The sequence below is a fragment of the Chiloscyllium punctatum genome, chromosome 36 (assembly GCF_047496795.1).
Source record: "Chiloscyllium punctatum isolate Juve2018m chromosome 36, sChiPun1.3, whole genome shotgun sequence".
Taxonomy (NCBI): Eukaryota; Metazoa; Chordata; class Chondrichthyes; order Orectolobiformes; family Hemiscylliidae; genus Chiloscyllium; species Chiloscyllium punctatum.
The window spans coordinates 60,139,216-60,211,304 of NC_092774.1; the positions used below are offsets into that span (position 1 = coordinate 60,139,216).

At 45.9% G+C, this 72,089-nt stretch overlaps 1 protein-coding gene, 1 long non-coding RNA gene and 2 other non-coding genes across 5 annotated transcripts; 3 read left to right on the top strand and 1 right to left on the bottom strand.

Annotated features, from left to right (window-relative positions):
- The first annotated feature begins 8,494 nt into the window (after window positions 1-8,494).
- On the top strand, window positions 8,495-32,906 carry LOC140460557 (uncharacterized). 2 transcript variants are annotated; one of them, XR_011954190.1, is made up of 4 exons: window positions 8,495-8,600; window positions 13,763-14,411; window positions 18,585-19,542; window positions 28,972-32,906. It is a non-coding gene; the product is annotated as an uncharacterized lncRNA (long non-coding RNA). The 2 variants fall into 2 exon arrangements; XR_011954191.1 differs by having other exon boundaries at window positions 13,763-14,331.
- A 73-nt stretch (window positions 32,907-32,979) lies between these two features.
- LOC140460556 (uncharacterized) lies at window positions 32,980-44,038 on the bottom strand. Its single transcript, XM_072555140.1, has 2 exons — window positions 43,925-44,038; window positions 32,980-36,171 (listed from the first exon to the last, which is right to left on the bottom strand). Exon 2 carries the CDS (start codon window positions 35,784-35,786, stop codon window positions 34,560-34,562), a length of 1,227 nt encoding a protein of 408 aa, XP_072411241.1. The 5' UTR covers window positions 35,787-36,171; window positions 43,925-44,038; the 3' UTR covers window positions 32,980-34,559.
- A 17,632-nt stretch (window positions 44,039-61,670) lies between these two features.
- trnan-guu (transfer RNA asparagine (anticodon GUU)) lies at window positions 61,671-61,744 on the top strand. The gene has a single exon. It is a non-coding gene; the product is annotated as a tRNA-Asn (tRNA).
- A 4,458-nt stretch (window positions 61,745-66,202) lies between these two features.
- Window positions 66,203-66,274, top strand: trnae-uuc (transfer RNA glutamic acid (anticodon UUC)). The gene has a single exon. It is a non-coding gene; the product is annotated as a tRNA-Glu (tRNA).
- Window positions 66,275-72,089: the final 5,815 nt, after the last annotated feature.

Consider the following 72,089-nt stretch of genomic DNA (forward strand, 5'->3'; position numbering starts at 1 on the left):
CGTCTGCTGAGGGACTGAGCATTACCAAGAATGACTACTGCAGTGGTCAGAGATTGAACAGTTCATTTACAGAACAAGTCTAAATGGTCTTTACCCTGTCAAGGTGTTGTGTGCCAGTTTTATACCAGTTGTGCTATGAGCTACCCTGGTAAGCCTTGCCCCATCCAAATAGGTCACACCGCAAAAGAGAAGATAGGGAAATGTTATCTTTCGATTACAATTTGTTTCTTCAAAGTCACAATAGTATATTTGGCAGGGATGAAGTGGTCTGTTATGTGCTGACTTCAGCAAAAGACTCTGAACCCGACTGACACCAATGTCTTCCCAGTTATGGGATGGGTGGAACTGTTCTGGGACAATAACCGCATCTCTTACCGAAAGACCTATCTATTGAACAGCCTCAAGGAAGTCACAAAGACAGGCATGCCTCTTATTGGCAAGGTCCCTCCCTTACCTACACTAAACCTGGTTATTATTTTGAATAAGGTAAGTACTCCTCGTGCTGTAACTGTAGGAACATAGTCTCCCCTGAGTTTTGCATAGAATGGAAGAATCCAAATACAAAACAGTAATATCACTCTTTGGGATATGCAGCTCTCTGTACTTTTTTCTGTTGGAGCATTTTCAGGAGTTATTAGTCATCAAAACCGTACTTATATCGTTTGTGGTCTCCACCTTTTGGATAATGAGACAACTGCTGCTTTATTGAGATGAGGATTTAAAATTTGAATTTAGGCTGTTAGGAGCAACAGGTGTATGGAGGTTTTCATTAACCACAAAATTCAATTTTAAATAATATTTTTAAATAAATATAACAAAATGGCTTCAGGTTATGATTTGACATTGAACTTGAATTGCTGCTTTGCTGAGTTGGTTGGATTTAGAAATAAAAGAGAACAATGGAGTTTGCATAATATGAATCATAAGTAATTTGGTATTCGAACTAATCTTGAACTAACAAGCATGGGATGATTTTGCGCGTAAAACAATCTGTTTCCCAGGAAATATCATTGGACTAACCTGCTGTCAATCATGTCACCTTATTACATTTTATTGGTCTTTTATTGTAATTCAGGCTGCGCTGTCGCAAAAATAAATAATGCGTAATTTTCAAATGTAATTGTGTAATTTTGCCACGGAACACAGAAGCTTTTAACCTGTGTTGCTGGACAAATTTGTGCAAGGCTGCCTTATGTCATTAAGCTGATCACCTTGCTTTAAATAGACCGTACTCATGGTGATTCTTTTGACCGATCTCGGATCGAGAGAGCCGATTGAGGGGGTCCAGACCTTCACCCTAACCTGCAGAACCCCGAACACTATGGATAAACTTACCTCGGCCAATCCACTCTAACCTGCACACCTCTGGACACTGGGGGTAAATTAGCATGGTCAACATACACTAACAAGTACATCCTTGGGCATTATCAGTAATTTAGCATGGCTGAACCCCCTCTAACCTGCACATCGCTGGACAGTCTGGGGAATTAAACTCGGCAAAGGCCGAGGTTACCACGAGGTTGGAATTCTCTCCCAGAAATGACAGTTGATGGTGCCCTCACCAAGATGGCCGCCCGCGCTCCCCGCCCCAAGACAACATGCGCCTGACCCTTACAAAGATGGCGGCCGGTTGCCCGGGCAACCCGAGAGCGCCTTCGCCGGTGAAGTAAACACTGGGCCTGTGGTGATTTTATTGGAGGCCTCAGGCCTCCCCTAGGAGTTTATAAACTCCCCAGTCTCCCTCCTCCCGCGGTTTCCAATCCTACCCTGTCTCACTGTCTCCTCTCCCCGGGGGCAGGAGCCAGGTCTTGGCGCTCGGGCCTGGCGACCTCCCCGGGATGTTTCTGAAACCTGGTCCTGTTCTGAAGGAGGATCACCGGGACCCCAAATGATTTCTCTCGGCACGAGCTGCCGGACCTGCTCAGCTTTTCCAGCGGTTCTTATTACTTCAGCCACCGGCACCATTCTCCTCCCACACTCAGTAACACCGCCTCAGTCCTGCTGCAGGACCTGCACTGCACATGCGCCAGCTCACAAGGGGTGGGGCCCAGGATTGTGACGTCTCCTGGGTTGAGGGGGCGTGGTTGGGGAGGCCACCAAACAATCGGTGACAATGGGGGCGGGGCGATCGTTTTGCCGGCCCCCAGCCTCCAGAAAGGGGCGATTTCAAAAAGTTTCAACGTCGTGTTTTTTTAACTTTTCAGCCCGTTGTGAAATGTTATTCTGGACCTCTGGAAGGGTCAAACATTAGGAAAGTTTCAAACAGAAACAAAGGGATATTAAAAATTATAAATAAAAATAGGTAAGTTAATTTACAAAAGAGACCTCCACTAAATATCAAAAAGGACAGCAAAAGCTTCTGTTGGTCTGCGAATGGGAACAGAGTCGCTGAGCTAAGTGTGGTACCTTGGAAGATGAAAACTGTGAGTTCATGGGGGAACATTGAAGTGGCAGAGATGATCTCAGTTTTTATGTTGGCAGACAACAGAACTATTCCTATTAGAATTGGCAAGTCAGAGGCTATAGAAAGGGTAGAACTTAAACAATCAACGTTGAGAGGGTAAAGGTACACAGGAAACTATTTGGATTGGGGACAGACAAGTCCACTGGTGCTGATGGCCGACACCCTGGGTCCTGAACGAAGTGGCAGCGGAGATCGTGAACTCATTAGTTACAATATTCCAAAAATCTCTTAACATGGGAAAGATTCATTGCGTTTATTTAAGACTGATATATATATATATATATATATATATATATATATGTTCCTGATTGTCAAGGGGATCAAAGGTTATGGGAAGAAAGCTGGAGAATGGAGTTCAAAAACATCTCAGCCATGATTGAATGGTGGAGCAGACTCGATGGACTGAATGGCCTAATTTCTGCTCCTGTGTCATATGATCTTATGGTTCCATTGGATTGGAAAAATGCTAATGTAACACCTGTATTCAGAATGGGATGGAGGCCATATTTGGGAAATTGCAGACCAGTTCATTGAACATTTGTTGTAGAGTCATAGAGATGTGCAGCACGGAAACACTCTTCAGTCCAACTTGACCATGTCAAAAGATATCCTAACCTAATCTAGTCCCATTTGCCAGCACTTGACTCATATCCCTCTAAACTCTTCCTATTCATCTACCCATCCAGATGCCCGTTAAATGCTGTAATTGTACGTGCCTCCACTACTTCTTCTGGCAACTCATTCCATACAAGCACACCCTCTACATGAAAACGTTGCCCCTTAGGTCCCCTTTACATCTTTCCCCTCTCACCCTACATCTATGCCGACTAGTTCTGGACTCCCCCACCCCATTGAAAAGACCTTGTCTGTTTATGCTATCCATGCCCGTCATTGTTTTATGAACCTCCATCCTCACCCTCTGAACCTCCACGGAAAACAGCCCCTGCCTATTAAGCCTCTCCCAAATGCTCCAACTCTGGAAACATCAGTGTAAGTCTTTTCTGAACCCTTTCAAGGGAGAAGGCAGGAAAATGGGGGTGATGAGCAGTCTTGATTGAATGAAGCAGCAGACTTGATGGGCTGAATGGCCTAATTCTACTCCTATATTTGAAAACTTTTGAACTCTGGAGCAGTCAGGACTTGAACCCAATTCAGGGTTAGGGTCACTGCCTCTGTGCGACAAGACATCGAGGAAAATATCAAATCCTCCCCATCGGGGAATTGCACCCCCAGTCTCCTGAGTCACAGATGGGGATACGAACCACTACACTCCCGAGAATGCTCGACAGTTGCAAGATGATGGAGATAGGGGTGGAGAATAGGTGGGTGCTTCAGGAACTATTATAGACATGAAAGTGTGAATGGCATCTTTATGTACTGTGTAAAAACAAGGACTGCAGATGCTGGAAACCAGAATCTAGATTAGAGTGGTGCTGGAAAAGCACAGCAGGCCAGCAGCATCCGAGGAGCAGGACTAAGCCAGCCAATGATCTGACCTGTGCCACACAAGCACAGTCCCCCTGGAGTGTTACCAGAGGTATATTCAGTCTGTAGGAAGAGATCCAATTCCCGGTTTGACCTGGAATGTAATCCCCACAGGCACACAGGGAGCGGTGATCCACTTGCTCCACATGTGGGAAGGGATTCACTGAGTCATTCAAATTCAAACACATCATTGACTTCCTACTGGACAGAAAGGATTAAACTTCTCAGCAACAACCGCTTTTTAAAAAGTTAAATTTCAATAGTTGTAGCAAGAATCACAGTTTCTCAAACTGTGGGACAATACTAGTGATGTTGAGAGACCAGGTTTGGAATGCATGGCCGCCCAGGTAATAATGGTTGCTATGGGGCTCACAGTGATGACTGACGGGACGTCCCTTTAGATGCTCGGTTGTTTCTGTGTTGTTGATGAGGCTTGGCCTCATGGACTGCTCTCTGAAGTCAGATTCAAAATGAGTTTTGAAAATTATGAGAAAAATCATACCCAGAAAAGACAGTGAAAAACTGTTCACCATGGTAAAAGCATTGAGAATAAGAATGCAGATTTCAAATCCATTACAAGGAAGAAAATGTGATGTAAGAAAGAAATTTCACACAGTGAGTAAATAGATCTGGAAGACATCGCATGGAACAGTGGTTGAAGCAGATTCAGTTAAGAGCATTGGAAAATTATTTGATGACAAGCAATGTACCAGTTTCCAAGGAAACGTCAGGAAAATGGCACAACGTCAGAAAGCTCATTTAGAGAGCTGCATGGACACAATTGGCTGAATGGCCTGCTTCTGTGATTTAGTAATTCAGTGGTTCATAATTGCTTATCAGGTCTTCATCAGTTGTGAACGTCAAGCTAACATCTGCTATTTTGTATGGTCAGTCAGATCAATGTTTTATAACTGCAGGGATTGGGACTAGGACCCCAGGTATTCACAGTATGTGTCAATGATTTAGATGAGGGAACTGATTGGAATATATCACAAATTGCAGATGACACGAAGCTGGGTGGAAGGGTGAGCTGTGAAGAGGATACAATGTTATTTGGACAGTCTGAATGAGTGGGCAAATGTATATCAGGTGCAGTTAGTGTGGATAAACGTGAGGTTATCCACTTTTCTAGCAAAAAGAGAAAAGCAAATTATTTGAATAACTGTAACCTGGGAGATGGGAAGGTTCACCAAGAACTAATCCAAGGTGGAGGACTGGAAAATTTGTGGCTGTTAGAGCTGCTCCTTTTTTGAGATATTTTCAGTGTTGGAGGCGATTTCCTTGAATTCCAGAAGCAGCAATTAATGTTTTATATGCTGATGCATTGTCTCGGAACTTTAGAGTAAAAAACTCAAGACAACAGCAATTTCAAAATGGAGAAAGACAGCCAAAGGCAGCAAGCACATGGTCTGTAAGGGAGAGAGAGAGAGAGAAAGAAACGTATACTACTAACGGTTACAGCAGTGAATCTGCATAGTTACTGCCTTTGCTGTTTGAAATCATGTATCTCTGGACATCTTGGAAAAATTAACAAACAACAAAATTCACAGCTGATCTTGGAGGAACATGTGTCGGAGAGCTCACAGCACAGGAACAGATTACTGCATAGTTTTTAATGTGTAACCTTGCCGTAAGTCTGCAGTCGTGAATCGAGTGGGTGCTTTATTGATTATATGTCTTGAGATTTTAGAAGTTCACCAGCGAGTCCACAGCAGGGAATGGCTAATCACCTGCTCCAAGCACAGGAAGGGATTCATCAATTCTTCCTGCCTGCAGACACACGAGCGGGTCCACACCAGGCACAGCATGCTCACCTGCTCTCAGTGCGGGAAGGGCATCACCCCCTCCTCCAACCTGCAGAGGCACCAGTGAGTTCATGTGCCATCATAGGGTGATTGAAGGAACAAGGGCTGAGTGCCATTATCGACTGGACTATCAACCCAGTTCTGGGGACTCCTGGGTTTGAATCCTGCCACAGCAGATGGCGGAATTGGAATTCAGTCAGAAATCTGGAGTTCAGAATCTAATGATGAAATCATTTTCTGGGGAAAGAAAACCCTCTGATTCACTCATGTTAGAGTCTGTCTGCAACCCAATCTTGAGTCAGATTGGTTCTGTTACCAAAGTAGGGATTTATAACATGTCACATGGATTGACTGCCTGAAGATTGTGTGCTTTTTGAGCAAAATATAATGTACCTGCAAATAAAATTCTGCAATTGCAATTTCACCCCATAAACTGATGTGTGTGCATGCATGAGAGCGTGTGTGTTTGTGCATAAGAGCATGTGTTTGCATTCGACCATGCTTGGTAACATGTGTGAGTAATGGGGTACAAGCCTGTGTGAGTGGGGTCACTTGTAGTGTGACATGAAACCAAGGTCCCTGTTGAGGCCATCCTCATGGGTTCCGTACTTGGCTATCAGTTATACAACACACATTGGAGAGAGCAGGGTGGGGCTTGTCTTTCAATTTGCAGAAGGTGGGAGGTTCTGGATGTTGTGATCCAGGGGAAACACATCCTGGAGGACATTCGTTCAGAGAGATGGAGCTGGAAGCCAGGCTGCAAACATGTTGAGGGTAAAGTGAGAAAGTTAACCAGACACTTTATTCTGGGAGACGGTCATTCCCTTCTGGAGAGAGCCTTTTGTTTGCATCAGTGGACAGGGTCAGGAGGGTGTAAGTGCAGGTCTGGCAGGTAAAGGGGATCTGATAGAGGGCTGCAGGTGGTCGGAGCTAACTGGTTGGGCAGTGGGAGTAAAAACAACATTGGGGAGGGGGAGGTGGTGGTAAGGGACAGAACAGTGACAGGGATGGTCTCCGTTCTCTGCAGTTGTCAGCAGGAGCACAGATGGCATTGGTGTCTGTTTGGTGCCAGGATTCAGGAACCGATGTGCTCAGGGCTGAAGAAGTGGGAAAGGGAGGTTGCAGTGGGTGTGGTCCAACAATGTCAGGAGGAGAGAGCCTCTGCTGAGGGCACAGGAGAAGTTAGAAACTACTAGGACAAAGCAGAACATGAAAGCTCTGGGTGGCATGGTGGCTCAGTGGTTCGTACCACTGGCTCACAATGTCAGGGACCTGGGTTCGGTCCCACTCTTGAGCAGCTGTCTGTGTGGACTTTAACAAGTTTTCACCCTTCCGTCTGCGTGAGTTTACTCTGGGTGCAGTTCAGGGTGGATCGGCCGTGCTGAAGTGTCCACAAATGTGCAACTGAGGGTCGGTTAACCATGGGGAACTGCAGGAAAAACGGGTGGGTCTGGATGGGATACTGTTTGGAAGGTCAGTCTGAATTTTATGGGCCAAATGGCCTGTCAGGATTATATGATTCTACTGCATTAGCCAAGCATCTATTGAGAAACAATTGCCTCAGGTCTGCTGTGGGTGAAGTGGGTTCCAATTCATGAGACACTGACACCAGTCCTGAGGAAGGTGGGATTTGTGCTGTCAGTCCCCCAAACGTTTGGTCCACGTCCACTCTCTCTCTCCTCACACTCTGCACCTCCCAATTCTCTGTGCTAAGCCTTCTTCTCTCTCTTCCCCTCAATTTCTGCACCCCACCCTCGGTCCCTTGTCATTTTCTCTCTCTTCTCTACCCCCACTCCCCTGTCCATTCTCCCTCCCTTCTACCATTCCATACTTTCTTGTGCCCTCTTTGATTGCTGTATCTCTTTCTCGATAGTGATGAATCTACCTGGAAGACAGGGGTGCGCAAGAAATGGCTGATCTTTAAAATTAAGAACAGCTAAAATGATATATTCAGAAACATTGTTAACATCTAAAAGCATATTAATTTATTTTTTTAAAAGCTGCAGTCATGTTTCTGAAACTTGTATTGAAATAGACGCATAGTGTCATACAGCACAGAAACAGATCCTTCAGTCCAACTCGCCTGTGCCCTCCAGATCTCCTAAATTAATCTAGTGACCCATTTGACAGCATTTCACCCATATCTCTCTCACACCTTCCTATTCAGATACCCATCCTGACCCTGATGCCTTTCAAATGTTGTAATTGTACCAGCCTCCACCACTTCCTCTGGGCAGCTCATTCCATACACACACCACACTCTCCATGAAAGTTACCCCTTAGGACCGTTTTAAATCTTTCCCCTCTCACCCTTAACCTATGCCGTCTAGATTTGGACTTCCTCTACCCTGGGGAAAAGACATACAAAGCCGGACGAAATTCAAAAGGAATAAAATGTCGAGCCACAGGGAAAAATAAAATTGTGGCTGCAGCTTTTTTTCTCCTATTGACATTTGGACGCTTAAAATCTGTCAGTATCGCCAGCACCTCCACAGAGCGTACTGCGCATGCTTCTCAGTGTCAGCGACAACAGCGCATTTACTGCGGTGTCAGCAACAACTGCGCATGTACTGCGGTGTCAGCAACAACTGCGCATGTACTGCGGTGTCTGCAAAAGCACTGAGCATGCTCGTCGCTCTCTGCGGAAACGGCTCTTGACTTCCTTCTGAAGGACCAATGGTGTGACCCGGAGGACCAGAAGGAGCCTGGTCCTCCTGCCATTCAGAGCCGCCTCTGTCTGAACGCGGAAGTTGGGTTGTGAGTTTCTAAAGCTGCTGTTGTTCCTCTCTCTCTTTGAATGAAGATTGAGCTTCACCCCAGACTGCAACTCTGTCCAACATCTGTGGGTACGGCACTCTCTTTTCTCACCCACTTTTTCATTTCTTTTTCATTCTGGGATTCAGTTGCTGACTTGCACGAACTGAAGGGAAAGGGAGTGAATCCAGGGAGGGGACAGACTCTGGAAAAGTTGGTTCACGTCTGAGTCTCAATTGGCAAACGCATGACAAATGCAGTACCACAAGGTAAAGTTAAAGCCTCTTGCTTTAAAAAAAAAAGGCAGAAAGGAGGTGCATGGTTTAAATGATAATATATTGGTATGTGGAGAAAGTGAGGACTGCAGATGCTGGAGATCAGAGTCAAGTGTGGTGCTTGAAAAGCACAGCAGGTCAGGCAGCATCCGAGGAGCAGGAGAGTCGACGTTTTGAGCACGAGCCCTTCATCAGGAATGATGTGTGGATGTACAAAGGAACCTCAGCGTCCTTCTACACCAGTCAATGCCAGTTGTCAGACCGGTGCAGCAAGCAGTCAGCAAGGCAAGTGGTATATTAGCAAGTGGAATTGAGTTCAAAAATGGGGATGACTTCCTGTAATTGGGGTGGTCATTGAATATATTCAAGGCTGAGGTCATCTGACTTTTGAACAATAAAGAAGTGAATGGTTATGGGGAAGGCAAGAAAATGGTTTTGAGACCATTGCAGAATCATATAGCGCAGAAATAGACCATTCAGTCCAACTAGTCCATGCTATGTTCTCATGGTAAACTAATCCCATCTACCAGTGTCTGGCCCATATCCCTCTCTCACAAAGCTGGTCCTTTTTCTAAAAGCTGGTCCTTCTTTTCAAGGATACCGTGTCCTTGGTTTTTTTCAGTGTGGTGGTAAAGTGGCCCCGGACTCCAAAACGGGTGGTTTAGTACAGAAATGAAAAGGGTATTAGTTGGCTTTTTTGCTTATATATCAACAGATGAGACTTTAGGCCCAAGCTCTTATATTTTCAAAGTGACCTGCATAACGAAAGACGAGTGATCTATCGTGAAAGCTGAGGCCTTGTTTGAGTGAGTTCAGCAGTGGACTGTGTGAAGAAAGGATGTTAAACTCTCTCTCCTTCTGCCCTTCTAACTTCGACCTGTCAGCTTCTGTTTCAGTTTTACTGTATGATTAAAGGATTTGTTTATTGGGACTGTTGTGTAAATTTGGAACAGCATAATTAAGTCGAGTTTAGATAGACTGAGTTCTGTGGGTATTCTATATTCTGTTCTTTGTGTTTCATTCTGTATTCTTGTGAATACATTTATCTGTTTTAAATCCTGGTAGTCAACCGAGCTAACCTTGGGTAATTTTCACTGTGCACTTACTGAAACAAATAGCAAAGTTACGGTCTGCGCTGCCTGCTTTAGAATGTTTTGAGTGGTCTGGCCTAGTCCATAACACGTCCGAACCTTTCCCATTCATGTCCTTATCCAAATGTCTTTTCAACGTTGTAACTGTACCTGCATCCCCGCTTCCTCTGGACATTCATTCCACACACAAACCATTCTCGATGGAGAAACAAAGATGTCTCTCATGTCTTTTTAAAATCTTACTCCACTCACCTTCAAAATTTGCTCCCTAACGTTGAAACCCCCACTCTAAGGAAAGGAAACCCATCATTCACCTCATCTATACCCCTCATGACTTTATAAAGCTTGATAAGATCACCTCTCAACCTCCTATGCTCCAATGAAAAAGGTCCCAGCCTATCCACCAAGATGTAGGTATATTCATATCCAGTTCAATGTTGGTGCAGATCTGTTCAATGTTGGTGCAGACTTGAAAGACCAAATGGCCTACTCCTGCTCCCAGTTCTCTCTCACTATGTCCAGGACAGCAAGAGACCATAAAACCTAGGAGCAGAAATTAGGCCATTCAGCCAGTCAGGTCTGCTCCACCATTCAAACATGGCTGACAAGTTTCTCAATCCCATTCTCTAGCTTTCTCCCCGCAACACTCAATATCATTGATACACAAGAACCTATTTATCTCTGTCTTGAACATACTCAGTGACTTGCCCAACACAGCCTCTGTGGCAATGAATTCCATAGATTTCACACTCTCTGACTACAAAGGTTTCCCCTTTATCTGCGTTCTAAAAGGTCTTCCCTTTACTCTAAGGCTGTGCCCTTGGGACCTAGTCTCTCCTACCAATGGAGACATCTTCTCAACATCCACCCCTGTCCAGGCTAATCAGTATTTTGTATGTTTCAATTAGATCCCCCAAGCGTGGGCTGTAAATCAGCGTAAACCATACCCTTCAGGATGAGGTACAGCACGGATTAGGTTCAGCAAAGTGAGAATGGAGGGAGAATGTGTGGGATGGAGATTTTCATCGTTAAGGAAATAAGAGAGGAAAGAAAGTTCAATCTAAATTAGAATTGAATGGATGGGCTGATGAGTCGAGGAGTGGCAGATAAAGTTTCATTTAGATAAATGTGTGGTGTTGCATTTTGGAAAGGCACATCGAGGCAGGATTTACACACTTAATGGTAAGGCCGTGGGGAGTGTTCCTGCATCAAGAGACCATGGAGTGCAGATTTGTAGTTCTGTGAAAGTGGAGTCACAGGTAGACACGGTAGTGAAGAAAGCGTTTGGTGGCGCTTGCCTTTATTGAGCAGAGCATTGAGTACGAGAGTTGGGAGTCATGTTATGGCTGTACATGACATTAGTTAGGCCACTTTTGGAATACTGCATTCAGTTCTGGTCTCCTTTGTTAGAAAGATGTTGTGAAACTTTAAAAGTGTTTGGAAATGATTTACAAGGCTGTTGCCAGAGTTGGAGGGTTTGAGTTATAGGGAGAGGCTGAAAAGACTGCGGCTGTTTTCCCTGGAGCATAGGAGGCTGAGAGATTACCTTATAGAGGTTTATAAGGGGCATGGATAGGAGTCCAAAATGAGGGAGAGAGAAAAAGAAATTTACATTGCAGTGAATCTGCACAGTTACTGGACATTGCAGTGCATCTGGGAAAGGTTAATGAACAGCAAAATTCACAGCTGACCATGGAGGAACCTGTGTGGGGGAGCCCACAGAACAGGAACAGAGAAGTGTATAGTCTTTAACGTGTAACCCAGCTGTAAGTCTGCAGTCGTGAATGGAGTGAATTCTTTCTCGATTATATGTTTTACTGACATCTGTCTCTTGATTAAATTTTAAAAATATAAACCACAAGTACTGTGTTAGCCCGGAGCACTTTTTTAGAGCAAAAAGATGTTGCTATTTTCTGGGTCTGTAGATTGTGAAGGAGCAAAGGTGGCCTTTATGAGAGTGATATGCTCTTCCTGTCAGATGTGGGAGATCAGGGAGGGTATCCATGTTACTGATGATTATGTCTGCAGTAAATGTGTTTGCTTGCAAATCCTATTGGATCGCGTGGATAAGTTGCAGTGACAGTTCGAGGTAATGAGGAATTTACAAGACCTGGGGCTATGATGGTTTGGCAATGATAGGAAGGGAAAAAAGCCGCAGCTACAGTCAGGGAGATGGGTTAACTCCAGGAAAGGTAGGAGGGGTAGGCAGGTAGTGCAGGAGTCTTCTGTGGCTGTCCCCATTTCAAACAAGTCTGCTGTTTTGGAAAATGTAGGGGGTGATGGTCTCTCAGGGAATGTAGAACGAACAGCCAAGTTTCTGGTCTCGAGACATGCTCTCATGCAATGAGGGGAACGTCGGGTTCCAAGTGATCAATTGTGATAAGGGGCTCTCTAGTCAGAGGTACAAACTGACGCTTCTGTGGTTAGCAGCAAAAAATCAGAATGGTGTGTCGCCTCCCTGGTGCCAGGATCAAGGATGTCTTCGAGAGGGTGCAGAATGTTCTCAAAAGGGAGAGGGACCGGTTGGAGGTCATTGTACACATTGGAACCAATGACATAGGAAGGGAAAAGGATGCAGTTCTGAAGGGAAAGTGTAGAAAGTCAGGCACAAATTTTTTAAAAAAGAGGTCCTCGAATCTAGGAAAATCTGGATTACTGCCAGTGCTACAAGCTAGTGAGGGTTGGAATAGAGAGGATAGAGCAGATGAATGCATGGCTGAGGAGCTGGTGCATGGGAGAAGGGTTCACATTTTTGGATCATTGGAATCTCTTCTGGAGTAGATGTGACCTGTACAAGAAGGATAGATTGCACCTGAATATTGGAAGAGAGCTAATATACTGGCAGGGAACTTTGCAAGAGCTGCTCGGGAGGAATTAAACTAGTATGGTGGGTGCGTGGGGAGGTACCCAGGGAAATAGTGAGGAAAGAGATCAATCTGAGACTGGTACAGTTGGGAAAGGGAGTGAGTCAAACAGTCAGGTCAGTAAGAGACAAAGCAGAGAGCAAGGTAGGACTGACAAATTAAACTGCATTCACTTCATTGCAGGAGGACTAACAGGGAAGGCAGATGAACTCAGGGCATGATTAGGAAGATGGGATATGATATCATAGCAATTACAGAAACGTGGCTCAGGGATGGGCAGGACTGGCAGCTTAATGTTCCAGGATACAAATGCTGCAGGAAGGATAGAAAGGGAGGCAAGAGATGAGAGGGAGTGGTGGTTTTGATAAGGGATAGTATTCCTGTTGGACGTAAGGAGGATATTCCTAGGAATTCATCCAGGAAGGTTATTTGGTTGGAACTGAGAAATAAGGAAGGGATGATCACCTTATTGGGATTGTGTTGTAGACACCCTCATGGTCAGTGGGAAATTGAGAAACAAATTTGTATGGAGATTTGAGTTACCTGTAAGAGTAATAGGATGGTTATTGTTAGGGATTTTAACTTTTCAAACATAGACTGGGATTGCCATAGTGCTACGGGTTTAGATGGAGAGCAATTTGTTAGAAACGGACCTAAGGGGCAAGTTTTCATGCAGAAGGTGGTGCGTGTACAAAGCTGCTAGAGGAAGTGGTGGGTGCTGGTACAATTATGACATTTAAAAGGCATCTGCATAGGTATATGAATAGGAGGGGTTTAGAGGGTTATTGGCCAAATGCTGGCAAATGGAGCTAGATTAATTTTGAATATCTGGTCGACATGGATGAGTTGGACCAAAGGGTATGTTTCTGTGCTGTGTCTCTCTCTGACTCTGGCTTGCCACTAATGTTTGCCACGTCTCTATGTTCAGTTTCTTTCTGGTGTCGGTGTCAATACCTTATTGTCTCATTCCGACCCCACCTCCCACCGGATTGACAATGCTGACTTTTGTAATCTCTTTTTACAGACTATCTGAAGATGGAAGTTTCAAAATCAACAGCTTATGCTTGACTCTCCTGTTCCTCGGATGCTGCCCGACCTGCTGTGTTTTTCCAACACTACACTTTTCAACTCTGATCTCCAGCATCTGCAGTCATCATTTTCACATCAATGTCTGACAGTCACTCAATCCATCGGGACAGCAAAGATTTTCAACTATGATTCTGTGAGATGGAGCAATGCTTTTCGGTTCCTGTTTCATAATGTTTTCAGCATCAGTGGGACTGGATGAGAGACCCTACTGTTGCAGTGCACTGTGTGTGGAGCCAGAAACAGTTATACGGCCTGGAAAGAGGAATTCACACTAGGGAGGGGCTGTACACACGTTTGTGTGTGGCTGAAGCTTCAGCCACGGAGAAACCCGAGGATTCCTGCCCCATGGAGAAACCGTGGAAGTGTGGCGACTGTGGGAAATGCTTCAGTTTCCCGTCTGCCCTGGAGACTCATCGGCGCAGTCACACCGGGGAGAGTCCATTCTCCTGCCCCGAGTGTGAGAAGAGCTTTGCCTAGGCCTCTCCCCTCATGGTCCACCAGCAGGTACACACTGGGGTGAGATCCTTCCCCTGCCCTGAGTGCGGGAAGGCCTTCAGCAAATCCTCCAACCTGCTGACCCACCGGTGGGTCCACACTGGGGAGAGGGCCTTCAGCTGTTCTGAGTGTGGGAAGGCCTTCGGTAATTCCTCTGCCCTGCAGAGGCACCAGTACGTCCACACCGGGGAGAGGCCATTCGCCTGCCCTGAGTGTGGGAAGGGCTTTAAACGCTCCTCTGACTTGCTGGACCACCAGCGGGTCAACACGGGGGAGAGGCCGTTCAGCTGTGTCGAGTGCAGGAAGGGCTTTACTCAGGCCTCCAACCTGCTGAGGCACCAGCGGGTCCACACCAGGGAGAGGCCGTTTGCCTGCCCCAAGTGCAGGCGGAGGTTCACGTCATCCAGTAACTTGCAGAGACACCAGAGGGGGCACCAGCAGATTCCGCCGGCGACACTGATGTGGGTCACCCGCAGGACTGAACCTCCTGCCCGTTCTGACAGTGGGTGCAGTGGGAGCGTCAGTCTTTGTTTTCTGCTAGATAGCACCCCCACACCCCTCCCATCTTCCACCAACCCCAGGTTGGCTCACGAGTGGCACAGTAGCTCAGTGATTAGTGCCACTGTGTCACATTGCTAGGGACCGGGGTTCGATTCCACCCTCAGGGTGACTGTCTTTGTGGAGTTTGCACATTCTCCCCCTATGTCTGCAAGGGTTTCCTCTGGGTGCTCCCACAATCCAAACATGAGCAAGTGAATTAGCCAAGCTAAATTGTCCCAGAGTGTTCAGGGATGTGTAGGTGCAGTAATGTAGGGGGTAATGTAGACTAATGGGGTACGGGAATGGGTCTGGGTGGGTTACTCTTTAGAGGGTCGGTGTGGACTTGTTGGGTTGAAGGGCCTGTTTCCCTGTAGGATTCTGTGAGCTTTGCTTGCAGTGCTGCTCACTGAGCCCGGTACTGCACGTTCCCACTGAAGTGATCCGCACAAACCTCAGATGGCATCCAAACCAATGTACCAAACTAAAGGGGTAGCCATGGGCACCCACATGGGACCCAGCTATGCCTGCCTCTTTGTCGGGTACGTGGAACACTCCATTTTCCTCAGCTACACCTGTTCCTCCGGTACATCGATGACCATATTGGTGCCACTTCATGCTCTCACAAGGAGTTTGAACAGTTCGTCATCTTTATCGACACCTTTCATCCCGACCTCAAATTCACCTGGACCATCACCCTTTCCAGGACCCCTCCATCTCTGGCTACTGACTAACCGTGAACATCTACTACAAGCCCACTGACTCCCACAGCTAGCTAGATTCCCACCCCACCTCCTGTAAAAAGGCAATCCCTTATTCCCAATTCTTCCACCACATCTGTTCCCAGGATGACCAATTCCACCGGAGAAAATCCCAGAGAGCCTCCTCCTTCCAAGTTCGCAATTTCTCTTCCCACGTGGTCGACAATGCCCTCCAGCACATCTCCTCCACATCCTGCAACACCGCCCTTGAACCCCACCCCTCCCAACGGAACAAGGACAGAACCCACCCCCAACCGTCCTCACCTTCCACCCCACCAACCTCCAGATACATCACATCAGCCTCTGCTACCTACAAACGGATCCCACCACCAGGTATATTTTTCTCTCCCCACCCCTACCAGCATTCCAGAGAGGCCATTTCCTCTGCGACTCCCTCGTCAGGTCCATGCGCCCACAACCAGCCCACACCCCACTCCCGGTCCCTTCCCCGCCACCACTGGAAGTGTAAAACATGTGTCCATACCACTCCTCTCACCTCCATCCAAGGCCCCAAAGGATCCTTCCACATCTGACAGAAATTTACCGCGACCTCCACCAGTGTCATCCACTTTATCCATTGCATCCAATGTGATCTTCTCTACGTCGGGGAGACAGGACGCCAACTTGTGGATTGTTTCAGAGAACCACTCTGGGACACCCACAAACCGCACCGCCCTGTGGCTGAACATTTCAACTCCCACTCACATTCCATCACGATCATTGAGGTCGTGGGCTGTCTCCATCGCCAAACCCTTACCACCTGACACCTGGAGGAAGAACACCTCTTATTCCACCTTGATCCCATGTGGTTGCAGGGTCCCAATGTGGAATTCAAAAGTTTCCTCATGTATCCTCCTCTTCCCCCCCCACCTTATTACAGCCCCAAGCCTCCACTCGCCCTCCTGACCTGTCCATCACCTTTCCCATCTATCCGCCCCACCCTCCTCTCCGACCAATCATCTTCATCTGCTTATCACATTCTCAGCGACCTTCTCCCCAACACCACCCCCCTTCCATTTATCTCTCAGCGCTCCCGGCCCACAAGCCTCATTGCTGATGAAGGGTTTATGCCCTAAACGTCAATTCTCCTGCTCCTTGGATGCTACCTGACCTGCTGTGCTTTTCCAGCACCACACTCTCGACTCTGTCCGCCGATGTTGTCAGAGATATAGGACCTGCTCCAAACTGATCCACAGTCCAGTTGATGGGACAGGAAACCGCTTCCTTTCTCGAGACCAGTCTCCCAGAGAGAACTTGCTGGCTAACTGATGTACTGAACTTCACAGTGCCCCACTGCTCTCAGTTATCTGGAAGGGGTCCACACATGTGCCTAAGGTGCTGCTCGAGACCTTTAATATCTCTTTGGGATTGATCCCCATTCATTTGAGGCTGTGTAGTCATACAGTCTGGAAACAGACCGTTCAGTACATGATCCCCAACTAAACTAGTCCCACCAGCCGACTCCTGGCCCTTATTTGATAGTCATAGTCATAGAGATGCACAGGACGGAAACAAACCATTTAATCCAACTCATCCATGCTGACCAGATATCCTAATATAATCGTACCGAAGGATGCAGGATTAAGAGTTCTCTTTGGCAAGAGACCTTAACAAGCTGTAGTAATGGACTCAAAGTATGCGATCATATTTCATCTCCATATTTTAGAGACATGGTAACTAGATTTAGCCTGTCTACAGTAATATATATAAAGAGGAGGGAATCATAACACAGATAATAGAAAAATAAATCAGGAATGGAAGGGGTGGGGGGGAATGGTAGCTAAAATACAGTGAATGGGGGGATTTCATTCCAACCTAATTTAGAGGTATGTATGAAAATATAGAGACTGCAGTACTGAACATGACAGTAAAATGTCCCTTTCAGAAAGTAGCATGTGCAAGAAATCAGCCAGGTACATAAAATCCTGACAGTGCAGAAAGAGGCCATTTGTCCCATTGAGCCTGCACTGACACACGAAAGACCATCCCACCCAGGATCATCCCATTCTCCTGCATTTAGTATGACTAAGCCACATAACCTACACATCACAGAGCGATTTCGTATGGTCAATCCACCTAACCTGCACATCTTTGGACAGTGGAAGGAAACCCATGCAGACAGGGAGAACATGCAAACTCCACACAGACACTCACCTGAGGCTGGAATTGAACCTGGGTCCCTAGTGCTGTGAGGTAGCAATGCCAAGCACTGTGCCACCCCAATATGATATCAAATTTAAACAAATGCTCTAAGCTGCAAATTTGTCCATGTGAAGAAGTTACTGCAAATGATTTGAAGCTAGATCCATATGAATTGTGTTTTGGGAGAGATCCAGAACATATTTCATTAATGATTGAAAATCTTTGACCTTTGGAATGGTCTGCGAGAGAGAGTGTTGGAGTCAGATTCGATTATGGCATTCAAAGATAGTTGGATCATTAAACTGAAGAGGAAAGTAATCAGTGTTCGGTGAAGAGTAGCACTGGATACTGTGGTGATTATAATTAGGTCAGTCAGGTGAGTTCCCTTATTGGGGGTGTTCACCTGCTCTACTTAACATTTCACTTCAATAACCTTTAGATTCCCAATATCTGTCGGGCGCTTTCTCTGTTCAAGTGTCTACTCGAGTGACTCAGTGTCAAATTTTGTTTATGAATTGTTCCTCTGATATCTCATTAGAGGGGCTATGATATTAACAGTGGTATCTGAATAGTTATGGGTCACAATGTGCTCAAGTGAGAAAGAATAAACTGACCATTCTTAAATAATCATTTTTAAACCATGGAAATAAAATTAATGTTTGGAAAATATACAACTTGTAGACTTAAGAAGATCAGAAATAGGAATGGGAATAGGTAATTGACTGTTGAGATGCTCTTGTCTTTTATCACCATCCATGGCTGATCATTTATCTGAATTCTCTTTCCTGCACGTTTTGTTTTCCATGTCTTCACCTGATGAAGAGGCTACGCTCCAAGCGCGTGCGATTTCAAATAGACGTGTTGGACTATAGTTGTGTAACTTATGACTGAAAAAAATTGAGTATGTTATTACACAGACTGGAGCAGTGGGATTTAAACCTGAGCATCAGGGCTCTATGGGAGACTACAGCTGCATCACAAAAAAACCCCTCTGTAGTAAATGGGTCCTCTTCTGTTGAATGAGAGGAAACACCTTCCTCCTCAACATGCGACATGACCACTGTACCCCCACAGTCCATTATAGTAAATTGAGCCCATCTCCTGTTGAATGAATGAGTGAGAACACCTTCCTCCTGAACACCTCGAGCCCATTGTAGTAAAGGGGCGGGGACAGTGAAGGGTCTGCGAACCTCTCCACCAATCCCAAAGGCTGCGGTCGGTGCGGACGAATCGGAGAGCGGCATTCCGGGTTGTGACTTCCTTTTTAACTGCAAAGCCGGCCGCCATTGGTCAGACGGAGTAGAGTGCGCTCTGATTGGAGGGGGCGTGGATGACGCGCGTCACTGAAGGTGGAGACGGAAAGAAGAAGAAAAACAAAGATGGCGGCGCGAGACTGAGGTTTTCTCATCGACTCAGCGGGCGGTTTCTGACGGAGGGAGGGGGGCAGACAGGCATCGTTTACCTCAGAAAATACCTTTAAAATACATTTCAAATTAAAGCCGGAACTTTTCAAACAAAAGTTGTGAAGAAAAGGAGACAGTCCCCGGTGTGGTTTATTGTTTATTTTTGTATAATTTCCGGGGCCCGGGAAGGGGGAGGTGACCGTTACCGGGTGAACGAGAAAACAAATTAAAAATGTCGGCGGTGGAGGAGAGAGAGCCGGCGCCCGCGGCTTCTTCGGCGGCGGCCGGAGCCCAGGAGCTCAACAACCCCCCGGAGCTGGAGGAAGGTCCGAGCTCCAAGAAGCGGGGGGTCCGGCTGGAGGCTGGATTTGCTCAAGGCTTGTATCTATTAACTTATTTAAATGGTACCTACTGTATGGGGCTATGGTTTACATTAAAACCGGAGGATCATGTCAGAGTGTTTGTTTATATTGAGCAGTTGTAGTTGGTAAAATACACTCCCTGGAGGAGCACCTTCTATGATGCTGCATTTCTTGCATTCTGCCCTTCCCCCATTTGTTATCTCACATCTCGATTTTACATTTTATTTGGTCAAATTTAATTTCATATTAATGATACTTGGTATTCACTGTGTTATTAATTTGTTTGTTGGATTATTGTAAGAAAAAATTAATGGTGTCATGTCATTTCTGATGTCAGAGTTTGACATCGAATGTGCAGATGTGAATATCAGTAAGTTATGAAAATAAATCAGGAACTTGTGGTTCTAATAAAAAAGCAGTTCACTGATTGTGAGAAACAAAGCTCACACACCTCAATAATTGCAGTCCGAGACAAAATCTGAATCAGCAGTGTCCTTTAGTTTATACTTGCAAGTGGGTGAGATGTCCAGTGCCTATAAGGCAGAGGACACACACACACCAAGTTCAATTCATACATAATATTTATATGATTTAATGTCTTTTGCTTTACATCGCTCCTCCCCTGCTTACATCATCCACTTCCCTAAGACCGGCCCCCATTACCCCTGTTTATCTCTTGCCTTATCCGGCCTTGTCTGTGACAAAATGCTTATTCCTGGCCTCACAAGGCTGTTTGACCTCATCCTGCTGTAGGTCATTGTTGGGCATATTCTTTCTTCATCATTATCTACCCCCTTCATCTGTGCCTTTCCCGAGGCTGTTCTGATCCCGATGACCCTTTTAATTGGGGTTTGTTCCTGTGTTTTTGTAAAAGTGGGAAGCAGATGTTTATACCTACTGTTTGTACAGGCGTATCTAGCTTAACTTCATCCCCTCACAACATCTTATCTATTTGCCCGTAATGTCTGCCTTTGTTTTACTGGCACATCTCATTCTGACATACAATTTTAGCTAATACAAAAACAATTATATATTTCCTCCACATTGTTTCCATTCTTGTTGACTCAGCTCGTGGCTAAAACAATTACACACTGGTGTGAGTTCATTTTACTTTGTAAAATTGAATTGCAGAAGTAACATTAATTTACCTATATCCCACAATTTCCCCCTTTTCTTTAATTACCATTTGTTATCTTCTGCATTTTCCTTTTAGGGGCACCTGTTTCATCAAGGCTGTTTCAATCAGTCTTTGGGTAAGCCCTCGCATACAGGGTATGATACAACAGCCAATGCCCACTAATACCCCGACTACTACTATCAGGGAAGTAAGGATAGAAACCACCATCCCCTTCTACCTTCCAAACCAGGATTCAAGCCATCCTGTGAGAGATAATATCTACTCCTGAATTCTCAGCCAGTTCCTCTGCTAAGGTAGTCAATCCTCTTAAGACCCGAGTAATTGAACCATCAGGTGCAGTGTTATTAGGAATAAAGTTACAACAGCTTCCTCCTAACATCTCACACACACACACACACACACACACACACCCTTTTTCTGCTAAAATCCTATCAAGGGCCATTCTGTTTTCCCATACCATCCTACTTGTCGCATCAAGCTGGTCTGATATTCCTTTAACCGCATCTCTTGTATAATTTATAAATCACTGTTGATTATAGAAAATGTAATTTATCCAATCTACATTTTATTAATTGTTACCCACCAAAAGAGAGCTAACACAAAGCCTGCTGCAATCTGGTTACGAGCCTTGAATTCATCAGGTAGCCCCCTAGGGACTCCTACAGAATCGAGATAAATCCTGTCATCGAAAGAAGTGTCTAACAGTAATCTCTTACCCCCTTCCCTTTTTCCGTCCTATCTTTTCCTTCTCAAATGCCAGGGTAAATAGAATTGCCAATTGTACAATTGTACACATCCCTCTCCAATCTGGAGGTAGCGTGGGTCTCAATATTTTGCCTCCACAGTCCCACCACAGATCCGCTCGGGGAACCTTTAGTGTTGAGTAGTTCCCTCCCTTCTCCGTTTCGGTAACATTCTAAATCTCTGTACATAATTTCAGCTCCCCCAAATCTTACGACCGACTTGTACCTCGTCTACGCACACACGATGTGTGATTTCCAACTGCTGCAGAAAACAGCGGGGGGACCTTTTGCATCTTTCTTCTCCAAGGGAGGGAACATCAGAGATAGGGAGGTACAATTCCTATCATTCCATGCAGTCTCATCCTGATACAGGGCTATCATACATTTCATGCCCTTCCTGTCTCACTTCCACCCGAGTGGAAAGGGAACCACCTGGGCCACTGGCCTCCCGGAGGCACATGCATAGCAATTGCTTTTGTTCAGACTTTTCACAGTATACTTTACCCATTCAACCCAGGCATTTGCATCCCCGTACCCAGTTTCTATTTCAATGGTCTGTTTCAAGTCCTTTACCTCTATAAATTTTACTACTTTAGGATCATTGGGAGGGGTGAAAGATTGTATCTTATTACCCAGTAGTTCTACCCGTTTTCCCTGTCCTACACTATTTGAAGAACAATAGCCCAAGAAATCCTTCCCATTTGCTTTCATTTCTATCCCAAACGTTTCATTTCATTGTATCTCACAGGTGCTCCCCCCCCCCCTCCAGGATTGTTTCGTGCCATGTAGTTTTCCTTATCGTTAGGTATATTGGGTTACACTTTTTATCAGGACAATCACGAGCTGGTCGGAAGGGGGCCCGGTGTACTGTGACGAGACCATTATACTAAGTACCATCCCCAAGGCCATCCCCATAGGACTTAAGATGTATCTCAGAGCTGCGGTACTGTCTCTGATTATCTACATCCCCACAATTTACTAAGCTGCATACATCAGCGTCTATTACTTGTGGATTATCAGATTCAGGAACCATTAATAATACATATGAAAATGATATTTGACAAAATCCCAATACTAAAAGGGCTAGCATCATAATTCTAGCAGCATTCCCAGTATTCTAAACATCATGCTGAATCACAAAAAGACTTAATATACAATCCTACAGAAATAATCCCGCGCTCGCGTCGCCACTATATAATTAGTTACTCAAAGTCTCTTTAGTCTGAGTTTCAGCGGACCTTGCGTTAATTCGGCTGTCCAGACTTCTTCCTCAACTGGCGATTCCACTGGCCCTTTGATCCGAGTGTAATGAGTCCAGCCTTTCTCCGCTGTCCTTATTGCCGTTTCGGTAGCCAAAAGAGCCTGGTACGGCCCTTCCCAGTCCGGCTGCGATTTAGTCTCTGTCCATGATTTTCCTAAGATTCAATCGCCCGGCTGGATGGGATGAACAGTGAATTCAAGGGGTGGAGTCTGTGCCAATAAACCCTGTTTCCTGAGGAAAAACAAAGAGGAGGACAAGCCCAGTATGTACTTCTTTAAAAACAAATCTTTAGTTTCGGGAATTGGCAATTCTCCATTCGTTCCCAAGTAAGGTAATCCAAATAAGATTTCATAGGGGGATAGTCCCAAATCTTTCCTTGGGGCTGTTCGTACTCGCAAGAGAGCTATAGGTAAACATTTGGTCCAAGGGAGTCTGGTTATTATCAATTTAGAGAGCTGTCGTTTGAGTGTTTGGTTCATTCTCTCAACCCTTCCCGATGGTGGCGGGTGCCATGGAGTATGGAACTCCCAGGAAATTCCCAACCATTTCATTACCCCCTGTAACACTTTTGAGGTAAAGTGAGTTCCTTGGTCGGAATCAATATGGTTCACGAGCCCATATCGGGGAATTATGTGGTCCAATATTGTTTTAGACACTCCACTCGCAGTGGCGGTAGCTAGGGGGTACGCCTCAACCCAACCAGATAGATGATCTACTATGACTAGCATATATTTTAGTCTTCCTACCCTGGGGAGTTCAGTATAATCTACTTGTATACTCTGGAAAGGTCTCAATCCTGGGTCTCTTCCTCCCGGGGTCTGTTTTCTCAAGACTTTCTTATTTACCTTTCTGCATATTATACATCCCTCACATTTGTTTAGCAATTGTATATATTTCTTTACATCCATATTCCCTAAGAACTAAATCACACATTGCTTGTACTCCCCAATGGCTGCCTTGGTGTAGGACAGCCATAATTTCTCGCATCATCATTTTGTTTAACATTTCCCTTCCATCAGGTAACCTCCAATGCCCGTCTGCTGTTTTTACAGCCCCTAAATCTCTCAATTCATTTTCTTCGCTTTCAGTAAATATAGGAGCTTCCCTAGGACTTGGGACAATAGGTAGTAGGGAATGAATCACCACTTCTTGTGGGTTCAGGGCTGCTTCCTTAGCCACTTCATCGGCTAATCTATTTCCCCTAACTTCTAGTTCATTTCCTTTCTGATGACCATTTACATGCACTACTGCTATTTCTCAGGGAAGTAATAGGGACTCCAAGACCCGTTTAATCAATTCTTCATGTACTAATTCTTTCCCTCGGCTATTGATCAGCCGTCGTTCCTGCCATATCTTACCGAAAGTGTGCACAACACCAAATGCATATTTAGAGTCAGTGTATACTGTTCCCTCTTTATTCTCTAATGCCCTAAGGGCTCTTTCCAATGCATAGAGTTCACAAGTCTGAGCTGACCACCCATTTGGCAACCGTCCTGCCTCCACCACACTACTGTTTGTCCCGTCTACGACTGCATACCCATTATGTCTTTTCCCTTCAGTCACCCGGGATGATCCGTCTATAAAAAGTCTAGCCCCTGCATGAAGTGGAACATCTCTCAGGTCCATGCGGACCTTAGTTTAGTATTCTATAATGTCAAAGCAATCGTGCCCTGGATTCTGAGGAGAGTCTCCTTCCCCTTTCCAAAGAAAGGCAGCTGGATTTAAACAATTGTCAGTGACCAACAGTAGATCATCCTTTTCTATTAATATTGCCTCATATTTCAGAATCCGCGAGTCTGTCAACCATCGCCCAGCTTTTTGGTTTAGGATTATTCTCACTTGGTGTGGAGTGCTTACTATTAGGGCTTCCCCAAATGTAAGCTTTCTGCTTTCCTCCACCAACAGTGCAGTGGCAGCCACGGCCTGCACACACTCAGGCCACCCCCGGGATACTGGATACAGTAGCTTCGAAAGATATGCTACTGGTTCTCTCATTCCTCCCCACCTCTGCGTCAATACTCCCAAAGCCGCTCCCTTATTCACGGTAGCAAAGAGGTGGAAAGGTTTATCTAGAGAAGGTAAGGCTAACACGGGGGCATGGATCAGATCTCTTTTGAGTTTCTCAACTAGGTCTTTTTCCTCATCATCCCAACTTAGACATTTTGGTTCCCCTCTAATAGTTTGAGATATAATTTCTTAGTCTTCTGTGCATAGGAATTAATCCACAATCTGCAATAACCCATTAGACCCAAAAATTTGCGTAACTCCCGTTTAATGCTGGGCAGTGGCATCCCCACTATTCCCTCCATCCGTTCCGGGCTTATCTTTCGCTTTCCCTCACTAACTAAATGTCCCAAGTATTTCACTTCTTGCTCCACGTATTGTAGTTTGTTTTTAGATACTCGCAGTCCCTGCTGACCCAGGAAATTTGATAATTTGTTAGTGGCTTCTACTACTCTTTCTCTTTTTTTTCCTGTTACTAAGAGGTCGTCTACATCCTGCAACAGGGTAGTCCCCTTAGGGCTGCTAAATTTCTCCAAAATTTGTTCTAACATCTGTCCAAATAAATTTGGGGATTCCGTAAACCCCTGGGGAAGCACAGTACACCGGTATTGCTGTTTCTGTCCTGTCTTAGGGTCTTCCCACTCAAATGCAAACAAATTCCTACCTTCCTCTGCCAAGGGACAAGCCCAAAAGGCATCCTTTAAATCTATCACACTAAACCATTTGTGGTCATGAGGGATCTCACTTAATAACTTCAAACACCAATTCATCAATTCATGCTTGACTAACTTTAAAGCCTGTTCCAAACTTGTAAATATATTTATATATTTACGTTCATTTATTCAGTATTTAACATTCAAAATGTAAAATTCATACAGTTCTCAATTTTGAAATCCACTGTAATCACCCAGTTTTAGTCCCTTAATTTAAATCCAATATTAGTTTTCTTAAGTTGTGCTGACCAATCATTGCTCAAGTACAATACTATAGGTCGTGAAATAATCAGAGCTGCCTTAAAAGAATTTGTCTATTCACGTTAAAAAAAACTTCTAATGCATGAACAATGGCCGAATCCAAGGTCACAGATATTAACCATAGGATTTTGTTTTTACCACAATCTAATGTTGAACTGAAACTTCAACTGTCCTCCATAAATCGCTTTTATGTAAAGATAAAAGAGATTAGTTAGAAACTGATAGTAAGGCAGTCATGACCTGTAAGAAGAACATTCTTTTTTTTTCATAATCTCTATAGAATCCTTAACCTTAAAAGAAATCATGTTAAGTTTCCATAATAAAAATCAGATTCAAAACAGTCCTGGAACTCAAACTCCAGGGAATAAAACGCAAACATTCAGTCACCAACAAACAAATTAGTGCATTCAAACCAAATCACAAAGGGTTAAACTTTCTACCAGTTGTACAGCTCTTTTCATTCTCTCTCTCTCTCTCTCACTCATTGACAAATAAATTCAGATATTTACAAATCCAGTCTTTGTCCAACCTGTATTTTGACCAGAAGAGGCGGGACGAAGAATGGATTCCTTAGTCCATACGAAGCAACAATATTTAATCATCTTTTTCCCCTGTACAAGTATTATTTTGCCAATTCCACAACATCCTCCCCAAAGGACTTTCTGGAGGCATGTTGTAAGGGACCCCCCCTCCATTTCCATTGCTTTTTCCTTCTTTTGTTTTCCCGGAGGCTTTTTCCTTACCCACGGCACAACCCATATTGAGTTCCTTCATTAGTCCCTTATTAACTACTAAAACTCAATCCCGGCCACCAAGGCAATACTTAAAAGTCAGGTTTCTTACCTTGGTCTGTGCACAGAGTTGCCTGGCCCCTTGTCGCCGTATTTTCTATCGTACGCCTATCCCTGTCTGATTCAGATGTCTCTCTTGTGGGATTCGTACCAGTCGCCCAAGGGAGCAGACCAAACCAGGACACGAGACCGCTCCTCAATGGGGAACAGGACGCGTCTTCCCAGTGTCCAAGGCCAGCCACTCCCCCCGGTGATGGAAAACAAATCCCGGACAGCCCCCAATTGTGAGAAACAAAGCTCACACAACTCAATAATTGCAGTCCGAGACAAAATCTGAATCAGCAGTGTCCTTTATTTTGCACTTGCAAGTGGGTGAGATGTCCAGTGCCTATAAGGCAGAGGACATACACACACCAAGTTCAATTCATACATAATATTGATATGATTTGAAGTCTTTTGTTTTACATCGCTCCTCCCCTGCTTACATCGTCCACTTCCCTAAGACCGGCCCCCGTTACCCCTGGGATGCACTAACTGCATAGGATCAATGTAGATTTCACCAGTTTCCTTATTTCCCCTCCCCTCCACCCACCCCCACACCACACACCTTGTCCCAGATCCAGAGTTGAAAAATGTGGTGCTGGAAAAATGCCTAGAGGCCATACCTCTAGGAATTCCCTGGCTGTTCTCTGGCATGGCACTCATCCACAGATTCGATCAACAAACACATTGACCTGGACCCAATATGGCCACTGCAGCGGACAGTTGGAACTGACAACCGGAAGCGGCAGAGACAAACCACTATAAATGCTGGAGGAAACAATACAGAAGCACTTCACAGGAGGCTCCCAAGCACTGAGGATATCACCTAGACAGGAGATGAAACGTCTGGAACACAAATTCCCAGCTCAGCGAACAGAACCACAACAATGAGCACCCGAGCTACAAATCTTCTCACAAACTTTGAATTGAGCATAGGAGTTGGGATATCCTGTTGCAACTGTCACACATGTCACACAACACAAGGCATGGTCCTTCTCTGACTGACCATCCCTTTGAATATCAGGGGGAAGACACCCCTTTAATTGTAACATTCAGGAAAGATGCCTTACTTCAACAAAGATGTGCTGTGCTCACAGATGTTTGGACAGAGGAAGGGAATTGAAGTCTGGGGTGAAGATCAATCTTCATTCAGAGAGAGAGAGGAGCAGCAGTAGCTTCAGAAGCTCATGGTCCAACCTGTGCATTCAGACAATAGGGGGGCTCTTCTGGGCAAAATCTGGGAGTGAAGCAATGTCTCCCCCTTTCCATTCCTTATCCTGGGAGGGAGAGAGAAGAGGGGAAGCACTGTTCACTTGCAGCAACAGGAGGCAGAGAGTATGAATCCAAGCAGGGAGCAGACTCTGCAAAAGTCAGCTTCAGTCGGCTTCTTCTGGAAAATTGTGTGCAATTCTGGTCTCCCTCCTATCGGAAGGATGTTGTGAAACATGAAAGGATTCAGAAAAGATTCACAAGGCTGTTGCCAGGGTAGGAGGGTTTGAACCACAAGGAGAGGCTGAATAAGATGGGGCTGTTTTCCCTCGAGCATCGCAGGCTGAGTGTGTGTTTTTTAAAGAGGTTTATAAAAACTTGGGTGTGGATGGGGGGAATAGACAAGGTCTTTTCCCTGGGATAGGGGGAGTGCAGAACTAGAGGGCATAGGTTTAGGGCGAGAGGGGAAAAATTTAAAAGGGACCTTGCAGTCAACCTTTTTTTGCAGAGGGTGATGAGTGTATGGAATGAGCTGCCAGAGGAAGTGTTGGAGGCATCTGGATGGGTATATGAATAGGAAGGGTTTAGATGGATATGGACCAAGTGATGGCAAATGGAACTAGACTAATTTTGGATATCTGGTCGGTATGGACAAGTTAGATTGAAGGATCTGTTTCTGTGCTTTATGTCTCTGACTCTATGACTGGTGAAAAGCGTTGGCATTCTTCGAAACAGTTATGCAACAGAAAATTATAAGAGGGTAAAGATAAGCCTCACGTCATTGATCCATGAATCCTGGTGTAGTATGGATGTATTTCCAGTAATAGAGTCAGTATGGCATGGAAGGAGTCCAAAAGACGGCTTCTTTTACAAAAAGTCACACTTAAAACTTAAATCTGAGTCTTCTGGAAATGTAAGACAACAGTGCGTTAATATAAGACAGATAAGTCTGGGGTATATGTTACGTATTTGATGGAATGTTTGTGGCTCTAAAAGCCTGATTTGCAGTTGTTTCTGAGCTCATAATATTGTACTGCAGAATATTGTATATCTTCAGTAAGAATGTCAATACCACATGATAGATGGCCATTCAGCAACTTGAGTGACCTCTTCATGGAGTATGCAATCCACCACATTACCCTGCTGTATACATTTACATATAGATCAGCACAAAGATCTTGGGTATTAAGAGAGGAAAGAATGTTCCACAGAAACTAGAATTGTGTGTTTTGATTTTCTATTGTGGACTGTCAGCGATGACCTTTGCAATCTCTTTCCACAGGAATATTACAAGAGAAGAATTTGGAGGCAGAAATCTCAGACCAAACATCACATCGAAGTCTGACAGTCGATTGATTCACCAGGCCTTGGATATTGATGGCCTTGAAAACAAAGGGGAGAAGGTCTGCCTGCTTTGTTAGGTTTTAAGCGTCAGTGTGACTGGAAACTCAGAGTCTCACATACCCACACACCGGAGCAGTGACTGGAACATGCTTGACAGACTGAATGAGAGTCCTCCAATTATCAGCGGGTTCACCAGTAACACCACACACATGCTGTAAGAGTGAGCGAGTTTCAACTGATTGTTGAACCTGGAGAAATACGAGGACACCTGTACCATGGAGAAATCATGAAAATGTAGGAACGGTTTCCCTTCCCCACCTGCCCAATATTCATCAGCATTTATACACCGTGCAGCGGCCATTCAGCACAGGAAAGGCTTCACTCAGTCGCATCACCTCTTGGTCCACACCGGGGAGAAACTGCTCATCTGCCCTGTATGCTGAAGCAGATGAAGGACATTTTTTTTATCCTGGATGGAGCATTCTGCAGGTATACCTGAAATAGATACATTTGTCTCTGTCCCATTGAGTCTCCAGCACAGGGCGAGGCCAAGCTGCTCAATTGGTCTCTGTGTTTATTCTCCACCTGACCCTCCATCCACCCCTCTTCATTGCACCCCCATCTCTCCTCCATCAGCATAAAGGTATCCCCCACTTTTCCAAAGTTCGCTTTCCACTACTTCACTTTTACAAAAGACCTACATTAATACCTGCTCCCACAAACCGAAAGAAATCTGAAGAGGATTGGCGTTTTTACAAAGAAAGGCATAATATAAATTAATTCATGGTAATTGCTTCTTCGCTTTCGGCCATTTCGGCTTATGAAAGGAACACTCTACTTTCAAATAGTGGGGGAAAGCTGTATCACTACAATACAGCACAGTCTCAGGCCCGTCTCACTTGGTCTAGGCACACACACACCCTCAGGCCTGTGCTAATTCTTAATCCTTACTTAGACCTGCTATTTATTGCCCACGTGTGGTTTCTGTTCCTCTATTCACCTCCCGTTCATGTGTCTATCAAGATACACCTTAAACATTGTTAAGGTGCCTGCTTCCACTACCTGCACTGGCAGTGCGTTCCAGGAACCCCCACCACCCTTCTGTGTGATTCCCCACCCCCACCACCTCTTCCCCCAAACAGTCCCCCGCTCACCTTGAACCTGTGCCCTCTTTTAGTTGACCTTTCCACTTTGGAGGGGAAAAAAACGCCTCTGACTATCACAGAATCCCTCCAGCGTGGAAACAGACCATTCAGCCCAACAAGTCAACACCGGCCCTCTAAAGATTAACACATAGAGACCCGTTCCCTTACCCCTATTATCTACATTTACTCATGACTAATGCACCGAACATACACATCCCTGAACATTGGGGCAATTTACACACAGACAATCCAACTTAACCTGCCTCTCCCTGGACACTATGGGTAACATAGCATCGCTAATCCACCCTAACCTATACATGTTTGGATTGTAGGAGGAAGCCGGAGCAGCCAGAGGAAGCCCACGCAGACACGGGAGGTGGGGTGCAGGGATAATGTGCCAACTCCACACAGCTAGTTGCCTGACACTAAAATCTAACGCAGGTCCCTGGCACTGTGAGGTGTCAGTGTGAACCGCTGAGCTACCCTGCCACCCCTGTCCAGCCAATCTGTGTCTCTCATCATTTTGTCGAGGTCTCTTTTCAGCCTCTGTTTTTCCAAAGAAAACAATCCAGGTTTATGCCTCCTCTGCTCGTAACGAGAGCCCTCCAGACGAGGCAATGTCCTGGTGAACCTTGTCTGTATCTTCAGCCAGAGCACCCAAATCCTTCCAGGAGCACAGTGACCAGAACTGCACACAATATTCCGAATGTGGCCAGAATAAACAGCTGTAATGTAACTCTTACATTCAAGGAAGCGTGCTGTGTGCCTTCTTGACCACCGTGCCCACCTGCATTACCACTTCCATGGATCTATATGCCCAGACCCCTCTGTATGCCAGTGCTCCTATGTGTTCTGCCATTTATCATACAATTCTTATATTTCCTTCATCTCTATCGAGCTTCACCTTAACTGTCTTTCTCTCCATCTCTTCCCCCCCTCCTCACATCAGCATATCATAAGACCATAGGAGAAGAAATTAGGCCATTCAGCCCATTGAGTCTGCTTCGCCATTCAATCATGGCTGATACGTTTCTCAATCCCATTCTCCCCGTAATCCTTGATCCCCTTGATACTCAAGAACCGAGCTATCTCAGTCTTAAATATACTCAGTAACTTGGCCTCCGCAGCTTTCTGTGGCAGTGTATTCCATAGATTCACCATATTCTGGCTGAAGAAGTTTCTCTCCCCTCTGTTCTAAAGGGTCTTCCCTTGACAGGAAAGCTGAGCCCTCAGGTTCTAGTCTGTCCTACCACTGGAAACATCTTCCCAACATCTACACCGTTCATTATTCTGTAGGTTTCAATTAGATCCCACCCCAACCCCCATCCTTCTGAACTCCATGAAGTATAAACCTAGAGTCCTCGAATGTTCTTACGTTAAATTTTTCATTCCTGGACCATTCTTTTGAACCACCTCTGAACACGTTCCAGGGCCAGTACATTCTTCCTGAGATATGGGGCCCAAATCTACATACAGTACTCCAATTGTGGCCTGACCAGAGACTTCGAGCCTCAGAAGTACATCCCTGCTTTTATATTCAAGTCTGATCAAAATAAATACCTTCATTGCATTTGCCTTCCTCACCACTGACTCAACCATCAAGTTTACCTTGAGAGAATCCTGGAGTAGAACTCCATAGTCTCTTTGCACATCAGATTTCTGAATTTTCTCCCCATAATTCTTCTGTTCCAGAGTAGCAGCAGAGATTTCCAGACACCTCGATTGTTTTCAGGGATACCAAGGGATCTTGGGAATTGCCACTATCGCAGGAGGAGGCAGGGGGGAATGTGGTGTGGTCCTTTAAACTGCAGAACTTTCCAAACTCCCTGAGTCAGCAGGAACTCTTTCTGGACCAAGAAACAAAAGGGCCACTGAGAAACTGCTACATCAGAAGACCTCAGAGGCAGAAATTAGGCCATTCAGCTCATTGAATGGTGGAGCTGACTCAATCATTCTTAAGTATCAAGGGTTATGGGGAGAATTGGGTTGAGGAACGTATCCGCAATGATTGAATAGTGGAGCAGACTGAATGGCCTAATTTCTGCTAGTTAACCATCCCTGGGAAGAAGGACACAAAACAACAAACTGTTTCCTTGGACAGATGAGCTAAGTGTTTAATAACCTCATGACAAAAGGACAATTAAGTTTGTCTGTGGAAGGAAGGCCCTGACGTAAAAGGGTTTTTTGCCGGAAAACCTGTGTCAAACAAACCACAAAACCTCGATGATAAGAAGGTAAGCTACAGACCGGAGATCTCCAGAAGTGTGGGGAGGTGGTGTTAGAATCGAAAGAAACATCACATCACAGATTTGGAAGTGAGGAATCTCCACCAGAATTCAACCTCAGAATGATGTAGCAGCAGTACTTGGAAGAAGAATGCTGCATTGAATCCCTGAACATTCCAGAGACATAAACTGTTGGTGGAAACTCAGTTAAATTCAGCCATCAATTGGGAGCTAGCCAAGTTGTGAGTGAGGTTAAACGTGGTTACTTGAGGAGTTTTATTTTTGTTGTTACATACAATAAAGTGTAAATCATTGTTTCAGCAGTTAATTGTGTGCAGTTTCTGAGTTCAGAGCCAAATTAAGGTGATTCACCCACAACCACAGTGAGAGGCTGGGATTCACGTTGATTCCATTGCATTCAGCAGTACATCACGTCAATACTCTTATAAAGCGAAGGCTGACAGCACCGCCTTTCTCAAACAGAAACACCCAGAGGAGCGTGTCGCCCTATAATCTGTAAAATTAGCATGAAAAGTGGTGTGACCTGCTCTATTGATAAGAATAAATCCTCAACACTTTAAAATCAACAATCAGCAATTTATTTATCCAACTATCACGGTGAACAAATGAACAAAACGATTAACAAACTGGATACAGGCCAGGAGCAGATGGGTGGCACTAGTTTAGTTGGGGATCATGGACTGGTTGGTCTGAAGGGTCTGTTTCCAGGCTGCATGACTCCATAGCACGGAATGAATGGGGATCCATCCCAAAGATGATAAAGGTTTCAAGCACAACCTTAGGCAAATGTGTGGACTCCCTCCAGATAACTGAGGGCAGTGGGGCACTGTGAGGGTCAGTAGATCAGTCAGCCAGCCAGTTCTCTCCAGGAGACTTGTCTCAAGAAAGGTTTCCTGTCCCATCAGCCAGATTATCCAATTTGGATAATATTTGGTCCTCTTTCTCCAACAAAATATGTAGACAGGGCAGTGTCTATAACAACAATGTTATTAAACTTGGAAGAGTGCTGAAGACATATACAAGGATTTTGCCAGGACTCAAGGGTCTGTGTAAAAGGGAGAGGTTGGACAAGCTAAGATATTTTTATTTAGAGCATTAGAGACTGAGAGAGGCCCTTAGAGAAGTGAAGAGATTGTGAGAGGGTGAATGCACTCAGACTTTTACCCCAGGGTTGGGGATGTGAGGGCTAGAGGGCATCAGTTTAAGGTTAGAGGAAAAAGAATAAAAGGGAACGTGAGGGGCAACTTTATTTATGCAGACGGTGGTAGACATATGGAATGACATGCCAGCGGAAGTGGTTGAGGTGGTACATTAACAACAGTTAAAAGGCATTTGGACAAATACGTGGATAGGAAAGTTATGGAAGGAAATGGGCCAAATGCAGGGAAATGGGCTTAGTGTTGATGGACAGTTTGGTCAGTATGGACAATGTTGGACCGAAAGGCCTGTCTCCTGCTGTGGGACTCTATGATTCGTGTCGCTTTGTTACTCCGACAGTTTTGAGTTTCCAAATGAACATCTCACTAAATAAGGCCGAATAAAATCCAATCTCATTCGTCAACTCTGATGCAGAGGTGCTGGTGTTGAATTGGGGAGGATAAGGTCAGAAGTCACATGGCACCAGATGAAGTGATGAAGGAGCAGCACTCATGAAGGAGCAATGCTCCTAAAGCTTGTGATTTCAAATAAACTTGTTGCACTGTAACATGGTGTCATGTGACTTCCGACTTCTTCAACCCTGGGTTTGTCTCAAACTTGATGGGATACTTTGTCCAACTCGGCATATTTTATCAGTATCGCTTGGAGGAAATTTTTTTTAAGATTAGATTCCCTACAGTATGGAAACAGGTCCTTTGGCCCAACAAGTTCACACTGTCCCTCGCAGAGTAACCCAGCCAGACCCATTCCCTTATCCCTATTCCTCTCCATTTACCCCAACTAATGCACCACACCTACACATCCCTGAACACTATGGGACAATTTAGATGGGCCAATCCAAACTAACCTGCACACCTTTAGACCAGGGGAAGGAAACCGGAGCACTCAGAGGTAACCCATACAGATGTGGGGGGGGGGGGGGGGCATCGTGAAAGCTACACACAGACTGTCATCCCGAGGGTGGAATTGAACCCAGGTCAGCTTCGTGACCTGTCGATGCACTGGTGCCTCCACTGGTGCCTCTGCAAGTTGCAGGACAATGTGAACCTCCGCCCGCAGTCGGGGCAGGCAAAAGGCTTCTCCCCGGTGTGTACCCATTGGTGGGCCAGCAGTTTGGAGGAGCGGGTGAACCCCTTCCCACACTCGGGGCAGCTGAATGGCCTTTCCCTGGTGTGGACCTGCCGGTGGGACAACAGGTCAGAGGAATTGCTGAAGGCCTTACCACACTCAGGGCAGGCGAATGGCCTCTCCCCAGTGTGGATGCGCCGGTGTCTCAGCAGGTCAGAGGAATTGCTAAAGGCCTTCCTGCACTCTGGGCAGCTGAAGGGCCTCTCCCCCGTGTGGACCCGCTGATGGGCCAGCAGGTTGGAGGAATTGCTGAAGGCCTTCCCACATTCTGGGCAGCTGAAGGGCCTCTCCCCCGTGTGGACCCGCTGATGGGCCAGCAGGTTGGAGGAATTGCTGAAGGCCTTCCCACACTCTGGGCAGCTGAAGGGCCTCTCCCCCGTGTGGACCCGCCAGTGCCTCAACAGGTTGGGGGAATTGCTAAAGGCCTTCCCGCACTCTGGGCAGCTGAAGGGCCTCTCTCCCGTGTGGACCCGCTGATGGGCCAGCAGGTTGGAGGAATTGCTGAAGGCCTTCCCACACTCTGGGCAGCTGAAGGGCCTCTCCCCAGTGTGGACCTGCTGATGGGCCAGCAGGTTGGAGGAATTGCTGAAGGCCTTCCCACACTCTGGGCAGCTGAAGGGCCTCTCCCCTGTGTGGATCCGCCAGTGCCTCAACAGGTTGGAGGAGTCGCTGAAGGCCTTCCCGCATTCGGGGCAGCTGAATGGCCTCTCCCCCGTGTGGACTCGCCGGTGCTTCAGCAGGTCGGAGGAAGTGCTGAAGGCTTTCCCGCACTCGTGGCAATTGAAAAGCCTCTCCCCTGTGTGGAATTGCTGGTGGGTCTGGAGGTTGTCCACCCAAGTGAACCCTTTCCCGCACATGGAGCAGTAAGACGTCCTCTCACCAGTGTGTATATGCTGGTGGGCTAGCAGGACACAGGAGCAAGTAAAGCCCTTCGCCCGCTCGGGGCTGGAGAATGGCCTCTTCCCAGTGTGATTGCAGTGATGAGCCGCCAGGACAGATGGGACACAGAAGCCCTTCCTGCAGTCGCCACACTTCCATGGTTTCTCAACAGGTTGTGTTTCCTCGGGTTTCTCCATGGCCGAAGCTTCAGCTGCACACACACGTGTACAACCCCGCCATGAATTCTTCTTTCCAGGCAGTAGAGTTGTTTCAGGCTCCACACTCAGTGCGCTGCAACAGTAGGGTCTTTCAACCAGTGCCCCCGTACTCAAACAGGAACCAAAAAGAAAGCTTTGCTCCTTCTCACAGGATCATAGTTGAAAATTGTTGTGGTCCTGATGGACTGAGTAACTGTCAGACACTGACGTGAAAGGGAGGACTGGAGACGCTGGAGAGTCAGAGTCAAAAACTGCGTCGCTGGAAAAGCGCAGCACGGCAAGCAGCATCAGAGAAGCAGGAGAATCAACATTTTGAACATCAGCCCTTTATCTGTTGACCTTGAAACTTCTGTCTTCAGATAGTCTGTAAGAAAAGATTACAAAAGTCATCACTGCCAGTCCGGTTAAGAGTGAGATATCAAGGCATTGACACTGACACCAGAGAGAAACTGTACACACAGATGTGGCAAATGTTAGTGGCAAGCCAGAGTGATAGAGATATTAGGCACAGAAACAGACCCTTCGGTCTAATTCATCCATGCCAACTAGATAACCTAACCTAATCTCGGCCGATTTGCCAGCATTTGGCCCATATCGTCTCAACCCTTCCTAATCGTATACCAATCCAGATGCCTTTTAATGTCATAATTGTACCAGCACCCACCACTTCCTCTGACAGCTCTTTCCTTAAACACGCCACTTTCTGCATGAAAGACTTATCCCTTAGGTTCCTTTGTTAAGTTCTTTTGCTTGAGCTTCTTACACTGCAATACGCCAACTTCTGTGAACAACCAAACTTTATTAAGTACAGTACAAGCTGTGGAGAAACTCTTAATACTCTTCGCAATGCTAGTACACAACAGTACCAAAAGAAAACAAATCCCTTAAACAAAGTAAAACTGAAACAGAGGCTTACAGTTGAAGTTAGAAGGGCAGAAGGAGAGAGTGTTAGCAGCCTTTCTCCACATAGACCACTGCTTAACTCACCCAAACGAGACTTCAGCTTTCAGGACTGACCACTCCCCTTTTATTGTACAGGTCATTTCTAAAACATAAAAGCTTTGGCCTCAAGTCTCATCTGTTCACATATAACCAAAAATGCCTCCCAATACCATTTTTCATCTCTGGACTAAACCAGTCGCTTCAGAGCCCGGGTCTTTTTACCACCCCTCTGAAAAAAAAAACCAAGGACACAGCATCCTTGAGAAGAAGGACCAGCTTTTAGTAAAAGGACCAGCTTTGTGACAGAGGGATATAACACTGGCAGGTGGGATTAGATTAATTTGAGAACATAGCATGGAGTAGTTGGACTGAAGGGACTGTTTCTGTGCTGTTTGACTCGGTAACTGTTCTGCAATGGTCTGAAAACCATTTTCTTGCCTTCCCCCATAAACATCCAATTCTTTGTTGTTCCAAAATCAGATGAACTGAGCCTTGAATATATTCAATGATCCCATAACTGCAGGAAGACATCCCCACTTCTGGACTCAATTCCTCTTGCTTATATAACACCTGCTTTGCTCATTGCTTGCTGCACCTGTGACAACTGGCATTGACTGGTATGGAAGGACGCTGAGGCCCCTTGAGATACATTCCTGATGAAGGGCTCGTACCTGTAACGCGGACTCTCCGGTTCCTCGGATGCTGCCTCATCTGCTGTGCTTTTCGAGCACCACACGTTTTAACTCTGATCTCCAACATTTGCAGTCCTCACTTTCTCCACATCCCAATATATCACCATTTAAACAATGCATCTCCTTTCTGCTGTTTACCCCCCAACAGGGAATGCTATCACTTCACATCGTGGTACTGCATTTTCCATGAGTTTGCCAATTGAGACACAGACTTGGCCCAACTTTTCCAGAATCTGTCCCCTCCATAAATTGAGATTGTGAGAGAGACAGAGACAATAGAGACGTCTCTGATTACACGCTCCTTCCGGTCCTCCAGGGCTTCCTATTGGTCCAACAAAAGGAGATCACGCGCAGTTTTCGCCGACAACCAGGAGCACGCACAGGTTTTGCTGACACCGGCGAACATGCTCAGTGTGTGTTGTCACCGAGCAGCATGCGCAAGACGCTCTGTGAAGTTGCTGGTGTTACTGACAGGTTTTGTGCCCAAATGACAATTGGAGACAAGAAAGGCTGGAGCGACATTTTATATTTATCCTGCGACTCGACATTTTATTCCTTTTGCATTTTATTTGACTACTCATCTTTTCCTCAGGATAGGGGACTCCCAAACTGGAGGGCATAGGTTGAAGGTGAGAGGGGAAAGATTTAAAAGGGACCTAAGGAGTAGAAAAGAAGTGTGAAAGTTAATTCCCCTCAAGAAGTGCCCTCTCCAAACCTGCACATCTTTGGATTGTGGGAAGAAACCGGAGCATCCAAAGGAATCCCACGCAGAGAAGGTGCAAACTCCACTCAGACAGTTACTAGAGACTGAGATCAAACCCGGGTCCCTAGCGCTATAAGGCAGCAGTGCCAGCCACTGAGCCTGTTCAGGAAAAGCAGCAATTGATTTATATTAGGGTGAGGGGGGAAAGGATTAAAATGGACCTAAAGGGCAACTATTTCACGCAGCGGGTGCTGCGTGGATTGAATGAGCTCCGAGAGGAAGTGGTGGAGGTTGGTACAATTACAATATTCAAAAGGCATCTGGATTGGTATATGAACAGGAAGGTTTGGAGGGATATGGGCCAAGAGCTGGCAAATGGGCCTAGATTAATTTAGGATATCCGATTGGCACACCGACCTTCCACACGGCATCCCACCCAGACTCATCCACTTACCCTACAGTCCTGCAGTTCCCCATGGCTAACCCACTCTAACCTGCACATCCCTGGACACTTTAGCACAGCCGATCCATCTGAAACTGCAGATCCTTTGACTGTGGGAGGAAACCGGAGCACCCAGAGGTAACCCATGCTGACAGAAGAGGGAGAACATGCCAAAGTTCACACAGTCACGCGAAGGTGGAATCAAATCGCTTCTAACAATTCTCCCACACCTGCAAAACCCTGAGCACTATGGGTAATTTAGCAGGGCCAATCCACCCTAACCTGGGCAAAGATAAAAATCACATGACGCCAGTCCAACAGGTTTATTTGGAAGCACTAGCTTTCGGAGCGCTGCTCCTTCATCAGGTGGTTGTGGAGTATAAGATCATAAGACACTGAGTTTACAGCAAAACATTACAGAGTCATGCCACTGAAATGATACATTGAAGAAACCTGGATTGTAAAGTCTTTCATCTTTTAGAAAGAGTCGCTGGTATCATTAATATGTAAATCCTAGAACTTCTTATAAGACACCTACTCGAGATAACAAGGTTTTATAAGAAAAGATGACAACTCAGCTCAGACAATGCATTAAAGGTGTGAGGCCAGAGTCTGTCTGTATCCCAGTTTTTGAGTCAGACTGGTTCTATTTCCAAAGTAGAATTTATAAAATATTCCATGTCTTTTCTGCCTGCAGATTGTGCATTTTTCGAGCAAAATGTGAGCAAAATGCTTTATTTCTGTTGATGTAAATATTGTTATAAATCATAGCTGGGTACTAATACTTAGATGTCAGGGAGAGACAATTCTTCAATTAGGGCACTATAAGATTCTTGGCAGACCCCTATTTCTAGTTTACTTGCCAATGAAAAGACACAAGCACCTATTTAATTCTAACTTTTCATCTTTTTTGTTATATTTTCTGGTATGATACTCTGTGTCTGGATGGTTGACAGGCTGGGAGATTGTGGGTTGGACTTTGATTGACTGAATGATTTATTGTCCTGGAAGGTGTCAAAGGAGGTTAAAGCTTCAGCAGAAATGAAGCAGAGCTGAGAACGGACAACAACTGTGTGGGAACAGGGAGATCAATAGAGGACAAAGAAACCAGGACCTGAAATCCGAGCTGACACCAGACGACCCTGTGATCAGTGCTTTGATTAGCAGTGTCAACCCTCTACCTTTACCTAGCTTCCCATTCGACTTGAATGCCACATCTCCCCTCAATATTTAGGATCCAATCCTTGTCATCCTGAAGCCATGTCTCTGTAAGGAGTCCCAGATCAAAATCATTCTCTTCAATGTGTACAGTCAATTAATTCACTTTTGTTATGTTGCAGCACTGTTACGACACGGGGTAACCCCCTCTGCTAAATTAAACCATCAACACAGAAGTGATTCACCCCATGCAGTAATATGTAAAAGTTTGAGAGGCAAAGAACTATCCCAGAGGTAAATATTTAAAGTAAAAATTAACAACTTTACTCTTTATGTCCAACACAAAGAATATTAAAACTCACAAAAATGCCTGGTTTTATAGTCCAAAACATCAGATCATTTTATTGGTGTTAATTTTTAAAATTACTTAATTCAAACTTGATTGGACTTTGGTATTTTGGGGCAAAATCTAAACTGATTGGCCGAATTTGAATTAGTTTGTGCCTTATGGCAACCATTTATTAAGATCGTGACTGAACTATCCATCATCTCAGCTCTTCTTACTTGCATTACCCCGAACCCTTGATTCCCTAAGGGGTGGGGGCGGGAGGGGTGTATGAGCAGGATGCTCTTCGGAGGGGTCAGAATGGACTTGATGGACTGAATAGCCTGCTTCCACACTGTAGGGCTTCTATGATATACCGCAGTTGTGTTTGCCTCAGATCACAGCTCCCAGAATCTCCCACCTTCTGCAAATCGAAAGACAAATCCCACCCTGCCCTCTCGTATGTATGTTATCTAAATGCTTAATTGTTTCTAGTAAACACAGCCCACACCTCCCTCTGCTGCCAGTCACCTTTACAATGCTGATGAAACAATGCCATTCCTGCAGGGATGAAACCCCAAAGGCTTCTAACAATACCAGTTATACACAGCTCCTTCTGATGGACAGCATTGGAAATACAATGTTGGAGGCTGGCAGAAATGAGCAGTTTAACTCAAAAATCCACCTAACCCTTCACTGGGCACCACAATCAGCACACTGTCCTTACTGCTGGGAAGCCTTAAAGCACTTCACCCCCACAGTGCAATGAATTCCCACTTTCCACCAAACTCCTAGACGTATTTACGTACTCAGTTGCTGTCTCACCAATGAAATATTTCATCGTCACTTCTTCTGCTTCCAGTAAAGGCAAAACATCTTTGAAAGCTGCTCTGAAAGTCCAATCTTCACAACAACACTTCTGCTTTCACGCAAGATGATTAAATTCATACAGCACAGAAACACATTCTTCGGTCCAACTCATCCATGCCGACCAGATATCCTAAACTCATCTAATCCCATTTGCCAGCATTTGGCCTGTATCTCTCTCAATCCTTCTTATTCACATCCCCATCCAGATGCCTTTTAAATGTTGCAATTGTAGTAGCCTCCACCACTTCCTCTAGCAGCTCATTCCAAACATGCACTATCCTCTGTGTGAAAAAGTTGCCCCTCAGGTCCGTTTTAAATCTTTCTCCTTTCACGTGAAACCTATGCACTCTAGGTTTGGAGTCGCCTAACATGGGGAAAAGATTTTGGCTATAAAACCTATCTATACCCCTTATCAAGTTCTGTAAGGTCACCCATCAGCCTCCAATGCTCCAGGGAAATTATCCCTGGCGTATTCATCATCTTCCTATCGCTCAAACCCTCCAACTCTGCCTACATCTTTGTAAATCTTTTCTGAACCCTTTTAAGTTTCACAACGTTCTTCCAGAGGAGGGCAACTGGAATTGCACAGTTTTCCAGAAGTGGCCTAACATGACCTCCCAACCCCTGTACTCAATGCTCTGACCAATAAAGGAAAGCGTACCAAATGCCTTCTTCACAATCCTGTCTCCCTGCAATTCCACTTTCAAGGAATTATGAACCTGCAAGGACACTTTGTTTAGCATCACTTCTCATTAACTATGTAAGTCGTGCCCTGATTTGCCTTACAAAACGTAACACCTCACATTTATCTGAATTAAACTCATTTTGCCACTCCTTGGCCCATCAGCCCATCCGATCAATTCTAATTTATATTGAACTTCGTTTCCTCTCTCATCCCCTAAAAGCTGAGAATCTCCATCCCACACACACTTCCTCCATTCTGACTTTGCTGAACCTAATTCCTGCTGTAACTCATCCTGAAGGGTGTGGTTCATGCTGATTAACAGGCCCACACTCGGGGAGGGGTGAGATCTAATTCAAGCAGACAGAATTCTGAATGGCCTGGACAGAGTGTACATGGGGAAGATGTTCCTATTGGGACGAGAGTCTAGGACCCGAGGGCACAGCATCAGAGTAAAAGGAATATCTTTTAGAACAAAGATAAGGTGAAACATTTTCAGCCGGTGAGTGGTGAATATGTGGAATTTATTGCTACAGAAGGCTGTGGAGGCCAGGTCTTGAGTAGATTTAAGATGGAGATAAATAGGTTCTTGAGTATCAAGGGGATCGAGGGTTACAGGGAGAAAGTGGGAGAATGGGATTGAGAAACTTATCAGCCAGAACTTAATAGTGAAGCAGCCCTGATGGGCTGAGAGGCCTAATTTCTGCTCCTGTGTTTTATGGTCTCTTGCTGTTCTGGACTAGGAGTGTGCAAATTGGGAGCAGGAATAGGCCATTGAGCCTGTCGAGCTTGCATCAGCATTGAACAGATCATAAGTAGATCTGAGTATACCGACGTAAAAGGTAAAAACAAGGACTGCAGATGCTGGAAACCAGAGTCTAGATTAGAGTGGTGCTGGAAAAGCACAGCAGGTCAGGGTGGATGCAGATACAGTTAGAACATTTAAAAGACATTTGGATTAGTATATGAATGATGAAGTTTAATTTAAATAAGTGTGAAGTGCTGGATTTTGGAAAAGCAAATCAAAGCAGGACGTATACACTTTATGGTAAGGTCCTGGGGAGTATTGCTGAACAAAGAGACCTTGGAGTGCAGGTTCACAGTTCCTTGAAGGTAGAGTCCCAGGTAGATAGGATAGTGAAGGCACCATTTGGTATGCTTTTCTTTATCGGTTGCAGCACTGAGTAAAGGAGTTGGGAGGTAGGTGATGTTGCAGCTTTACAGGACATTGGTGAGGCCACATTTGGAATATTGCGTGCAACTCTGGTCTCCTGCCCATCAGAAGGACGGTGTGAAACTTGAAAGGGTTCAGAAAAGATTTACCAGCATGTAGCCAGATCTGAAAAAATTAGCTCTTGGGAGAGGCTGAATAGGGTGGGGCTGTTTTCCCTGGAGCGTCGGAGGCTGAGGGATGACCTTAGAGGTTTATAAAATCATGAGAGGCATGGACAGGGCAAATAGGCAAAGTCTTCTCCCTGGGGTGAGGAGTGCAGAACTAAAGGTTTTGGGCAAACGGGGAAAAACATAAAAGAGCTCCAAGGGGACCCTTTTCACACAGTAGTGCATGTATGAAATGACCAGACAGAGGAAGTGGTGGAGACTGGTATAATTACAGAATTTAAAAGGCATTTGGATCGGTCTATAATAGAATGGGTTCGAGGGATATGGGCCCAGGGCTGGCAAATCGACTAGATTAGGATAACTGGTAGGCATGGACAAATTGGACCGAAGGGTCTGTTTCTGTGCTGTACATCTCTATGACTCCAATATAAAAGGTTCAGAGGGATATAGGTTAAACACAGGCAGGTGGGTCCAGTTTAGTTTGAGAACATAGTCAGCATGGACTAATTGGACTGAAGGGTCTGTTTCTATAACAGATCTGTATTGTTCTTGCCTTCCCCCATAACCATCACATCTTTGATGTTCAAAAATCAGATGAACTCAACCTTGAATATATTCAATAACGCCCAAACTGCAGGAAGGCGTCCCCACTTCTGAACTCAATTCCTCTTGCTAATATACCACTTGCCTTGCTCATTACTTGCTGCACCTGTCTGACAACTTGCACTGACTGGATTAGAAGGACGCAGAGGCCCCTTTGTTCATCCACACATCATTGTTGATGAAAGGCTCAAGCCTGAAATGTCAATTCTCCTGTATTTGCCATTGAAAAAAAGACCTGGACTAACTTTCCCAGAGTCTGTCCTCTCCCTGGAATCACTCCGCTTCCCTTCAGTTCCTGCAAGTCAACAGCTCAACCCCAGAATAGAAACGGGGTTGAGAAAAGAGTGTGTTGTACTCACAGATGTTGGACAGAGGAAGGAAGTTGCAGTCTGGCGTGAAGCTCAATCTTCATTCAGAGAGAGAGGAGCAGCAGCAGCAATTTCAGAAGTTCATGATCCTTCTTCCGCATCCAGACGATGGGTTTGCTGTGATTGGCAGGAGGACCAGTCTCCATCCGGTCCTCCAGAGCTTCTCATTGGTCCATCAAAACAAGGTCACGGAGTGTTTCCGCTTGTTGCGTTGGCATGCGTAGTGCTTTGCTGACACCGTGACACATGCGCAGTGCGTTACTGACACCCAGTAGCATGCGCAGTATGGAAATGTTGGCATTACTGACAGATTTTCAAAGTTAAAAATTACACAATGCCACGTTGTTGCCCAACAGGTTTATTTGGAATCACTAGTTTTCGAAGCGCTGCTTCTTCATCGGTTGGTTGTGGAGCAGAATCATAACACACAGACTTTATCCAACAGGATTGCAGTGTCATGGAATGGAATATCAAACAACTATAGCTGACCTCTACCATCTTTTAGAATGACCATGTTCGTTTTGATTCCTTCACATGTAAATTCCAGAACTTTTCAAAAGTTACGTTCTCAAGATAGCTTTTAACAATAGGTGTCATCTCAATCAGATAATGCATTGAAGGTGTTAAGTTAAAGTCTGTCTGTGTCCCAATGTTAGGTCAGACGGATTCTATTTCTATCGTGGTATTACAGAATCTTACGTGTCTGAGTTTTTCAACAAAATACAATGCGATTCTGCAAGTACAAATCCAACCCACAAACTTTTATGTGTGTGAGTGTGTGTGAGAGAGTGTAATGGGGTACAAGTCTGTGAGAGGGTGTGTGTCAGAGAGAGAGCATTTGAGAGAGCGCATGTGTATGTGAGAGAGTCTGTGTGAGTGTGTTGGTTTGGAGGAGCACGTATTTGTCTAAATGCATGCTTGTGTGTGTGTGAGAGACAGAGAGAGACAGACAGACAGAGAGAGAGAGAGAATGTATAGCATAGTGTGGTCAACTGTAGTGTGACATGAACACAAGGTCCTGGTTGAGGCCATCTCCATGGGTATTGAACTTGGCTATCAGCCTCTGCCCAGCCACTTTCCGTTGTTGCCTATCCTGAAGTCTACCTTGAAGGATGGTCATCCGAAGGTCCAAGGCTGAATGTCCCGGACCGCTGTCGTGTTCCCCGACTGGGAGGGAACACTCCTGGCTGGTGATTGTTGTGCAGTGTCCATTCATCTGTTGCTGTAGCCTCTGCTCGGTCTCGCCAATATACCAAGAGTCAGGGCATCATTGCCTGCAGCGTATGAGATAAAACAATGTTGGCTGAGTCACATGAGTACCTGCTGCACTCATGGTGGGTGGTATCCCCACGTGTAATGGTGGTAATTGTGTCAACACTCTGATACGTCTTTCATCATCTGCCGTGACAGAGTTGTTTCGTCTTGTCCTGAAGGCCAGGCAGTTTTCTGAGAACAATTATCTGTTTAAAGTTTGGCAGTTGTTTGAAGGTGAGAAGTGGAGGCGTGGGGAAGGTCTTGGCGAGGTGCTCATCCTCATTAATAATGTGTTGCAGGCTGTGAAGAACATGGCGTAGTGTTTCGGCTCCTGAGAAGTACTGGACAACAAATGGTACCATTTTGGTTGCAGCTCGTGTCTGTCTCCTAAAGGAAGTCATTACAGTTTCTTGCTGTGACACATTGGAAGTGGCAGTTGATGAGTTGAACATTGTACCCCGTTCTTATGAGAGCATGCTTGTGTACTTCCAAGTGTCTGCCATGTTCCTCCTCATCTGAACAGATCCTATGTATGCGAAGGGCTTGTCCAGAGGGGGTGGCTGTTTTAATATGTTTCACTAGAGAAGTGTAGCACTGTCAGGTTATCCGTGGGTTTGCGGTACAGAGACGTGCTGAGATACCCATCCTTCATAGAGCTGCATGTGTTCAAAAATGAGACAGATACTAAAGAGTTTTGTTGTTTCAGTGACTCCTCACCATGGGTCCAGAGGAAGAAATGTCATCAATATATCTGGTATATAGTGTTGGTTGGAGGTCCTGTGCAGAAAAGAAGCTTTGTTCGAACCTCTGCCTGAAAATGTTGGCATACTGGGGTGCAAATTTAGTCCCCATGGCTGTTCTATGTGTCTGGATGAAGAACTGGTTGCCAAAGGTGAAAATGTTGTGGTTGAGAATGAAGCGGATGAGTTGTAGGACAGTGCTCAGAGATTGGCAGTTGTTGGTATTGAGTACTGAGGCTGTTACCGTAATGCCATCGTCATGAGGAATGCTGGTGTAGAGTACTGACACATCCACGGATTCAACTAATCCGTGGATGCTGAGCTTCTGGAAGGATTGGATCAGAAGTCTTGATGAATGCTGTCAGTTCACGGTTGTGCTCTTTGGTCAGATCAGCTGGTAGTTGCCTGTCGTGTTCCTGGTCAGTTGTTTGTACACTTCCTTGCAGAAGTCCATTTATTCCGAATTACTCAAAAACTGTATAAATCCATGTAAGATTCTGTATCTCCCACTTTAGAAATAGAATCAGTCTGACCTAACATTGGGACACAGACAGACTTAAATGTCTCAACTTCAGTACATTATCTGAGCTGAGATGACACCTATTGTTAAAAGCTATCTTGAGAATGTAAGTTTAAAAATGTTCTGGGATTTACAAATGAAGGAACCGAAACTAACATGGTCATCCAAGATGCAAGCTCACCTGCACACTTTAGCACAGCTGATCCACCCTAAAGTGCAAATCTTTGGACTGTGGGAGGAAGCCAGAACACCCAGAGGTAACCAACACAGACACAAGGGGGAGAACATGCCAAACTTCACACAGACAGTCACCCAAGGGTGGAATCAAACACAGGTTCCTGGCGTTATTAAGCAGCATTGCTAACCACTGAGCCACCATCCCACCCAGTGCTTTGAGGTTCTGCTTTGTCTTTGCAGCTTTTAACTTCTCATGCACCCTCAGCAGAGGCTGTGTCCTGCTGACAATGTTGGACCACACCCATTACACTTCCCTTTCCCACTTCTCCAGCCCAGAGCACAGCGGTTCTTGAATCCTGGCATCAGATTCTGATGCCATCTGTGCTTCTGCTGCCAACTGCAGAGAACGGAGGCAATCCCCGTCACTATTCTGTCCCTTATCTCCCCCTCCCTAACGTTGTTCTTACTTCAACCACCCCACAGTTAGCTCCTCTCCCCTGCAGCCTTCTCTCAGATCCCCTTTACCTTCCTGACCCGGGCTCACACCCTCCTGACCCTGTCCACTGATCCCATCAGAAGGCTCTGTCCGGAGGGAAAGACCATCTCCTGGAATAAAAAGCATCTGATTAACTTTCCGCCTTGCCCTCCCAGCGTTTCAGCAACCTGGCTTCCAGCTCCACCTCTCTGAGCCGAAGGTCCTCCAAGTTGTGTTTGCCCGAGATCACATCATCCAGAGCCTTCCACCTTTTGCAAATCGAAAGACAAGTCTCACCCTGCCCTCTCCCGTGTCTATTGTGTAACTGCTTAATCATTTCTAGTGGCCGAGCAGAGACTGATAGCCAAGTTTGGAACCCATGAGGATGGCCTCCACCAGGACCTTGGGTTCATGTTACATTACAGGTGACCCCACTACACTGTACACATTCTGTCTCTCTGTCTCTCACACACAGCCATACATTCTCACATACTCACGCAGGCACTCTCTCAGATATACGCGCTCTCTCAGATGCACAGACATGTACCCACCCACACTCTCACCCACACACACATCCTCTCACAGACTTATCCTGTGCACTCTCACTTTGAGCAAAATAGAATGTATCTTCAAACATAATTCTGAAAATGCAAATTCACCCCATGGTCTTATCTCTGTGTGCATGCATGAGAGTGAGTGACTGTGTGCATACACTTGAGTCTGGCTGAGAGAGTGTGTGTTTGCATGTGTGCATGCTTGGTAACGTGAGAGTCCGACGGTAGGTTCAGGTAACTTTTGTTGAGACCCAACTTTGTTGCAGCTTCAGATCGTCCCAGCAAAAAGGTGCACAAAAAGTAGATTTTTTTTAAACACACACACGCACACACACACACACACACACACACACACTCCCCTGCATCCCACTTTCTTCACTATTGGTCAGCTGAGTTGTCCCTTTGTAATTCGATCCTTGGTGCAGCCTTAGCCTGGAGGAAGTATTGCTTCACTCAGCAATTGCAACCCATAGTCTGTATGCAAGTAAGATTCCCCCCGCGCACTTGCAGATGGGCTGTCAAGAGTCAACCACACTGCTGTGGGTCTGGAGTCATATATAGGCCAGACCAGGGAAAGGATGCAGCTGGGACGACTGAGTGAATCCTATCCCACAAGGGCAGTTTCCTTCCCTCAAGCATGAGTGAATCAGATTGGGGAGTTTGTTCCCCGAAAATGGTATCATAATGAGATTCTGAACTCCAGATTTCTGACTGAACTCCAAATCCGCCATCAGCTTTGGTGAGATTCAAACCCAGGAGTCCCCAGAACTGGGTTATTAATGCAGTCGATAATGGCACTCGGCCGAAGCTCCTTCAATCCCCCTGCGATGGTAGGTGAACTCACTGATGTCCCTGCAGGTGGGAGGAGTGGGTGAAGCCCTTCCCGCACAGAGAGCAAGTGAACAGTCTCTTAAATCCTCCAAGCTGAGTAAGTGGTGTGAAGTACTGTATTTTTCACAGTCACTGCACTGAATCTCCCTCATTCGGGTGTATCAGTATTCTTCCTGCCACACCAGTGTCCAAGCAGACAAAAGCAAACATTTCTTCTCGACTGGAATGGCTGCTGATATTCAAGTCCCAATGAATCAAGTGGCTCTGTCAGAAGCTGATGTATCTTTTGGTTTCAGATTTCTTTCCCCATGTCTTCCTGCAAAAGAAATCACAAAATAAGTCACGGTCGGTACAGTCAAATGAACATAACATCGGTGACAATTCCTTAGATTGCCAGATACCTGCTAATCATATATTATCCATGACACAGAAACCTGAAAGCCCTCATTCAGCAAGGTAGCATTAGGTATATAATGAGGAAAACTTCATTCAGGTGACAATGACCTGGAACAACCTTCCTACAAAGGTGCTGGAAATGGAGCTGAATCAAGGATATGAAAATGAAATGTCAAGGCTGCTTCAGGAAAGAAAGCCAGTAAAGTTGCTGAAAGACTTCCTGCTGACCTGTTAAATAAAAACGAATACAAGAAATACAGGATGTAATTCCATTACTATATTAGAAGGTGAAAAATCATAGCCATGCAGCGTGTACAACGGTGGATATCAGATATACACCATATGATGCAATCATAAAATCCCTACAGTGCAGAAAGAGGCCATTTGGCCCATCGAACCTACTCCGCCATTCTTTAAGGTCATGGCTGATCTATCCATCATCTCAGCTCCTCTTACCTGCATTATCCTGACTACCCTAAATTCACCTACCATCCAAAATCCCATCGAACTGTGTCTTGAATATGCCTGCTTCTATTGCTTCATTGGGCAAAGAATTCTACAGATTCACCACTCTCCAGGAAACGTAGTCCCTCCTCCTCTGCCTTAAACCTACCCCTAATTCTTTTACCTAGTCTAACCCACCAGCAGAAACGACGAGATAGGGTGGGTCTGGGTGGCATGCTGTTCGATGGGTCATTGTGGACTTGATGGGTTGAATGGCCTCCTTCCACACTGTAGGGTTCTATGATTTACCGCAGTTGTGTTTGCCCAGAACCACAGCTCCCACAACCTCCCAACTTCTGCAAATTGAAAGACAAGTCCCACTCTGCCCTCTCATATATGTGTTATCTAACTGCTTCATCGCTTCCAGTGAATAGAACCCACACCTCCCGCTGCTGCCAGTGACCTTTACAATGCTGATACAACAATGCAATACCTGCAGTACTGAAAATCGTAAGACTTCTGATGATACCAGTTACTGATTCACCGCTCCTTCGAACAGCATTGGAAGTACATTGTTGGGGGCTGAAAGAAATGAGCAGTTTAAAAAAAAAACCACCTAACCCTTCACTAGGCTTCCTGCTCAGAACACTTTACTTAAAACACTTCAACCCCACATTGCAACAAATTCCTGTTTGGTGTTCAGAATTTGAAATGACACAGCAATCCTGCAGAAAGTATTTTGTTACAAGGGCGTCTGTTTTTTTATTGCAGGAAATGGACAAAAACAGCAAGTCATGTGTTTCTACTTCACCAGTTCATTACCATCTGAGGGAAGAGGTTTCACACTTGAGATCAGAACACAGCGACAGAAGAGGACAAGACAACTCAGAGCTCTACAAGGGTGACAGTGCAACTGTGTAAATCTGACCCTAACCACTCTCTGCACGAAAACGTTCTTCATAATGTCATTTTTATTTCCTTTCCTCAAGACTCTGCCTAATTGTTAGCGATCCTTTCAGTCGTGGTACCATTTTCATTGTATTATTTTCTCTGTCTAGATCCCTCATGTCTTGGAAAACGTCAACTGGGCCAGATTTCAAACTTCTGTTCTCCAAGGAGAACTGTCCCAACTTTCCAATCTGCCTTCATTATTGACATTCCTCATACACGGCACAATTCACGACAACCTGTTCAGCGCTGTCTCCAATCACTTCAATTTCCCGCTTCCTGAAATTTCATTCTCATATTTAAGCAATAACGCGACTGGAGAATTCATTCAGACTCGGATTGTGTGGGCGAACAATCTGCAATACTTATTCTAACTTTGAACAAGTGTTGCCCTTCGCTGTGTTCGCGGCAATGGTAGCTCAGCCCCATCCCCTACTTCTGGCAATCCGATCTCGTTTAACGAAGATGCTTATGTGGAAAAGTGATCTAGCACTTTTGCACTTCTGCTGTCTCCCTCTCTCTGAATCCCTTGGGTGAGAGGTGTCATTTTCACTAAAAAGGCCCTGAACTTGCGGTTGCCTGCTACTTTAACACACCACCCTGTTCCCTGGCCAACATCTCCGTCTCAGGCTTGAAGCAGTGTTCCAGCTCCAGATGAAACAATAACACCTCATTTTCCACTTGGAGACCTTACAGCCCTCCGGTCCCAGAGCCAGGCAGTGGGACGGCATAAACACGTAGCATCATTCTCATGCAGACAGAAGCCGTTCAGCCGATCGATTCCACGGCGATTGTCTGTCACTTGTCTCTCTCTGAGGTTATTCCCAATCGGTGGTATCCGTCCTAATAGTGGGGGACGATGTCTGAGTCGTGATGCGGTTTCTGACATGCTTGTCATTCACGTCTGAACCAGGGTGGCGAATTACTGCAGGGAATGGCCGAAACCGCAAGGCATGGGTTTCAACTTTACCAGCTGATCAGCATCGTAGAGAACTGGTTTTGCGATTCAGTTCAGAGGAAACCGACCAAGAACAGAATATCACTGAGACCTCTAAAACCACATCCCTTGAATGGAGAGGATTTGGCGAGTGCGTCGATACGAACATGCCATTTGGACACTCGGCAAGTAGATGCAAAGGCAGCTGGCGGAAGAAAGCAGATGAAGGTGACAGTGAACGATAGCAGAGGATGGCTTCGATCCATCGACCTTTGGGTTATGGGCCCAGTACGCTCCCGCTGCGCCACTCGGCTGCCGCTGGGCGAAGCGCGTTGCACGGAACACTTCAGGTTTTTGTCTGGCACGCGGCAGGCACCTTCGAGCCTGATGTCAAAGACCTCCACTGCTGTCGTGTGATATGCTGTTTCGCAGACGTATGGAGGCTGTGTCAATATAAACTTTTTTCTAAATTCCCACATTCTGTCGGTCGAACTGTGATTTCACACTGAATCACAACATGTGTCACAGCGCAGACGGAGGCTATGCGGCCCACCTTCGCTCTGCTGGTTCTACACTTAAGTAAACGTGTGACTCTAGTCGTTTCATTCTCTCGCCTTCTCAGCGTAAATGTGCACATCTGAACGTGACCACCGAATTCCCTTTTGGGTCCATTGAATCTTCCTCTTTGTCAATGTCAGACAGGGACTTACTGACCCTCACCACTCCCTGTACGAAAACGTTCTTCCTAATGTCACTTTCACTTCTTTTCCTCGTGACTTAAAATTCTGCCGAATCGTTATGGATCCTTTCAGGCGTGGGAGCATTTTCACAACATTATTTCCTGTTTCTAGGTCCCTCATGACTTGGAAAAGTTCTCTTCTCCGAGGAGAGCTGTCCCAATTTTCCAATCTACCTTGATTGCTGACATTCCTCAAACACCGCACCACTCACGTCAACCTGTTGAGCACTATGGTAAAAACAATGACTGCAGATGCTGGAAACCAGATTCTGGATTAGTGGTGCTGGAAGAGCACAGCAGTTCAGGCAGCATCCAAGTCGCTTGTTGAACACGATCTCCAACCATTTCATTTCTCTGTTTTCTGCCTCATTCGTACTCCAGGCAGCCCACGCTGGTTTCACGAAGGTGCTTTTTGAGAAAGTTAATCAGGCAGTTTTGCACAAGTCAAGTTAAAAGACGCGGGCTCGTCCCGGATTTGAACCCGGGACCTCTCGCAAGTCAGCGCAGTAACAGACCCAAAACGAGAATCATACGCCTAGACCAACGAGCCAGAAAGCACGCACGCAGGTAATGCCCCACACCTCTTTAGCGACCTGAGACATGCTCAGTATGAAATACATTTGAGATTGCTCTCAGAATTGCAAGCGGCAAAGACTTTCCCGAACAGCTGCTTCTCATCCAGTCTCCCTGCTGCTATTTCATTCCACCGCATTCTCTGCTCACAGTGTCGTTTCCCCAACGTAGCGTGAAGCATAAACTGGGTGACTGCTTCGCAGAACATCCCGCTTCTGCCCGCAGAAACTAAAGACCTTGCGGTTGCCTGCCACTTTAACACATCACCCTGTTCCCTGGCCAACATCCCTGTCTCAGGCTTGCAGCAGTGTTCTAGCTCCAGATGAAAGAACAACATCTCATTTTCCACTTGGAGACCTTACAGCCCTCCGGTCTTTAATATCGAGTTCTATAACTAAAGGGCCTGAACTCCCCCATGTCCTTGACCCCTACCACACGAAAGACTCCTGTTTATCACCTCGTCTGCTATGACACACGACGTATTGTTAGCCACTAACAGTCTCCATTAACAGTTATTCGCCCTCTCACGCGGATCGTTATTCACTCCTACGTCCTGCCTATTGTTCTCTCTCTGAGCTGGCGGCAAACACAGCAATGAACATTGGAGACTCTGAGCCAGCTGAAACTTGCTCAGTGTGAAGTACATTCCACATTGCTGCAAGAATTGCAAGCAGCAAAGCCTTTCCAGAACATCTGCTTGTCATTCTGTCCCCGGGGGGCTGATGTTTGTCTCATCCCCAGGAACTGGACTATCTCCACTGGCGGATAATTAAACCATTTTATTTCTACTTGCACGTTGTTCTGGGGGGAGGGTTGTGGGGGAATGTAGGGTCGGGGGAGGGTAAGAGTCTATTCGCTCTTCTGCTCTCTCTCCCTCTCTCTCTGAAACTCTTGGGGTGAGAGGTGTCAGTTACATTAATGCGGGGAACGTGAACAACTTTGATTGTGAACTTTCTCCAAAGGTCTGTTATCGGAGAGACAGAAAGATGCTGTGCTGGCAGGACAGAGAGAAATGAATACCGAGGACTCTTTGCCCAGGTAAATTCACATTGTTGTGCAGCCTGCTTGGTGTTCAGAAATCGTCTTCACGCAGCAATCTTACGGAAAGTCTATTGCAAAGTGGGCATCGCTTTCTTTGCTGCGACCGCGCAGCAGTTAACATCTGAGCCCCAAGTGTCCCAGATGAAGAGAATCCGCGTGAAACCTTCACTCACTGAGAGTCATCCCCACCGCCCTGAGCTGAGGGACTGCAGGCGGTCCAACACGGAAGGGACGGTTAAAAATGAACCATTTTTGTTGTTCAGCCTGTCTGTCCCAGAGACAGGCAGTGGGACGTCATAAACACGTAGCATCATTCTCGCGGAGACAGAAGCCATTCAGCCCATGGAGTCCGCGGCGACTGCCTGTCACTTGTCTCCCTCTCGTCTCTCTCTCTCTGAGGTTATTCCCAATCGGTGGTATCCGTCCTCATAGTGGGGGACGATGTCTGAGTCGTGATGCGGTTTCTGACATGCTTGTCATTCACGTCTGAACCAGGGTGGCGAATTACTGCAGGGAATGGCCGAAACCGCAAGGCATGGGTTTCAACTTTACCAGCTCATTAGCATCGTAGAGAACTGGTTTTGCGATTCAGTTCAGAGGAAACCGACCAAGAACAGAATATCACTGAGACCTCTAAAACCACATCCCTTGAATGGAGAGGATTTGGAGAGTGCGTCGATACGAACATGCCATTTGGACACTCGGCAAATGGATGCAAAGGCAGCTGGCTGAAGAGGGCAGCGATCCAAAGGAACACAGCCCACAGGGGACTGTGAACAATAGCGGAGGATGGTTTCGATCCATCGACCTCTGGGTTATGAGCCCAGCATGCGACCGCTGCGCCACTCTGCTCCCGCTTGGGAGTATGACACGTAGCATCATTCTCGCGCAGACAGAAGCCGTTCAGCCCATCAACCCACGGCGATTCTCTGTCACGTGCCTCTCTCTGAAGTTATTCACAATCGGTGATCTGTCCTAATCGTGGGGGAATGTGTCTGCGTCGTAATGCTGTTTCGGACATGCCGACAGTCTTATCACTCACGTCCGAACCGGCGTGGTGAATTACTGCAGGGAATGGACAAAAACGTAAGGCATGCATTTCAACTTTATCAGCTCATTGACATCTCTGAAAAGTGGTTTTACGATTCAATTCAGAGGAACTCGACGGAGAGCAGGAGAAGACCACTCGGACGCTCAGAAGCGAGTCACTTCACTTGCGTGAATTTGGCGAGGGTATCAGTCTGATACATGTCACTCAGACACTCGAAGATTTGGGGAGCAGATGCCAAGGCAAGATATCGAACAGGGCCTCACAACAAAGGAAAGCGACGCAAGGAGAGCTTGAGCTATAGCAACAGAGGATGGCATCGATCTAGGGGCCTTTGGGTTGTGGGGGCCACACGCTTGCGTTGCGCCACTCTGCGTTTCGTCTGCCCAGTGTTTTCCTCAGAACCCTTCAGCTTTTCGACAGGCGCCTGGCATGCACGTTCCAGACTCTCATCAAAGATCTCCACGGCTGTTATGTAATATCCTGCTGTCCAGAGGTGTGGAGGCTGTGTTGATATGAACATTCTGTTGGTCGAACAAGACCACCGAATTCAATTGTGTGTCCATTGAATCTGCCCCTTTGTCACAATCAGACAGGGATTTACTGACCCTAACCATTCCCTGTACGAAAACGTTCTTCCGAATGTCACTTTTACTTCTTTTCCTCGTGACTTTAAAACGCTGCCGAATCGTTCCTGATCCTTTCAGACGTGGGAACAATTTCACGACATTATTTCCAATCTCAAGACCCCTCATGACTTGGAAAACTTGCCACGCCGGATTTCAAACTTCTGTTCTCCGAGGAGAGCTGTCCCAGTTTTCCAAACTACCTTCATTGCTGACCTTCCTCAAACACGGGACCACTCACGTCAACCTGTTCAACGTTATCTCCAATCATTCCACTTCTCCGCTTCCTGTCCCATTCGTACTCCAGGGAGCCCAGCCTCGTTTATCGAAGGTGCTTTTTGAGGAGTTTAATCGGGCATTTTTGCACAAGTCAAGTTAAGAAAGCCGGGATCTCTCGCAAGACTGCGCGGTAGAAGACCCAATGCAAGAATCATACCCCTAGACCAACGAGCCACAGGCCGCTGGCTCCAGCACCTCCTGAACCAGCTGAAGCTTGCTCGGTGTGAAATACATTCGCCATTGTTCTCAGAATTGCAAGCAGCAAAAGAGTTTCCAGAACAGTGCTTCTCATTCTGTCTCCCTGCTCATTTTGTTCATTTTCAAATGAACAAAACCAGCAGGTCTAGTCCATCTGTGGAGAGAAAGGAGAGATATTGTTTTGAGCCCAACGATCCGTCTTCGGAACTGATGGGATGTGTGGGCGGGTAAAGACCGTGGAAGAAGGTGGACAGGTTCTAAAATGATTGAACTCGGTGTTGGGTCCTGAAGGCAGCACGGTCTCTCCGTAGAAAATGAGGTTTCGCTCTTCCAGGTTGCGCTGTGCCTTGTGGGAGCACTGCAGCAGATCAGAGACTGAAATGGTGTCATGGGCACACAGTGGGAGGTTGAAGTGACAGGAAACTGGAAGCTGACGGTTTATGGGAGAAAGGACACAGAACGGGGGATGTGCTACAAAAGTGTATAGAAAAGCCACATCCCAAGACGAGACACTGAACGACAACACCAAAACACAGACAAGAGAAGCTGCATTAGGACGCTGTTCAAAAGGGCGACAACACACTGCAGCACTGCCGACCTGTGAAGGGAAGAAGAACACGTCTACAGAGGCTTCACCAAGAACGGATATCACCGCAAGTTCATCCACAAGTGCCGAGCAGACAAACAACGGGACGAAGATCTGCCACGACCCAACACACTCACCACTTTACCTTATATAATAAACCTCACATAACTTATAGCCAGACATCTCCGACCACTCGGATTCATGACAGCCCATAAACTGACAGCCACGCTCAGACAACAACTCACCAGAACAAAAGACCCAACCACATCATGTGGAAAAAATATATAGTTTACAAGATTCCATGCAAAGGCTGCACAAAAACTATACAGTACAGGACAAACAGGCAGACAACTAGCAATCCGTAACCATAAACACTATCTACCCATTAAACACTGTCTCTGGTACCCACACAAACACAGATGACAAGGACGATAAAATTGACGAGGACAGCACAACGGTCATAGCACAACTAAACAGAGGACAGCCAAGATAAATCAACAAACACGGCACTCACCCACGGACTCCACCAATAAACACATTGACATATGCCAATCACTGCAAAGAACAACCAGAACCGTCAAACAAAAGCAGCAGAAACAGGACCAAATAAATTCCAGAAGACACAGTACAGCAGCGCTTCACAGGTGGCTCCAACGCACTGAAGATGTCACCTAGACAGAGGATGTAACGCCTGCAAATCAACTTCCCAGCTCGGCGAGCTACGACAATCGGCAACCGAGCTACAAAGCTTTCCGCAAATCTTGAACGGAAGTGTAATTCCTGTCGAAATTTGAGAGCATCCTGTTTATGTCACTCAGTTCCTGCAAACAAAAACTTTGTTGTAGTTCTGTTCGCCGAACTGGGAACTTGTGTTGCAGACGTTTCGTCCCCTGTCTAGGTGACATCCTCAGTGCTTGGGAGCCTCCTGTGAAGCGCTTCTGTGATGTTTCCTCCGGCATTTATAGTGATTTGTATCTGTCGCTTCCGGTTGTCAGTTCCAGCTGTCCGCTGCAGTGGCCTGTATATTGGGTCCAGGTCGATGTGTTTGTTGATTTAATCTGTGGATGAATGCCATGCCTCTCGGCAGTCCCTGGCTGTTCTCTGTTTGGCTTGTTCTATAAGAGTAGTGTTGTCCCAGTCGAACAATGTTGCTTGTCATCTGTGTGTGTGGCTACTAAGGATAGCTGGTCGTGTCGTTTCGTGACTAGTTGTTGTTCATGGATACGGATCATTAGCTGTCTTCCTGTTTGTCCTATGTGGTGTTTTGTGCAGTCCTTGCATGAGAATTTGTACACCACGTTGGTTTTGCTCATGTTTGGTTTGCTGACCTTCTATTTTTTTGGATTCAGTACCACGTGACCCATGCCGAATACATATTCATGTTCCTGGGGCCGGTATCATTATTGCGTCACAATAGCTGCAGGCCATCACTGGGCATGTCCTATGACGTCGTGTTGCGGCTGGAATTTCTGGTGACAGTTTTTTAAAGAGGGTCAGGCAGCCCTGCATCGGGGCTTCCCTTCCTTCCACTGAAGTTCAAGGCCTATCAAACCCCGAAATTCCACAGGTATGTCTGGAAGCACTTTTTCCCGATGTTGGCTAATGATTTCTGCAGACATTTGGTAAAGTTTGAACACGGTGAGAGCCATCGGCTTCCAAACCACGTTCCCGAATTACTCGACCAATACTTAAAGCAGTGATAGTTCTATAAAACCATCGTATGATTACGGCTGAGAAAGACTATATTCCGCTCAGTCAGTTTGTGTTTCTAAAGCGAGACAAAAGTGACAATGCAAGTGAAACGAACGAAATTGCAGACAGGCTGCCATACCACTCTGTTTGTATCCCCACACAGGGGTGGTTTCTGTGACATGGGTGTGTCTGCAGTGTCTGTGGTCAGACCGTTTACAATGAATGTCCCAGCCTTTATTTTGTTAAAGTCACACTGATAAAGGACAATTGCTATTTCAGTAATTGTAGTCTGAAGCTGGAATTCGGTAACACTCGGGTTTCGTGATCTTACTGATTTTTTACATCTCAGACTCTTTGGTGCATTTAGTCAGCAAGTCCGGCTGTTCACCAAAATAGTTGTAAGTCGAAACGGAGCAAAATTGTACAATTAGGGCCAGACTTTTCAGGGTACATGTTCAGAAGCACTTCTACACATTGATTTTTTCAGATGTTTGGAAATATCCTACATAACCGGCAGTGAGTACAGGATCATTTGTCAGCTTTAAATCCGAAACAGATTTTTTTTTGTTCAGGAAAGGTATTAAGGGACATGGGCCAAAGACAGATAAATGGAGTTAGGCCTGTGATCAGCCATGATTTCTTTGAACTTTGGAACACACTTGAGGGGCTAAATGGCCTACTCATATTCCTATGTGCCTATAATCTTAACCGTTTTCTTGTTGCACATTTCCGGCCTGTTATTGGGGACACAATCTGCAAGAAAATATTCTCCAGTTATTTGTTCTTGAAATATCGAATACAGACACACCCAGGCATTTTATACCAATATTCGGACAAACACAGTCACAGAACAGATAACGGATTGAATTGCTGCACTTGAATCTTTAGAAACGTAATGTTCTTGGTTTCCCGATAATGATTCGCTTTCCTCAGCCCCAGATGGAACGACACAGGAAAAAATAGAAAAGCAGCAATGTTCTGGTCCTATAATCTCTAATCTTCTGCTGCCAGTGAAAAACAACAACGCAACGTAAATCGGGGTCGACTGCAAACCGGTCCTAATCTCCCAAAGAACCGAGCACAGGCTCAGCAAAACTGAGGGAGATTATGTCCTGATCACGAAACCTGCGAGCAGCGTTGGCAAAGGCCCAAGCGAGTCAATCATAAAAGCCAGTCATCTACTTTCTAAACGTGCTCAACTGCTTACTTTATTTTATAGACCTTTGCAAATCCGAAAGTGAGAATTGGGAATATGTGGTAGCGAGTAGCTGTTTGTGTGTCAGATTTGCCTGTCCGTTTTGTTAATATTGAAGCGAATTTGCTTTCAAAAAAAGGCAAACAAAAGAGAAACAACTTTACATTCAATAAGAGAAACTGAAGAAAGTGGATGTTAGCGTTGAGAAAGAAGCAAACAGGAAGTGGAATCTTAATGATTTTCCTGAGTTTTGAACAGAAAGCATTGGAGTTGTGGACTTCTGCTGATAAATGTATTTATTTTCGTAAATTTTAAGAAGTTATTTCGCCTTGATAAAAGAACTGGTCACACACTGACTATATGTTCGAATACCTCAGTAGTAGAACAAAAGATTTTTATTCTGAGGTCGTGAGTTTGACATCCATATTGTGCAATATTCCCGTGAAACTTTGCTTTTTGTGCGGAACATTCGCTCTTTTTTCAACTGGCAATCTAATCATATTCAAACTGAGTTTTACTCCCGTTCGTTTTCTTCCTGTCCCCGTTGCTCGGTTATGAGGGAAAGCTGAGAGTGAACGGGAGACAAGTTTGTGGTTGTGCGTTAACGGTGGCACTTGAAAATTGACAGATTCTACTCATGCATCGAGGCCAATAAATGGCTCAATCACAGAATTAGAACGGTCAAGTGCTATGGGAATTAATACCGGTCCATATTTAAGAACACTGAAATGAGTAAGATGTGATTCATTCGAGGAAAGAAATTAAGAAACTTCGTCCCACCCAGATTATCTCAGAGCAATCGTTGGCTATGGTACTTTTTATGTTACTTTCAAAGCTCATGGAACCACTGGATTGTGACTTGTTCTGGTACTCAGTCTTGACTAAGTGATTTTGATGCATTTTGTTACAGAGTTGCGACATAGGCTGGGGAGCAATTCCTGTACATAGAGATGAGGAGGGTCGAATCAATGAAACAAGAGGGCGATGCTACAACGGGGACTGTTACCAAATACATTTACTAGTCTACATTCATCCTATCGATTGTATTAACACCACCAACACTTCTTATCAAAATAACTCGAGAGACTTTCATCACAATTTTCTGTGAACAGTTCTACATTAGCTTTGCTGAATGAACCCCAAATTTCTTGAAGTGGCTCCTTATTTTCGGCCCTGATTATTAATCTCTCTACGCATGGGAATGGGTCCTTCCCACCCGCTCTATCTCCCATCAATGTGTGTAGTTCAATTCGATCTCCCATCAGCCTCCTCTGTCCTGATCAAATCCAGGGGAACAGGAAACGTTGGGGCTATGGCGCGGACAGGACAATGCCAACACTCACCTTTCCTGTTAGAACTATTCCATGAGAAAGTTTAGACCTCAACTTTGGGCGTGTAGTTGTGGCTGAACACTTAAGGTGTTGGCGTAGAGATCCTTTGGGGCTCCCCCGCCCAGGGTGGTAACCTGCTGGCTATGCTTTCTTCGCTGGCGATTTTAAATGACTTCCTGTTGGTTGCATTATCGCTCAAACTTCACAAAACCCGTCTCAATAAAGACCCGTTTTCTCATGTCTGGGAATTGATTGCCATGCAGGAAACTCGGGTTCTGAACAAACAACCTACCAGACTCACAACGTCAGCTCTGTTTCCCTTTCCACAGATGCTGATCGACCCGTTGGCTTTCTGCAATATTCTCTGTGTTTATTAGGCACAAGTGCTGCTTTTCATTCAAGAACTTCAATCCCTGTCCTCTGGAAACTGACTCTGGTCAGTGGCAATTGGTTCTTCTGATCATTAATCTGCCCATTCCCACCGCTTCTTCTCCCATCATGACCAACAGCCCCAGGAAATCTCCAGTTATCCTTCTTTGCTCCAAAGCGAACATTCTCCACCTTGGGAATGTCTCCCCAGAATGGAAATTCCTCATCCCTGGACATGAGGCAAGGGAAGAGAATTTGGCAAAATATTGCCAGTTAGGAAATGGAAAAATGTTCAAATGTTCATGAAGCAAAACAGAAATCCCAGTCTCCAGCTTTGTGAACCTTTAGAAACACTTTGGGAAGCGGATTTAGAGGAGAATGAAAGATGACCGGTCCGATTGAGCAGAGACAGTCCAGACACCGTCCCCTTGTTGAAGAGGCCGGGAGGTTGACTCTGATGTTCTCGGCACATGAACTGATCTGAGACATTGAAAGAATTGTCGTTCCTGCACATCAGGAATTCAAACCTCTTCTCCCCTGCGAGCCAATGAGAGAACTCGGGATCCGGCAAAACACTGAAAGGCTGGAAGGGCGCCGGCCCCGGAGTAAGGAAGCTAGTTCCTCGTGACATGGATGTGTCCTGCAGACTGTCCCCGGTATCTCCACAACACATCTCCCAGGCTTGATTATGGAAAAGTAAAACTGGTAGACGAAAATTGTAATTCTCGGCGGGGAGGCTGAATTATAAAATCACTAGGCGATGGTGCAGCCCCAGGCAGCGCCGGTCTCTGTGGCGCAATTGGTCAGCGCGTTCGGCTGTTAACCGAAAGGTTGGTGGTTCGCGTCCACCCAGGGGCGGTGTGTTCGCTGCCCTTCTTTGGCTTCGAAGCTGTGCGCTTTTAATGGGGTCAGGAAAATGTTCCCCAAACGGAATTCTTCTCCATAAAGGGGTTTCGGAATTGAATTAATGTCTAACGTAAGGGACTGCGTATGCTGAGAAGACGAGACCAAAAGAGAAACTCGGCAGGTTTGACAGGACCTGTCGGAGAAAACAGAATTCTGGATGTTGCCTCTGATTCCCTTTCCACAGATGTTGCCTGACCTGCTGCGTTCCTCCTGCAATTTCTAACTGAAAGTTCATTTCATCTTTTGGGGTGAAACACCTAAATATCTGCAAAACCATGTGAAGATATTTAACCCTTTCGAATCACTGTGAAGTGATTGGATTCAAACAAACTCTGCGATGATTCACTCTTTCTCAGCTCCACAGGCAGACAGACCTGGGAAGTCAATGTGTCAGTGTGGTTCTGTATTCGTGGGCCGAGTGGTTAATGCGATGTACATGAAATCCATTGCGGCTTCCCCACGCAGGTGTGAACCCTGCCGAGTACAAAATGAGAAATGTCGTCGAAAAGAAAGGGAGCTTGCTCCCCGGCTTCTTCTTTAAGATTCAAATCAGTGGAGGGGGAAAAATATTTCACTCAAATTGGAACTGGTGGGAATCTGCAACCCACTGCCTGTTCGGGTGGAACAAGCAGATACCCGCAGAGCTTCTTTTGAGGCTATGAGCAAAGTGTTTGGAAATGAGACTAGAAGAGTGAGGTGCTTGAAATCGTGATCGAAATGAAGCAGGCACCTGAGGACAAGGGTGTTTCCTTTGCCAGTGAAAGATACTGGTTCACAAAGTTGGGCCTGTGGAAGGGAATCAGTGACGGTGATTATCTTCGGTTGTTCACCTTGTGAATGTTCCCATTGCTGCGCATGTCCATGTTAACGTCAGAACTCTGCAGCATGGTGGCGTTAGATACGCACAGGGGCGGGGCGCAATGGATGATGCATCTGACTCCACCTACCTGTTTGAAATGCAGCTCACAGCTTCTTCACACACACCAATTAATCTTTCTCATTGTCCTGAAGCCGGCATACGGTTTGAGTTCCCGATCTGCGGGAATGAGAATCCTTTCACTGTCTCGCGTCAGTAAATGTCCCTGAGAACATCTGAGTCAACTCACAGCGCAGTCAGATGAGGAAAAGCTGAAATAGCCCCACATGCTACTCACGGGCACATTTTATTCTCCCCAACTCAACGCCTCAACCACTGCGGCTCCTGGGAGTGGAAAAGAAACAATCACCAAAACCCAGTCTAAGCTCTGTGAATCTTCAGAAAATCAGCAAACGTTCATCCCTTCGGATTTTCTATCCTGGGCTGGCAGGGATGGGTTTTGTCACTCTTTTGTAGTACATTGCAAGTGGATGTTTTGCAAAAAAAGCACCACAATGCAATCTGATTAATCAGGTCCTGGATGTTTTCGGTCTTTGAATGTAAGTGTTGTGCTCCAGAACTTTGCTGTTCACAGTTTATAATACTTATCTTCCCAGTCCCCTGTATCACTTGTCGAAAATGTTTAATTTGTGTCTTGTAATCCTTTCACTGTCTGCTAATGAGGATAGCGTTTCCGTGTTTTACCTAAATTATCTTGGCCTTGCATACCTCAAGCCTCAAGCTAATTTCACGAGAAACCTTCTCCAGTTCAAAAGCCAACTGTTAATGATGGCTCTGTTCCTTGTCACGTGTCCAATTTCAGATCGATGTTGTTAATGTCCCTTATGCTCCTTCAGATCCAGGTTTCGCTCACAGGGCTAGAACAGAACTGTCACCAAATACATTGACCAATCTACGTTCATCCTATCGATTGTATTAGCATCATCAACACTTCTCGTCAAAATAACTCGAGAGACTTTCATCACAATTTTCTGTGAACAGTTCTACATTAGCTTTGCTGAATGAACCCCAAATTTCTTGAAGTGGCTCCTTATTTTCGGTCCTGATTATTAATCTCTCTACGCATGGGAATGGATCCTTCCCACCCGCCCTATCTCTATCAATGTGTTTAGTTCAATTCGATCTCCCATCAGCCTCCTCTGTCCTGATCAAATCCAGGGGAGCAGGAACCGTTGGGGTTATGGCGCGGACAGGACAAGCCCAATACTCACCTTTCCTGTTAGAACTCTTCCATGAGAAAGTTTAGACCACAACTTTGGGCGTGTAGTTGTCGCCGAACAGTTAACGTGTTGGTGTAGAGATCCTGTGGGGCTCCCCGCCCAGGGTGATAACCTGCTGACTAGGTCCACGTCATCTTTCGTGATGAAACACCCAGACCCGCCATTTGCAGATATTTAACCATTTCGAATATTGCGAAGTGATTGGATTCAATCAAACTCTGCAATGATTCCCTCTTTCTCAGCTCCACAGGCAGAGTGACCTGGGAAATGAAGCTGTCAGTGTGGTTCTGTATTGATGGGCCGATTGGTGAGTGCGATGGAGATGAAATCCATTGCGCTTTCCCCACGCAGGTGTGAACCCTGCCGACTACAGTTGAGAAATGTCGTAAAAAGGAAAGGGAGATTGCTCCACGATTTGTTTAAAGATGCAACTCAGTGGAGGAGGTGAAATATTTCAATCACATTGGGCCTGGTCGGGAATCTGCAACCCACTGCCTGACAGGGTGGAACAATCAGATACCCACAGAACATTTTTTGAAGCTCTGAGCCAAGTATTTGGAAATGAGACGAGAACAGTTTGGGGTGTGAAGTCGTGATCGAAGTGAAGTCGGCACCTGAGGATTAATGTGTTTTATTTGCCAGTGAAAGATAGTGCTTCACAAAGTTGGGACTATGGAAGGGAAGCAGTGACGGTGATTATCTTTGGCTGTTCCTCTTGTGAATGTTCCCAATGCTGCGCATGTCCGTGTTAACGTCAGAACTCTGCAGCATGGCGGCGTCAGGTCCGCACAGTGCCAGGGGCGCAATGGATGACGCATCTGACTCCACCTACCTGTTTGAAATGTAGCTCACAGCTTCTTCACACACCCCAATTAGTCTTTCTCATTGTCCTGAAGCCGGCATATGGTTTGAATTGCTGATCTGCAGGAACGAGACTCTTCACTGTCTCGCGTCGGGAAGTGCCCCTGAGAACATCAGAGTAAAGTCATAGCGCTGTCAGAGGAGGGGAAGCTGAAGTAGCCACACACGCTGCTCACGGGCACATTTCACTTTCCCCAACTCACCGCCCCAACCACTGCGGCTCCTGGGAGTGGAAAGGGAACAAACACCAAAACCCAGTCTCAGCTTTGTAAATCTTCAGGAAATAAGAAAACTGTTCATCCCTTCGGGTCTTCCATCCTGGGCTGACAGCGTTGATTTTAAATGGCTGCCCAGTCAGTGCCGATTCGTCTTGGCTGAAATAATCTTCATTATCTCATCCCAGCATTTCTTGCCTCAGAGAACTGTGCGGCAGAGTTCATGTATATATATCCTTGTATGGTATTTTTTAAATAACATTCGTTCGCTGGGTGTTTGTATCGGGTGTTTCAGGTTCATTAGCCGCTGTTTAAGTGTGTTGGTAGGTTTGTGGGCGACCATGATGCTGAGAGGATTGAGTTGTCTTGACATCATTTCACAGATGTCTTTAATGTAAAGTAATGTGGTTAGTGTTTCTGTCGACGTTGTGTCTGCTTGTGTCCGTTTGTTGATGTGAAATCGTCACACTGAGTTTATTGGGTAGGCAAAAGTGTGGACTGCAGATGCTGGAAACCAGAGTTTAGATCAGAGTGGTGCTGGAAAAGTACAGCAGGTCAGACAGCTTCCGAGGAGTAGTAAAATCGACGTTTCGGGTAAAAGGCCTTCATCAGGAATTAAGGCAGGACGCCTCCAGTGTGGAAAGATAAATCGGGTGTTGCTGGGCCAAAGGTAGCAAAGAGTACAATAGGTGAATGGGGGTGGGGATGGAGGTGACAGGTCAGAGAGTAGGGTGGAGCGGATAGGTGAGAAGGGAGATTGGCAGGTCGGACAGGTCATAAGGACAGCGCTGAGCTGGAAGGTTGGAACTGAGGTAAGGAGGGGGGAAGGGGAAATGAGGAAACTGTAGAAGTCTGCATTGATGGCTTGTGGTTGACTTTATCTGAAGCAGAAGATGAGGCGTTCATCCCCCAGGCATCGGGTGGTGATGGAGCGGCGATGGAGGATGCCCAGGACCTGCATGTCCTCGGCAGAGTGGGAGGGGTTTGAACTGTTGGGCCAGAGGGCGATGAGGTTGATTGGTGCGGGTGTCCTGGAGATGTTCCCTCAAGCGCTGTGACTTGACTCTGTGAGGAGTCTCCAGTCTCCCCAATGTAGAGGAGACCACATCAGGAACAATGGATACAAGAAATGACATTGTTGGATACACAGGTGAACGCCTTCTCACGACCGTGGCCCAGATTTGATTTCCGAGCAGGGAAGAAACTTTTGGTAGAGCTGTCAGCATTTGCTTGTGTCTCCCTGGTGGTCTAGTGGTTAGGATTCGGCGCTTTCACCGCCGTGGCCCGGGTTCGATTCCCGGTCAGGGAAGCAGTTTTCAGGGGTTTCCTAGGTTGCCCGTGCTTCTAAAATACTCGGCTCGTTTATTTGTTGATCTTCGTCGTTCCTCGGTGCAGCTGTGTGCCATGGCTCGTTGAAATAGTGTCCTGATTCAGATTTGTTTGCATGTGTAGGGATGATTGCTTCTGTCGTTAATTTCTTGGTTCGCGTGCGTTGTTTTCCTGTAGACGCTGTTTTGAATTTACCATTGACTGTTCACTCTACTGTGACATGTAGAAATGGCACTTTGTTGTTGTTCTCCTCTTTTGTGAAGTTTATGCCAGTCAGGATATTGTTGATGGTGTTGTAGGTTTCCTCTAATTTGTTTCATTTTTTGATGACAAAAGTGTCATTGCTGTAGGGGACCCAAAGTTTGGGTTGGATCATCGAAAGGGCTGTTTGTTCGAGTCTCTGCATTATTGCTTCTGCTAGGAATACTAATATTGGTGGTTCCATGGGTGTTTCGTTGATTTGTTTGTAGGGCTTGTTACTGAATATGAAGTGGGTGGTAAGGCACAGTTCCACGAGGTTGACAGTGCTGTCTTTGCTGATGAAGTTGGTGCTGTGTTTGTGTCTTTGATTCTTCGAGTAGTGTCTTCAGTTTTCTTTGGCCACATTGATGTTAATGGATGTGAACAGGGCTGTTCTGTCAAAGGACAACATTATTCCATCCTCTTCTATCTTCGTGTCTTTGGTGTTCAGGAATTCTTGGATGGAGTAAATGGAGTGGCATGAATCTTCGACTTGGTGTTTTAGTCCTCAGTGGAGGCCTTTGACTAGTCTGTATATTGGTGTTCCACTATGGTCTCAGTGGGGGCTCCTGGTTTGAAGAGGAGGAGAACAACAACAAAGTGCCATTCCTAGATGTCACAGTAGAGCAAACAGTCAATGGGGAGCTTCAAACTAGCATCTACAGAAAAACAACACACACAAACCAAATACTTAACCACAGAAGCAATCATCCCAACACACACAAACGAAGCTGCATCAGGACATTATTTCAACCAGCCACTACACACTGCAGCACAGAGAAACTATGAAGAACAGAAGAGAAATACGTACATAGTGTATTTAAGGAGAATGGGTACCCAATAAACCCAGTACGCCGATTTCTCATTGATGCTTCCAAGCTGACTCTCAAACATTCGATTTTTCCCTCCATTCTTTCCTGTTTGTTTTTTGTGGGTTTTGAAAGCTTTTGCAATCTTCTGACTGAGTATTGGAGTTGGGAAGTTATATTGTGGCTGTACAGGACATTGGTTAGACCACTTTTGGAATATTGTGTGCAATTCTGGTCTCCCTCCTCTCAGAACGATATTGTGAAATTTGAAAGGGTTCTGAAGCAGTAATGGGCAAACAGAGGGGAAGAAGCCCTTCTGCTCCCCTGAGTGCGGGAGGCCTCTGCCCTGCTGACGCACCAGTTGGTCCACACTGGGGAAGGCTGTTCTCCGGCCCCAAGTGCGAGATGGCCTTCAGCAGTTCTTCCCACCTGCTGAAACACGAGTGGGTCCACACTGAGGAGAGGCCGTTCTTCTGCCCAGAGCTCAGGGAGGGCTTTGCTCTTTCTTCCGACGTGATGGCCCATTGATAGGCCCACATCGAGGAGATGTCGCTCAGTTGCCCTAAGTGCAGGAAGGCCTTCAGCAATTCCTGCGCCCTGCTAAGAAACTAGTCCGTCCACACCGGGGAGAAGCCGTTGTCCTGCCCGGGGTGTGGGAAGGGCTTTACCCGCTCCTCCACACTGCTGAAGCACCAACCAATCCACCCAGGGGGAGGGTTGTGGGGGCGGAGGGCGGTGTCGGAGGGGGGAGGCCATTCTGCTGCCCTGAGTGCGGGAAGGCCTTCAGCAATTCCTCCGCCCTGCTGAAGCACCAGCGTGTCCACACTGGGGAGAGGCCCTTCAGCTCGCCCGAGTGTGGGAAGAGGTTCATATTTTCTTGCAACTTGCGGAAGCACCAGCAGGGGCACCAACGCTCCCAGCAATCAGAACCCACGGGTGACGTTGCTTTGGGTCACCCCCCCAGGACTGAACATCCTGCCAGTCCTGACAGTGGGTGCAGTGGGAGAGTAGATGGGTTGTTTTCTGCTGGACTGCAATTGTGTCCCCTACACCCCACAACCACAACCCCATGGTGGCTCAGAGTTGCACTGCTGCCTCATGGCACCAGGAACCCAGGAATAATTCCACCCTTTGGGGTCTGTGTGCAATTTAGGGAGGGTAGGAAAATGGATCTGACTGGGTTACTCTTCAGAAGATCAGTGCAGATGTGTTGGGCTGAAGGACCTGTTTCCACATTGTAGGAGTTCAACCATACTTTGAGCTTTGCTTTCAGTGAACAGTGCTGCTCAATGAGCCTGGTACTGCTCATTGCCAAATGAAATGATCCAGAGAAACCTAAGACCGCAAGACCATCGGAGCAGAAGTTAAGCCATTCGGCCCGTCGAGTCTACTCTGTCATTCGTTAGTGACAAAAGTAGCGCAGATGAGATTAGCTTCAGTGTGAAAACAGGCCATTTGTCCCAACAAGTCCACACCGACACTCCGAAGAGTAACCCATCCAGACCCATTTCCCTCTGCCTAATGTACCTACCTCTACGGGCAAGGAAGCATGGCCAAAGACATGCACATCTTTGGTGTATGGAAGAAAACATTATCACCCAGAGAAAACCCACGCAGACGCTGGGAGAAAGTGCAAACTCCTCACATACAGTCACCCAAGGCTGCAATCAAACCTGGGCCCCCGGCACTATGAGGATGAAGTGGAAAACACTAAGCCACTACATACTGCATGCCGAAGCAGGAGGTTGGGAGAATACAGCAAGCCAGGCAGCACCAGAATGTGGAGTAGTCAGCGTTTTGGGTATTAACCCTTCTTCAGGACTGAAACGTTGACTACTCTATGAGAAACGATTTACGGGAATATTGCAGGGGTTTGGAGGATTTGAGCTACAGGGAGAGGCTGCATAGGCTGGGACTGTTTTCACTGGATCATCAGAGGCAGAGGAGTGACCTAATAGAGGTTACAAAATCATGAGAGGCATGGACAGGGTAATAGACAAGGGCTTTTCCCTGGGATGGGGGAGTCCAGAACTCGAGGGCAGAGGTTTCGGTTAAGAGGCAAAATCTATTAAATGGACAACTTCTTCATGCAGAGGGTGGTATATATATGAAATGAGCTGCCAGAGTATATGGGTCAGGTGCTGTCAAATGGGACTAGATTAATTTAGGATATCAGGTCAGCATGGACAAGTTGGATCGAAGTGCCTGTTTCCATGCTGTACGTGTCTCTGACTACTGGTCCTGATGTAACTTTAAAATAGAGTCCAAGTAACTTTGAATAGTTCAATCTTGTTGAGCTCACCTCCTCAAAAGTTTCAAATGCATCCCTCCGAGCGATACTGTTTACAAATGCTGAGTTGGACAAAGTATCCCATCAAGTTCAACATAAATCCAGAGTTGAAGAAGTCAGAAGTCAGAACACCAAGGGGACCAGAACTGAGAGCGATCTAGGGTTGCGGGTTATTAGCTTCTAGAAAATAGAGTCGTGGGTAGGCAGGTTGGTGAAGAAGGCTTTTGGCATGCTTGCTTTCATTGGTCAGAGCATTGAGCACAGGAGTTGCGACGTCTTGTTGCAGCTGTCACACATGCCACACAACAACGATAGGCGTGGCCCTGCCCCCCTCTGACTGGCTGTCCCTTTGAATATCTGGGGGAAGATTAGACCCACTTGCCTGTGTTTGACTCATATGTACTTATCCAAATAATTTTAAATATTGTAACATGACCTGCATCCAGCACTTCCTCTGACAGTTCATTCTACACACGAACCACCTTCAATGTAAAAATCGTTGCCACCTTCTGTCCTTTTTAAATCTTTTCCCTCTCATCTTAAAAATATACTCCCAAATTTTAAATGTCCCTACCCTTCGGGAAAAGACACTGGTTATTCAACTTATCTTTATCCCTCATGACTTCATAAACCTCCATAACCTCCACCCTCAACCTTCTACTCGCCAGTCAAAAAAAGTCCCAGCCTATGCCGTCTTTCAATCATTCTGGCAACATCATAGTTAAAAAAGGTTAGTTTTCAGAATTGACTGAAAGGGCAGTGAAGATTCAATCAGCTGACAGTGGATCTGAAATCACATGTAGATCAGATCAGATCACGTTTCGCAGCAGGAAACCAGATACGTTTTTACGACAAACCACAACAGTTTTATTGTTAGACTCTTAATTCCAGATTTATATTGAATGCAGATTCCACCATCTGCCGTGGCAGGTTTTGAACCCAAGTCAGAACATTACCTGGGTAAATAGTCTGGTGACAATAAAGTCGGCCATCACCTCCCCTGAACACATTGGCTTATTGTGTTGAGAGGTAACAAAGGAGCAAGAGGTTTCAGCAGCTGCTAAGTTGTTGATATTACACAAGGGAACATCAGCACTCTCGGTAAAGGCACATACTGAAGCCAGGACGCTGTTTCAGAAGTAAGGGCTCGGGAACCATAAGAAATAGGAACAGGAAAATGCCATTCAACCCCTTGAGCCTGCTTCTCCATTCAATAGCATTGTGGCTGATCTGACATTCTCCACATGCATTTTCCTGCCCTTTTCCTGTAACTGCTCATCCCCCGACTGACAACGAATCTATTGATCCTAGTTTTAAATGTGACATGAAGGCTGTCAACAGAGTTACTGGGATGGGGGAGGGGGGAGCTCAGGTCGAACTTGGGGACGAAAACAGTGGGTTCACACTTCACAATATTTAACTAATGGAATGTTTATAGTTTATACATAAAAATTCCTAAAGAAGGGCTCATGCCCGAAACGTCGATTCTCCTGCTCCTTGGATGCTGCCTGACCTGCTGCGCTTTTCCAGCAACACATTTTCAGCTCTGATCTCCAGCATCTGCAGTCCTCACTTTCTCCGATAGAATCCCATGGAGTCTCACAGAGTGACACAGATGTACAGCACGGAAACAGACCCTTCGGCCCAACTTGTCCATGCAGCCCAGATATCCTAACCTAATCTCGTCCCATATGCCAGCATATCCCCATAAAACCTTCCTATTCATATACACATCCAGATGCATTTTAAATGCTGTAATTATACAGCCTCCATCACTTACCTCCGGCAGCTCATGCCGTACATGCATCACCCTCTGCGGGAAAAGGTTGCCCCTTAAGTCCCTTCTATATCTTTCCCCTCCCCTCCCTAAAACTATGCGCTCTAGTTCTGGACTCCCCAATCCCAGGGAAAAGAACTTGCCCATTTGCCCTATCCATATCCCTCATGATTTTATAAACTTCTATAAGGTCACCCCTTAGCCTCCGACGCTCCAGAGAAAACAGTCTTATTCAGCCTCGCTTTTTCGCTCAACCCTCCAACCCTGGCAACATCCTTGTAAATCTTTTCTGCACCTTTTCTAGTTTCACAACATCTTTCCGATAGGAAGCAGACCAAAATTACATGCAATATTCCAAACGTGGCCTGACCAATGTTCTGTACAGTGACAACATAAGCTCCCAACATCTATCCTCGATGCTCTGACCAACAAAGGAAAGCACACCAAACGCCTTCTTTTACTATCCAATCTGCCTGTGTCTCTACTTTTAAGGAACTATCAACCTGAAAACCAAGGTTTCTTTGCTCAGCAACACTTCCAAGGAACTTACCATTAAGTGTAAAAGTCCTGCTCTGATTTGTTTTTCCAAAATTCAGCACCTCATATTTATCTGCATTGACCTCCATCTGCCACTTCTCAGCCCATTGGCCCATCTGATCAAGGTCCCGTTGTAATCTGA

What these genes read in the sequence shown, in the direction of transcription:
- LOC140460556 (XM_072555140.1), bottom strand. Translation starts at nt 35,786, where the DNA reads ATGGAGAAACCCGAGGAAACACAACCTGTTGAGAAACCATGGAAGTGT.